The 72,089-nt window shown below is 42.6% G+C and overlaps 2 protein-coding genes across 2 annotated transcripts; both read left to right on the top strand.

Annotated features, from left to right (window-relative positions):
• The first annotated feature begins 36,867 nt into the window (after window positions 1-36,867).
• Window positions 36,868-46,238, top strand: LOC135571408 (protein translocase subunit SecA-like). Its single transcript, XM_065017576.1, has 5 exons — window positions 36,868-36,971; window positions 41,426-41,501; window positions 42,098-42,338; window positions 42,470-42,861; window positions 43,134-46,238. Exons 4-5 carry the CDS (start codon window positions 42,607-42,609, stop codon window positions 46,236-46,238), a joined length of 3,360 nt encoding a protein of 1,119 aa, XP_064873648.1. The 5' UTR covers window positions 36,868-36,971; window positions 41,426-41,501; window positions 42,098-42,338; window positions 42,470-42,606.
• Window positions 46,239-46,594: 356 nt separating this feature from the next.
• On the top strand, window positions 46,595-52,272 carry LOC135571409 (uncharacterized). Its single transcript, XM_065017577.1, has 6 exons — window positions 46,595-48,514; window positions 48,639-48,855; window positions 49,081-49,322; window positions 49,545-49,814; window positions 50,104-50,210; window positions 51,158-52,272. The coding sequence occupies exons 1-6, from the start codon at window positions 46,596-46,598 to the stop codon at window positions 51,373-51,375; spliced, it is 2,973 nt and encodes a 990-aa protein (XP_064873649.1). The 5' UTR covers window position 46,595; the 3' UTR covers window positions 51,376-52,272.
• Window positions 52,273-72,089: the final 19,817 nt, after the last annotated feature.

The raw sequence follows: 72,089 nt of genomic DNA, 5'->3' as shown, positions 1-72,089 counted from the left end.
GACCCCGCCCCCTCGTCAAGACGCAGCTGTCTCCAATTACCCATTCCTTCTGACGCTATATAAAAGCCAGTGTTCTGTTCAGGAGGGAGTGCTTTTTGTAGAGAGATTTTCTGAGAGCTTTTTGTAGAGAGATTTTGCTAGAGATTTTGCTAGAGGTTGATTTTGCTGAGAGTTGGTATATTTTGTGAGTTTGTTGCTCAGATAGAGCTTATTTGATGTCGTTTGTTAGTTTGTTTGAAAATTGTTTAATATTCTGTTTCATTTGTTCCCAGGGGGAGAAGGGGAAGGCACCTTGGGAGTGCTTAGGCAAGAGGCCCGCGAGCATACATATACCCGTAGCATATTCGCTGTCTAGGCACACTAGGTAAGACCTGGGCGGACCACCCCCTGTATTTTGGTTAGGGCACCAGGTGGTGCTAAATTAGGTAAGTAGTGGGTAGGCAGGTAAGATAGGAGAGGGGGGGCTTTGAGATTTACTTTCTTTGCTTTGGTTCCGTCCAGACCCTTTTCCCCATATTACCGTGTAAAGGAATAAAGTCCTTGTAAACGGTACCACATTCTGCATGTTGTCATTCTTACTTGCACCTACAGTCCATACCTTTTTCTCTTCACTGAGAGTTTAGTTGTAGCAGGGTGTTGCGTTCCCTCTTCATAGAGGCGTGCGTAACACCGCACAATAAAATAGAAAACATTCATTACCTTTGACCATCTTCTTTGTTGGCACTCCTAGATGTCCCATAAACACTATTGGGTCTTTATTTCGATTAAATCGGTCCATATATAGCCTAGATATCGTTATATGTAGACTGTGTGATAAACGAAAAAAACATCGTTTCAAAACGTAACGTCATTTTTTAAAATTCTAAAAGTCGACGATAAACTTTCACAAAACACTTCGAAATACTTTTGTAATGCAACTTTAGGTATTAGTAAACGTTAATAAGCGATCAAATTAATCACAAGACGAAGTATATTCTATAGCTGTCCTTCTGGAAAAATGTCCGGCTAGAAACTCAACCAAAATATCCGGTCCTAGACCTGAAGAACTGCGCTGCCTTGCATGCGTTTGACCAAGAAACAAATCGTAGGCAAATGACAAGACTCTAGACACCGTGTGGAAGCTGTAGGTACTGCAACCTCAGCCTCATTAATTGTGGTTCACCTTTATCAATGGGTTCAAGTCGTGCAGCAATATATTTTTCCATTTTCAGTGATCAGTTTTTCCTGCGCTTTCCGATGAAACGCACGTTATGTTATAGCCACAGCCGTGATTTAACCAGTTTTATAAACGTCTGAGTGTTTTCTATCCACACATACTAATCAAATGCAAATACTATATTCCTGGCATGAGTAGCAGGGCGCTGAAATGTTGCGCGATTTTTAACAGAATGTTCAAAAAAGTAGAGGGTAGGAGTAACAGGTTAAGGTATGTAATTATAATCAAGAAGTAGAACAATGACTGTCTGTTCCTTGGTAGAAATGAATGAACTTATCGCCAGACTGGCTAGAATGCTTATCTACACAGGCAGACCTTGGCTCGGGTCATAAATTATCTAAATTAGGAGAGACGATGTGGGAAGGCTTGAGAACTATACAGCCTTTGACCCAGGGTGAAGAAGAGATGGGACAGTTCGAAAACTAATGACGTCATTTTCAGTTTATAACCTGTGGTAAACTGTATCATGTTCAGTACTCTCGGGAATAAACACTGCTGATTGATTTTGTGACTGGTCTCTGTCCATTTTATGCAAATAAGAGTCTTACAAATTCTTAGGAATTGACAGAGTGTTTAATTTTAATTGGGTATTAAAACGTATAGGAATCTAATTCCTGTAACAATTGGTCCTTGGATCTGAAATACCCGTCACTGTCATCTGAAGGTCGTACGCTGAAAATTGAGCACGAGCGGGTCTGGTCCCGTTATTTAAGACCTGGTCTCTGAATTGAGGTTAAAGACCAGGCAGGTGTACACCCCAGACCGACAGGGACGGTGACTTGATCCAACGAACATTGCTTTTCCCAGTCGGCGACAAGGTCAGTAGCCTATATTCTCGATTCTGGGGGGACTGATTTAAGTTATCTTTTAATTGATGTTCTAAAAGAGAGAGATTAAAGTAGACGGCACGCGTCAAAGTAATTGATTTATGACCCTGCGTTATGATGACGTGTGCATGTCCAAATATGGGCCTCCGGCCCGTCCACCCTGTTCCTGTGGTCACGTGTTAGAGGGTGTGTGTTATTTTATAGCTATATTGCATCCTTTGAAGTCGTCATGGTGATTGATGTCTAGGGGCCCGGTTGAACTGGGGGGGTTGAGTGTTTGAACTTTTTAACGTGTATGGCCCCCACCCCCAGTTTTATTGTCCTTATGGTTGTAATCTATGAAGCAGGAATGTGTGTGTGTGTGTGTGTGTGTGTGTGTGGGGGGTGTTAGAAACAAGGAGTGTGTGTGTGTGTGTGTGTGTGTGTGTGTGTGTGTGTGTGTGTGTGTGTGTGTGTGTGTGTGTGTGTGTGTGTGTGTGTGTGTGTGTGTGTGTGTTTGTGTCCATTTCAGGCTTTAAACAACAATTAAACAGCCATCTAAATAATGTTTCTCAGCCTAGTTTCCTATTTAGTTATCTTTATATGTACAGGCACAGAGCTTCCAGATGACTCCAGCCACCCAGGATTTTCAGTGCATGTACACCTGGGGAGATTAGAACCCCAAAGAAAAGATCCTAAAGGTAATTTCAGATTCAGGTTTATCATGACAGCCGCTTTATGAAAGGCCTTTACTTATGGCTAAACAGCTTCTACACAGCTTATTAATTAATGCTGTGGGATGAAATTAGGTGTTTCTAGGAGAGCTTAAACAAATCTACAGTGAAACAAACATGTACACATTACACACATATTTATTGACTTTTAAAAAGACCACAGTAACATGACATAATTTGTGCAAATGCAACGAAATCTGCTAGGGGATATTAAATGTACAACAGTAGTATTCTGTAACAAGCAATACGTGTTAAACATGAGGCACATGCAATCATGACAGCCTCTTTATGAAAGGCCTTTACTTATGGCTAGACAGTTTTCTACACATCTTATGAATGAATGATGTGGGCATACCCAGGATTTACAGGCAGGACGTTTGATCTACACATGGAGGGAAAACTTACGGATTCAGGTTTATCATGACAGCCTCTTTATGAAAGGCCTTTACTTATGGCTAGACAGTTTTCTACACATCTTATTAATTAATGATGTGGGCATACCCAGAATGTACATGCAGGACGGTTGATCTACACAGGGAGGGAAAACTTACGGAGTTATGATGGAGCGGGCAAGCGTCTTTGAGTTGGTGAATTCGAAACGGAAAATGGTCAGGGCTAACCGGACCCTTTATCTGTAAGAAATAGTAAACATTTTGGAATTATCACGTGTTAAAATGTAGGTACTAAATATTTTGAATTAAATCACTGGTTTTAAAAATGTATCTCACGCTTTAACGATAGGGGAAGAGGTCATTTCATATTTCGGTTTAGGGTGGTTATTAACTTCATGGAAAACAATATTCACACTATGTGGATTATAAACATGTACATACATAGAGAGCCAACACATCAAGATCTAACAGGGATGAGTGGGGATTCATAGTAAAACAGGAGTCTTCTGTAACCTGCAATACGTGTTAAATATGTTTTACATACATCCACGACTGAATGGTTTCACAAACTATCTTTAAAGGTTTTGTAAGAAAGTTGTAACAGGCCTCATTCACCAGTCTAGAGATGAACTTAGAGACACCAAAAACATCAACGTTTAGAGCAGCTTGGAGATTATTACCCATGTAAGGGGGGAGCAAAGAGCTGATTTAACTCTACGGTCAAATGCATCTATAGTTTTTAATGAAGTGGTCAATGCATTCATATAGATTATTTCAACATAGTCTAGAACCAGTAAGAACATAGATTGAATGATCTGCTTTGTGCTATTGAGCAAGAGGCCTGACCCATTTCTATGTAAGAAGCCACACTTTTTATATTCAGCTTCTTAATTAACTAACTCATAAATATGTTTTTAAGTCAGCTTAACGTATATACCAGTACAACATACTAGGTACATACACTTCAATCATTAGAATAATTGGCATAATGTAGTTCAGATAGAGCACGATCAGCAGGGCGGGCGATAGAGTACACAACTGTATCAACGGCTTGAATTTCTGACAAAATAGTATTATCAATGTATACAATATATTTGTTTATTAGACCTACCAACATAGAACACAATAGTGTATATCATGGGTAACTCCCGTTTTCATGCTTAATTGATAGGTGTTCCATTCTGTGGACTGAGAATCCAAAATACTTTGCACAACATATACATTTAGATTTTACAACTCTTCACACTGCTATGCTTTATCTTGGCCAGGTCGCAGTTGTAAATGAGAACTTGTTCTCAACTAGCCTACCTGGTTAAATAAAGGTGAAATATATATATATTTTTTAAATCATGTGGCGGATGTATCAGAATTACTTGGGTAACACAGATAGCTAAGATGTCTTATCTGCATAATATGCTAATGTAATACACTTGTTTTTAGAATATATCCATTTGGACTCTGGTGTTGGCAGTTGCACTTCTTCCCTCAGCTGGGGCTCAGTTACTTGGGGCCCAGAGGTGGTAGAGGTCAGGCTTGTCTTTCACATGTTCTTTTCGCAGAATATCAGAAAGGGAAGAGGACAGGATGGAACATTGTTTTCATATGTGAATGTGTGTTTACCTATTCTTAAACCATGTGAAGGGATCGCATGATTCATGGGGAACCAATTACTTGTCTCCACAATGTCGGTGCGCAAGTCACTCCCTCCTTTTCTATTGGGGGGAGGTGTGTATGGCAGTGTCTGGAACCATTGTATGTCCTCTCTGATGTTGCACTTATCCTGGGATAGTGTATGACCTAGAAGTTCACTCCCCTCGGTGAGCTTGTCCATGATTGGGGTCAAGAGGGGTTTACTTGAGATGAGAGTATCTAGAGTTGACAATTGATTTATGCCAATGGATGAGTTGGAGTTTTTCTTCTATGAAGTACCAGGAACGAGATTAGAACCTCGTCTTAGGGACCAAAACTGAACGATAATTTATAGCGAATGCTATCCGGCTATGGGATACTCCTCTCTCAAGTAAAAGTTGTGAACTTTTCCTAATATCTGTGGTTTGTCATGTCGACTAGGGGGATGGATCTTTGCTATAAAAGATCTCAGTAGCCATTGTGTTGACACTCAACGGTTCATTAAAAACGGCGAATCATGTAAAGTCAGTGCTATTGCAAAGCTCTTATTATTAAAGATGTAGTTTAAGTATAACTCTGACTGGTGTGTGAAGTTTGTCTCTCTCCTCATTTGGTAAAACAGAAATTAACCACCACATTTGGCGACGGGGATGGGATGTGAATCTTCACTCGGTGACTGCTCCTGACGACCTGGGTAAATCGTGCACAGGGGAACCCTCAAACTTGGGATCTCAGGGAGACCACACTTCGGGAACAGAGCAGATGGACCAACCGAAGATCTGAGAGGCAGCGAGCCGAGTGGATACCACATCCCGAACGTTGTTAAAAAATAATAATAATAAAAAAGAGGTGTGCAAACAAGGTGAAGATGAGTTTTTTTTAAATAGCCTCTGTTACATGGGCTCTGAGTGTGTATTCCTGTGAGAGGGGGGCACCTTGGAGGCATAAGCATGGCCGAGTCAGAGGAGAGTAATCTGAGAATTTGTGGACTCAAAGATACTCTGCCACTGGTCGGTTGCAGGCGACCTAAAGCCGCCCTGACACTGAATTGATCACAGTGGGGATTGGTGCGGTCTATTTAAATGTGCTATCCAGGTATGCCCTGGGTTACCCTGTGTGACTGTTTTGTTTTGGGACCACTAGGTAATATTTTGATAACACGGTTTCCCTGTACATATAGACAGGGTTTGAAATCCTGTGTAGGTAATCTTTGTAGGAGAGTTCTGTGTGGGCGAGGTAGGTTGATTCTGTGTGGGGAACCTTTCAATTATGTTCTTTTGTTCTGTGTGGACATCTGACCAGTCCTGTGTGGGTGATCATTTTAGTTCTGTGTAAGTACCTAAGGAATTTTTGTTATAACTGTTTTTCTCTCCCTGTGTGTGTGTGAGAGATTTTGTGTTTGTGTGTGTGTGTGTGTGTGTGTGTGTGTGTGTGTGTGTGTGTGTGTGTGTGTGTGTGTGTGTGTGTGTGTGTGTGTGTGTGTGTGTGTGTGTGTGTGTGTTTGTGTGTGTGTGTGACTAAGGAGCCATGGGTGCGCGCGGGTGCAAAGAAACAGGCATTCCGGACTCTCCTACTGGAGCCTTGAAGGTTATCGTAGATAAATGGGGTAGGGATATTCTGAAACAGGTACCTATATGGCATAGAGAGGGTGGTTTTCCTTTGACAGGGACACTAAGTGCAACGCTGTTAGACAAGATAAGACAGAAATTGATAGAGAAGGAAGGTAAACTCGGGAAAAATTATCAAATCGACTGGGTGAAATTCAGGAAATGGGAAAAAGGAAGCTGACAAACGAAAGAAGAGACAGGACCCATTTCGAGGAAAACCCTGTCAGAATATGGTAGTTCAGACTGAGGAAGGAGAAAAGAAGGGGAAAGATGAAACAGTGAGAAGGAATAGGAAGGATGATGATGACAGAGACTGTCCCGCTCCCTACTGTACTCCTCAAACTCTCTACCCAGTGTTCCCGGACCACCCTCCTCCTCAGCCGTCTCCTGCTGGTCCGCTGGATGCAAAACCACTACAACCTGCAGCCCCACCCCCTGTCTCTCCCAACACCACGGTGATTGATCGTCTGACACGGAGCCTGGCTGAAGTGCTGAATGGGTCTGGAGTGACCCCGGCCAGTCCCACTGGAGGCGCGGTGGGGGGAGCACGCCAGAAGGGTAAGAAGATCAACAATCCTTTTCTAAAGGCTCCTCCACTCAGCTCCAGTGAGGAAAGTAAGGACGGAGGGGCACCCCAGCTGACTCCCCCGCTGAAGGACCGTCTACGGGCCAGGACCGAGAGGCGTGTCTTTACCCCCTCCCCATACGACCCAGCATCAGACATGTATCGACAATACCCTCTGATGGCCTGTCCCAGCCCTCAGCCTCGACCTGATATTGCTAATATTCCTGCCGCCGCAGCATGGAGCCTCATTGTGTATGTCCAGAGGACGTGGAGACATGATGAAATCAAAGACATTGTAGAAGACCTTCCAGACCCAAATAAGGATGCTGTGAAATATTCAGCAGAGATGAGGGTATTAGTGGGTCCGTGCAAACCATCTGCTGCTGAGATAGCCCATATCTGTAAAAAGAAACTGGGACTCAGGTGGGCCGGATGTACAGGGACAGTTTGATTGCAACTACCTGTGGGCTGAGAATGGTGCGTATCAGGACCAGATAATGGCGCTGCTGGCCAGGATTGTGGAGATGTATCCAACTAAGACCGACTGGACTACCATCAGAGAATGCACTATAAAGAAAGACGAGGCCCTGGAGGCTTTCAGAAAGAAACTTGAGACCTGTTTCAGGCTACACAGTGGTATCAGACCAAACGAACATGCATATGGGGATCTGCTGAAAGAAACCCTGGTGAGGGGTCTGACACCGGTCCTGGAGAATGCTGTGAGGACTACCTGCATCAGTTGGGAGACTGAGCCATTAGCAACGGTGGTGCAGCACTGCAAGCACGCTGAGAGACAACAAAGTACTCAGAAGGAAGAAAAAGTGAAGACACAGAAACTACAGGCTGCCCAGATGATGTTTTACCAGGGAGCAGCCCCAGCAGGGACAGGACAAGGAGGTGGTGTGCGCAAGTGCTACAGCTGTAGGAAGCCGGGCCATTTTGCTGCTGACTGCTCCGAGCCAACGAATCCACAGAGGAACACAGGCAGGGGTGGACAGAGAATAGTGGCCCAAAGGGAGGGGGCAAGAAGAGGAGGAAAAAGAGCACCTGCATGGACAGCCCCATTCCAACAACAGCCGTGGCAGCCACCCTCCAACCAATGGCAGGTCGGGCCACCTCACGTTGTCGAGCAACATCAACAGTGGGGTCCACAAGGAGTCCCATCAGGCAGAGGATAACCTGGACCCTGGCAACCTGGAGCCTGGCAGACGGGGCCGCCGGCACAGACAACCCTGTACAATCCAGGACAGGGACAGGAGGAGGAGTTTTGACATGATGAGGAGACAGGGACAGTTGTGCTAAAATCCTCAGAGCAACAAGAGCATTTGTTTTTAAAGTGTCACACCCTTCCGAGAGTAGAGACAACCGTGGAGGCTTGCGTCAGTGGTGAGTCACTAATATTTCTTGTTGATACTGGGGTTGCTATGTCTGTCATTAACTGCAATGCTATGACAAAGCCTCCCATGTCTAATGAAACAGTCAAAACTGTAGGGGCTTCAGGCCTCCCATTCAGAGAGCAGGTAACTTTATCTCTGCCTGTCTCCTTTTGTGAGGAGAAGTGTCTATATGAATTTCTCTACTCTGACCACTGTCCTGTCAATCTGATGGGCAGGGACCTCCTGTATAAACTGGGCATCAACATAACATGTGGCCGATCCGGTTTAACCGGTATTCATGAGGAAGAGGAGGAAGGGGGGGGGTAGCAATTGATGTTATTGTCTGAGTTTTGTGACTGGTATTATGCATGGGATGTTGATGATGAGGTGCCCAATATTGCTCGGGTTTTTTCAATGGCCAAAACCCATCGGGGCTACGAGGGCAGTGTCATGTCTGAAGCAGGCTTACATTGCACCTCCCATTTTTCACCATTGACAAGAGATCTGCATTATGAGAAACAATGGCTGTGTGATACATTACAGAATGAGTCAGTGCAGTGTGAGGGTTTATACTGTAGCAGTGATTTCTGTGCTTTAGGGGTTAATCTAACCCCTGCACAGAAAGAGCTCTACCTGTTTGAGTATAGCGCACCACATGTGTCCCTGGCAAAATCAGACAGAGTAGAATGGGTGGATAATGGAATTTGGATTAAATGCTTGGTTGATGCTATAGACTGGGAGATGCGCCCTGATGGGTCAACATATTCACCGGAAAACGCGAACTGAGAGGGGTGTGCATGGTGATGACCAGGTTTCTTTTTCTACCAATATCATGTTGGTGAGTGAATGCCTATGGGCAAGGGACAAATATGATTTTGGGAGAATAAAGGGAGTTGAGCCAATGGTGGTCACTCCTAAAGATACCAGGCGCCCATGTAGATCACAGTATCCACTCGGTAGGGAGGAAATAGCAGGTATTACTCCTGTTTATGCATCCCTGTTAGCTAATGGCACTTTAATTTCCTGTCCAGAATCACCCTGTAACACCCCTATCTTGCCTGTTAGAAAACCTTCATGTGATAGGGAATTGATCCAGGACTTAAGGCCTGTGAACAATGCAGTTTTTGCCTGTGCCCCGGTGGTTCCTAATGTTACTACTCTGTTGGGGGCGATACCACGATTGATTTGACAAATGCATTTTCAGTATTCCTTTGGCACCAGAATCTCAGTTCTGGTTTGCCTTCACGTTTCTAGGTAAGAGATTTACTGCCTTTGGCTTAGTGCTCAGAGTCAATTGAGTACGCAAGGCTCTCCAACGTGGCAAGGTGACAGTCCAGGAGAGGGGCAATTAGGTTTATCATATTAATTGAAGTGTGCTGGAGCTGAAATATAAAGGACCATTTAGTAGTTCAACATTATTAAGGGAATTATGTTTCAATCCTAAACCTTCTTCAGAATTAGTTATGTTATTATATTACACTTACCAGCCTTGGACATGTACTTTCTCACGACAGCAGCTATGGACATAAAACTGTTCACCTGTTCGACTTCCTCTCTGGTTGTGTTTATTTTGTATTTTATTTAACCTTTATTCAAATAGGCAAGCGCATAACGGAAAGGGGAGCGTGCATTTTTAGAAGCTTCTCCAACTCTGGACAAGCCTGCACAACTTTCTGCAATTATGGCTACTATTTGCATGCAACACAGCAGCATAAAAAGCTCACCGTTCCAGCAGAAGACAGCTCTGTCTGCAAGTACATTGCAGATGCATACAGTATATCTCGCCTCTGTCCATGTTGAGGGCCTTGAGGAGCACGTCGTGTCGGCAAACTGCTATCTCAAGGCCCTCCTCTACTTTGGCAGATTAATTTCCTGACGTCTCTTTGGCCGCTGTCCACTCTGACGTGACACACACTCCTTTGCCTGGCGTCTACAACATGAAAATCATGGGGATGTTCAGACATGAACTTAAAAGAAACAAGTTCTAAACTGTGTGACATTAAGCTGTTATAGAAACTGTGAGAATGGATAAATGATTGGTCTTTGCATGGACATGTTTGACGAAGGATGACATCATCGTCTTTCGCTCGGAAGACACCATCACAGAAGCCCTTCTCAACACTAAATAGAGAGTCAGACTGCAAGATTACATCACAAATTGGTACATGATCCAAACCGCCAAGATGTGTTAAGTAGCCTAGGGAGGTGGGATGCTAGCTCAAATCCCAGTCATCTGATCGTGTTGCTCCAACCTCTCTGTGTATGTGTCTGTGTGTGTCTAGGAGGGATTTGGAAAAAGCAAAATGACAAATCACTGTCCCAAAAATGTTCTTCATGGAAAATGAACTTTTAGTTGATAATGAATCTTCTTCTGTAAAGAACACCAACTGGAAAATATCACCACAAACATATACTTCATTAGAAAAAGAAGAACAGCATGCACTTTAACCTCTTGAGACTAGGGGGCAGTATTTTGATGTTTGGATGAAAAACGTACCCAAATGAAACTGCCTATTTCTCAGGCCCAGAAGCGATGCATATAATTGGCATATTAGGATAGAAAACACTCTAACGTTTCCAAAACTGTCAAAATATTGTCTGTGAGTATATAACAGAACTGATATTGCAGGTGAAAACCTGAGGAAAATCCAACCAGGAAGTGCTGTTTTTCTGAAACCTCTCTGTTCCATTGCATGCCTTCCCTCCATTTAAAGGGATATCAACCAGATACCTTTCCCTATGGCTTCCACATGGTGTGAACAGTCTTTAGACATAGTTTCAGCCTTTTATTCTGAAAAATGAGCGAGAATTATCACATTGCGTCAGTGGATAGCTGAGTGTCCTTAGATTTTTGCATGCGCGAGCAGCTTGGAGCAGACCTTTTCTCTCTCAAATGGAGGTTTTTGGATATAAAATCATCTTTATGGAACAAAACACACATTTATTGTGTAACTGGGAGTCTCGTGAGTGCAAACATCCGAAGATCATCAAAGGTAAGCGATTAATTTGATTGCTTTTCTGACTTTCGTTACCAATCTACTTTGCTGCTAGCTATTTGTAATGTTTTGTCTGCTGAGAGAGCTGTCCTAACATAAACGCTTGGTTTACTCTCGCTGTAAAGCTTTTTTGAAATCTGACACACCAGGTGGATTAACAACAAGCTAAGCTGTGTTTTGGTATATTGCACTTGTGATTTCATGAAAATTAAATATTTTTAGTAATTTAATTTGAATTTGGCCCTCTGCAATTCAGCGGATGTTGACGAAAATGATCCCGCTAAAGGGATCGGTGCGCCAAGAAGTTAAGAAAGTGTAATTATACCCTGAACAAAACATCCAACACATAAGAAGGTAGTACACACCTTGAGGCTTTATGGAAGCGTTATTGCTTGCGATTCCCATCCCATCCATGCAGGACAATGGATGAGATCGCTTCCACAAAACGTGTCTATTTCAAGCCTTGCCGTAAGTCCACTCAAGGAATGCTTTCTGGAATGTGTCACCACATATCTTTCTGCTGAACCCTATGCTCCAACACCCGGTTCATCCGGTGCTTCCTCTGCGCACCAGGCCTCCTGTAGGTCTCCCCAGCGTCTCCTCCCTCCAGAGTCGCCCCCCAGTCCGGAGCCTCCAGAGACACCCTCCAGTCCGGAGCCTCCAGCGTCGCCCTCCAGTCAGGAGCTTCCAGCGACGCCCTCCTGACCTCAGACCTTTTTATGTCTCTATTTTGGTTTGGTCAGGGGTGTGATTTGGGTGGGCATTCTATGTTCCTTTTTCTATGTTTTTGTATTTCTTTGTTTTGGCCGAGTATGGTTCTCAATCAGGGAAAGCTGTCTATCGTTGTCTCTGATTGGGAACCATACTTAGATAGCTTTTTCCCACAGGATGTTTGTGGGTAGTTAATTTCTGTTTAGTGTTCTGCACCTTACAGGACTGTTTCGGTTATTCGCTTTGTTATTTTTGTTATTGTGTTCAGTTTAAAATAAAAGTATGAACACTTACCACGCTGCGCTTTGGTCCGATGATTCCTCTTCCTCTTCATCCGACGACGAATACCGTTACACATATTTACTTTTTATTCCAATCAGGATGTCTTGCTTGCCACTTGTCACTATCGGGCGTAATTTCTCAGTTTAATGAAATGTTTTACATTAGATGAATGAATAACATACGTCATGCCTACATTTGATCATAAACATGGTCTGATATGTATGACAAATGCATTTTCTTTCACATATCAGTTTTACTGCTTGATTAATAATGTGTTTGAGGTCATATTGTTGTTGGGGCTTACCTGTCAAACGGTAGAGGTAGTGTTTCCTCTGTTTCACACTGAGGTAAAGACACTGAGGTAAAGACCCTCAATCTTCTTCTGGAGATTCCCCATCTGCCCTGTCTGACTATCCTGAAGTGTGGCTGTCAAACATAGGGCAAGTTACAAACATGACTCCACTGACATCAATGCAATTATGAAGTTGGGAGACAGAGAAACATTCACTTTTCCACCTGTTGGATTCTGGCTTGAAATATACATATTCCTGTCATCATATTAGAACGTATTGATAACTTTACACGTATAAGAAATGTATGTTAAAGGTTAATGAAGGGTGAATAGGAACTTTGGGTATGGAAAAGTACTGAGTTAGACAAGGGGAAGTGCCAAAATTTGATATTCTGGTCAAACATGTTATTGCTCAATATTTATAAGGAAGGCGGCAAAGGGTAGCAGTTTGATTTCAGTTCCTGGTAAGGCAGGCCAGTTGCTGAGAAACTAAGACAATGAGGAATGTGGAACTCAACTCCATATAAGGTCAGCAGTTGAAGACAGAAGACGCTGCTGGGAGGGGGGCCTTAGAGGCCCACCCCGAAAACCACCTGACTACAGTCCTATCCCATACACACACACTTCCACACCCATGAGGGTCGTGACAATACCAGTGAGAGGAACCTATTGGGTTTCTGCCTAACAACAGAGAAGAAGTGTTTATCTTAGACATGCAAGGTGTCATCTCCGCCTAATCAGAAGCTAGAAATATATGCTTGTGGGTGGAATAAACTTGGTTTGAGCTTTTTCTGGTTGTACGTTTCAGTTTTGCTCTATTTGTTTGGACCCTAAAATACCTTCAGGCCACTGCTGGACCTCATCAACTTCCTCTTATTCCAGTCCATTGCCAATATTGTGATAATGTCTGTCTTTAGTCTGCTATTCTAATCATTTACTACTGTGTGCCTAACCAATCAACGTAAAGATTGCAATTACAGGAACATTACGTAACATCATCGTAGCATCATCAGTTAATCCCAAAAAGTAAATGTCCTTCACTGTCAGATTCTCCCTTTAGCAGTAACATGTGTCCAAAATATGTTCCTGCTATGGGGCAATTTATTTTCCATTCATCAATGTTTCTGTTTCTTTCCAGGGTGAGGTAGTTAGCCCAACCCCCAACATGGAGGACCATGGACTGCTTTGTCTGCCTCCTACCCTTCGACCTGGCCGGCTTGGTTGCACCTGCCAGGAGTATAGTGGGTTGCTGGCTCAACTCCCAGTCATCTGATCGTGTTGCTCAAACCTCTCTGTGTATGTGTCTGGGTGTGTCTCGGAGGGATTTAGAAAAAGCAAAATGACAAATCACTGTCCCACAAATTTTCTTCATGGAAAATGAATTTTTAGTTGACATGTGAAGGGATGGCATGATTAATGGGGAACATTTACATTTACATTTAAGTCATTTAGCAGACGCTCTTATCCAGAGCGACTTACAAATTGGTGCATTCACCTTATGACATCCAGTGGAGCAGCCACTTTACAATAGTGCATCTAAATCTTTTAAGGGGGGGGTGAGAGGGATTACTTTATCCTATCCTAGGTATTCCTTAAAGAGGTGGGGTTTCAGGTGTCTCCGGAAGGTGGTGATTGACTCCGCTGTCCTGGCGTCGTGAGGGAGTTTGTTCCACCATTGGGGGGCCAGAGCAGCGAACAGTTTTGACTGGGCTGAGCGGGAACTGTACTTCCTCAGTGGTAGGGAGGCGAGCAGGCCAGAGGTGGATGAACGCAGTGCCCTTGTTTGGGTGTAGGGCCTGATCAGAGCCTGGAGGTACTGAGGTGCCGTTCCCCTCACAGCTCCATAGGCAAGCACCATGGTCTTGTAGCGGATGCGAGCTTCAACTGGAAGCCAGTGGAGAGAGCGGAGGAGCGGGGTGACGTGAGAGATCTTGGGAAGGTTGAACACCAGACGGGCTGCGGCGTTCTGGATGAGTTGTAGGGGTTTAATGGCACAGGCAGGAGCCCAGCCAACAGCGAGTTGCAGTAATCCAGACGGGAGATGACAAGTGCCTGGATTAGGACCTGCGCCGCTTCCTGTGTGAGGCAGGGTCGTACTCTGCGGATGTTGTAGAGCATGAACCTACAGGAACGGGCCACCGCCTTGATGTTAGTTGAGAACGACAGGGTGTTGTCCAGGATCACGCCAAGGTTCTTAGCGCTCTGGGAGGAGGACACAGTGGAGTTGTCAACCGTGATGGCGAGATCATGGAGCGGGCAGTCCTTCCCGGGAGGAAGAGCAGCTCCGTCTTGCCGAGGTTCAGCTTGAGGTGGTGATCCGTCATCCACACTGATATGTCTGCCAGACATGCAGAGATGCGATTCGCCACCTGGTCATCAGAAGGGGAAAGGAGAAGATTAATTGTGTGTCGTCTGCATAGCAATGATAGGAGAGACCATGTGAGGTTATGACAGAGCCAAGTGACTTGGTGTATAGCGAGAATAGGAGAGGGCCTAGAACAGAGCCTGGGGACACCAGTGGTGAGAGCACGTGGTGAGGAGACGGATTCTCGCCACGCCACCTGGTAGGGCGACCTGTCAGGTAGGACGCAATCAAGCGTGGGCCGCGCCGGAGATGCCCAACTCGGAGAGGGTGGAGAGGAGGATCTGATGGTTCACAGTATCGAAGGCAGCCGATAGGTCTAGAAGGATGAGAGCAGAGGAGAGAGAGTTAGCTTTAGCAGTGCGGAGCGCCTCCGTGATACAGAGAAGAGCAGTCTCAGTTGAATGTCTAGTCTTGAAACCTGACTGATTTGGATCAAGGTCATTCTGAGAGAGATAGCGGGAGAGCTGGCCAGGACGGCACGTTCAAGGGTTTTGGAGAGAAAAGAAAGAAGGGATACTGGTCTGTAGTTGTTGACATCGGAGGGATCGAGTGTAGGTTTTTTCAGAAGGGTGCAACTCTCGCTCTCTTGAAGACGGAAGGGACGTAGCCAGCGGTCAGGGATGAGTTGATGAGCGAGGTGAGGTAAGGGAGAAGGTCTCCGGAAATGGTCTGGAGAAGAGAGGAGGGGATAGGGTCAAGCGGGCAGGTTGTTGGGCGGCCGGCCGTCACAAGACGCGAGATTTCATCTGGAGAGAGAGGGGAGAAAGAGGTCAGAGCACAGGGTAGGGCAGTGTGAGCAGAACCAGCAGTGTCGTTTGACTTAGCAAACGAGGATCGGATGTCGTCGACCTTCTTTTCAAAATGGTTGACGAAGTCATCTGCAGAGAGGGAGGAGGGGGGAGGGGAGGAGGATTCAGGAGGGAGGAGAAGGTGGCAAAGAGCTTCCTAGGGTTAGAGGCAGATGCTTGGAATTTAGAGTGGTAGAAAGTGGCTTTAGCAGCAGCGACAGAAGAGGAAAATGTAGAGAGGAGGGAGTGAAAGGATGCCAGGTCCGCAGGGAGGCGGGTTTTCCTCCATTTCCGCTCGGCTGCCCGGAGCCCTGTTCTGTGAGCTCGCAATGAGTCGTCGAGCCACGGGCAGGAGGGGAGGACCGAGCCGGCCTGGAGGATAGGGGACATAGAGAGTCAAAGGATGCAGAAAGGGAGGAGAGGAGGGTTGAGGAGGCAGAATCAGGAGATAGGTTGGAGAAGGTTTGAGCAGAGGGAAGAGATGATAGGATGGAAGAGGAGAGAGTAGCGGGGGAGAGAGAGCGAAGGTTGGGACGGCGCGATACCATCCGAGTAGGGGCAGTGTGGGAAGTGTTGGATGAGAGCGAGAGGGAAAAGGATACAAGGTAGTGGTCGGAGACTTGGAGGGGAGTTGCAATGAGGTTAGTGGAAGAACAGCATCTAGTAAAGATGAGGTCGGCGTATTGCCTGCCTTGTGAGTAGGGGGGGAAGGTGAGAGGGTGAGGTCAAAAAAAGGAGAGGAGTGGAAAGAAGGAGGCAGAGAGGAATGAGTCAAAGGTAGACGTGGGGAGGTTAAAGTCGCCCAGAACTGTGAGAGGTGAGCCGTCCTCAGGAAAGGAGCTTATCAAGGCATCAAGCTCATTGATGAACTCTCCGAGGGAACCTGGAGGGCGATAAATGATAAGGATGTTAAGCTTGAAAGGGCTGGTAACTGTGACAGCATGGAATTCAAAGGAGGCGATAGACAGATGGGTAAGGGGAGAAAGAGAGAATGACCACTTGGGAGAGATGAGGATCCCGGTGCCACCACCCGCTGACCAGAAGCTCTCGGGGTGTGCGAGAACACGTGGGCGGACGAAGAGAGAGCAGTAGGAGTAGCAGTGTTATCTGTGGTGATCCATGTTTCCGTCAGTGCCAAGAAGTCGAGGGACTGGAGGGAGGCATAGGCTGAGTGAACTCTGCCTTGTTGGCTGCAGATCGGCAGTTCCAGAGGCTACCGGAGACCTGGAACTCCACGTGGGTCGTGCGCGCTGGGACCACCAGATTAGGGTGGCGCGGCCACGCGGTGTGGAGCGTTTGTATGGTCTGTGCAGAGAGGAGAGAACAGGGATAGACAGACACATAGTTGACAGGCTACAGAAGAGGCTACGCTAATGCAAAGGAGATTGGAATGACAAGTGGACTACACGTCTCGAATGTTCAGAAAGTTGAGCTTACGTAGCAAGAATCTTATTGACTAAAATGATTAAAAATGATACAGTACTGCTGAAGTAGGCTAGCTGGCAGTGGCTGCGTTGTTGATTCGGGGCTAGCTGGCTAGCTAGCAGTGTTGATTACGTTACGTTGCGTTAAAGAACGACAATAGCTGGCTAGGTAACCTAGAAAATCGCTTTAGACTACACAATTATCTTTGATACAGAGACGGCTATGTAGCTAGCTATGTAGCTAGCTACGATCAAACAAATCAAACCGTTGTACTGTAATGAAATGAAAATGTGATACTACCTGTGGAGCGAGGCGGAATGCGACCGGGTTGTTGAGTTCTAATCGGTAGACGTTGGCTAGCTGTTGGCTAGCTAGCTGTGTCTCCTACGTTAGGACGACAAATAGCTGGCTGCGTTGTTGATTCAGGGGCTAGCTGGCTAGCTAGCTAGCAGTGTTGATTACGTTACGTTGCGTTAAAAGAACGACAATAGCTGGCTAGGTAACCTAGAAAATCGCTCTAGACTACACAATTATCTACACAATTATCTTTGATACAGAGACGGCTATGTAGCTAGCTATGTAGACGGTGGGCGTTAGTTAGCTGGCTAGCTACTGGGCAGATACGTTAGGACGACGAAATACGATAATTACACAATTATCTTTGATACAAAGACGGCTATGTAGCTAGCTAAGAAGAAATTGCTAAGATTAGACAAATCAAACCGTTGTAATATAATGAAATGTAATGAAAAGTTATACTACCTGCAGACCGAAGTGCAGACCGAAGTGCGGATGCGACTGCTCGCTCCAACCCGGAACAACGGAACCAATTACTTGTCTCCACAATGTCTGTGTACAAGTCACTCCCTCCTTTTCTATTGGGGGGAAGTGTGTATGGCAGTGTCTGGAACCATTGTATGACCTCTCTGATGTTGCACTTATCCTGGGATAGTGTATGACCTAGAAGCTCACTCCCCTCAGGAGTGGGGTCAAGAGGGGTTTACTTGAGATGGGAGTATCTAGAGTTGACAATTGATTTATGCCATTGGATGAGTTGGTGGTTTTGTGCCATGAAGTACCAGGAACGAGATTAGAACCTCATTTTAGGGACCAAACTGAATGATCATTTATAGTGAATGCTATCTGGCTATGGGATACTCCTCTCTCAAGTAAAAGTCTTCCTTTGTGAACTGTTCCTAATATCTGTGGTTTGACATTTCGACTAGGGGGGTGGATCGATTTTATAAAAATTCTCAGTAGCCATTGTGTTGACAAGTTCATTAGAAATGGGTAATAGTTGAAAGTCAGTGCTATTGCAAAGCTCTTATTATTAAATATGTAGTTTAAGTATAACTGGTGTGTGAAGTTTGTTTCTCTCCTCATTTGGTAATACAGAAATTAATCACCACAATCACCACAAACATATACTTTATTACAAAAAGAACAGCATGCACTTTAAGAATGTATAATTATTCCCTGAACAAAACATCCAACACATAAGAAGGTAGTACAAACCTTGAGGCTTTCCCATCCAAACCAGGCAGGACAATGGAGGAGATCGCTTACACAAAACGTGTCTATTTCAATCCGTGTCGTAAATCCACTCAAGGAATGCTTTCTGGAATGTGTCACCACATATCTTTCCACTCTAATAACATGTTAAACATACAGAGGTATAAGTAGGGGGCAATTTTTAACAGCTAATTCTTTAAAATGATCAGATTAATTAGAACAGTGTATACACACTTACCCTGCCAAAGTGCTTTGTTCTTCGATGAATCATTCCCGCAAAGGCTTGATGGGAGAATCCTGGGGCCAACACCTTCACGTCTTTAAAGGACTTGAAGAGGTCCACTGTGAAGATGGTCTGGTGAGTCACGGTGGCTGGCCAGTAGCCACTCTTTACAGGTTCGCACAGCCCCATTGTCCAATGTCTCAGACACCCGGAGCAGTTCAGAGCAGGAACGGACAGGTTATGGCAGCCTGAGTCAGGAGTAATTATTAGGAAGTAATTAATTACATTATTTAAAAACATGTGAATAGAAGTAAAGTCCTTAAAAACCACATATTTACTTTTTATTCCAATCAGGATGTCCTGCTTTCCACTTGTCACTGTCGGGCGCAACCACACAGCTGTGGCACAGCCATGGACAAAAGCAACTAGAAACCAAAATGTGACGCCAAAGATTCACAAATAAATTGTTTAATATATTGGAGTGTAAGTACTGATGCATTAAACATTGTGGGGAACTTAAGAATGACTTAGTATAACTGTGTCTATTGGGTGAAGAGATTAGAATCCACTCTGACAGATATGTTATAGAATTATTATATACTGTACAAGGCATGCAGAGTTGTGGCTCACAAGATAATCTGTTGTTTATTGTAATGTAATTTCTCAGTTTAATTAAATATTTTGCATTAGATCAATGAATAACATATGTCATGCCTACATTTGATCATAAACATGGTCTGATATGTATGACAAATGCATTTTCTTTCACATATCAGTTTTACTGCTTGATTAATAATGTGTTTGAGGTCATATTGTTGTTGGTGCTTACCTGTCAAACGGTAGAGGTAGTGTTTCCTCTGTTTCACATTGAGGTAAAGACCCTCAATCTTCTTCTGAAGATTCCCCGTCTGCCCTGTCTGACTATCCTGAAGTGTGGCTGTCAAACATAGGGCAAGTTAAAAACATGACTCTACTGAGATCAATACAATTATGAAGTTGGGAGACAGAGAAACATTCACTTTTCCACCTGTTGGATTCTGGCTTGAAATATGCATATTCCTGTCATCATATTAGAACGTATTGATAACTTTACACGTATAAGAAATGTATATGTTAAAGGTCAATGAAGGGTGAATAGGAACTTTGGGTATGCAAAGTACTGAGTGAGACAAGGGGAAGTGCCAAAAGTTGATATTCTGATCAAACATGTTATTGCTCAATATTTATAAGGAAGGAGGCAAAGGGTAGCGGTTTGGTTTCAGTTCCTGGTAAGGCAGACCAGTTGCTGAGGAACTAGGACAATGAGGATTGTGGAACTCAACTCCATATAAGGTCAGCAGTTGAAGACAGAAGACGCTGCTGGGAGGGGGGCCTTAGAGGCCCACCCCGAACACCACCTGACTACAGTCCTATCCCATACACACACACTTCCACACCCATGAGGGTCGTGACAATACCAGTGAGAGGAACTGTTAGTGGAATTTCTAAATTCCTGTATGTTTTGTAGCCAAAACCAAATTCGCACTCAATTCTAATTCATTAATGATTTGTAAGTTCATTAATTATGCATGAAGTAGATTGAGACCAGTCTTAAAAGCCAAGGTAACAGCGTTTATTGCAAGAGAGTACTAACCACATACACATATTTCCACAGGTTATAAACTGAAAATGACATCATCAGTTTCTCACACTCTCTCCGATTCCCACAATAGCACAGTGTTTACAGGTCCGGAGATGTCTTCTACTCCCCTCATAAACCAGACATTCCAATCTGTCGAAAAGATGTCTTCTCCTCCACTAACGGAACATCAAGGACCATTCTTATCTGTCAGAAAAGATACATCATCCCTCTCCCTTAAACCGCCCGCAAGGTACAGACAATTAATCAGTTTTGCTTACATTTTCAGTAACAGCTTAACCAAGAGCCCATACATTTCATACCATAACATAATAGTATTAGAATAAATGGTTCTAATTGAAATGTATACATTATTAATCATTTCAACTATAATTTCCTTCAACAGGAACCTATTGGGTTTCTGCCTAACAACAGAGAAGAAGTGTTTATCTTAGACATGCAAGGTGTCATCTCCGCCTAGTCAGAAGCTAGAAACATATGCTTGTGGGTAGAATAAACTTGGTTTGAGCTTTTTCTGGTTGTACGTTTCAGTTTTGCTCTATTTGTTTGGACCCTAAAATACCTTCAGGCCACTGCTGGACCTCATCAACTTCCTCTTATTCCAGTCCATTGCCAATATTGTGATAATGTCTGTCTTTAGTCTGCTATTCTAATCATTTACTACTGTGTGCCTAACCAATCAACGTAAAGATTGCAATTACCGGAACATTATGTAACATCATGGTAGCATCATCAGTTAATCCCAAAAAGTAAATGTCCACTGTCAGCTTCTCCCTTTAGCAGTAACATGTGTCCAAAAAATGTTCCTGCTATGGGGCAATTTATTTTCCATTCATCAATGTTACTGTTTCTTTCCAGGGTGGGGTAGTTAGCCCAACCCCCAACATGGAGGACCATGGACTGCTTTGTCTGCCTCCTACCCTTCGACCTGGCCGGCTTGGTTGCACCTGCCAGGAGTATTAACCGCCTCTGGCTTAGCGCTCAGGGTCATTGGAGTACGCAAGCCTCTCCAACATGGCAAGGTGACAGTCCAGGAGAGGGGCAATTAGGTTTATCATATTAATTGAAGTGTGCTGGAGCTGAAATATAAAGGACCATTTAGTAGGTCAACATTTTGAAGGGAATTATGTTTCAATCCTAAACCTTCTTCAGCATTAGTTATGTTATTAAAATACACTTACCAGCCTTGGACATGTACTTTGTCGTGACAGCAGCTATGGACATAAAACTGTTCACCTGGTCGACTTCCTCTCTGGTTGTGTTTATTTTGTATTTTATTTAACCTTTATTAAAATAGGCAAGGGCATAACGGAAAGGAGAAGGTGCATTTTTAGAAGCTCTTCCAACTCTGGACAAGCCTGCACAACTTTCTGCAAATATGGCTAGTATTTGCATGCAACACAGCAGCATAAAAAGCCCACCATTCCAGCAGAAGACAGCTCTGTCTGCAAGTACATTACAGATGCATACAGTATATCTCGCCTCTGTCCATGTTGAGGGCCTTGAGGAGCACGTCGTGTCGGCAAACTGCTATCACAAGGCCCTCCTCTACTTTGGCAGATTCATTTCCTGACGTCTCTTTGGCCGCTGTCCACTCTGACGTGACACACACTCCTTTGCCTGGCGTCTACAACATGAAAATCACGGTGATGTTCAGAGATTAACTTAAAAGAAACAAGTTCTAAACTGGGTGACATTAAGCTATGTTACAGAAACTGTGAGAATGGATAAATGATTGGTCTTTGTATGGACATGTTTGACGAGGGATCACATCATCGACATTTCCTCAGAAGACACCATCATAGAAGCCCTTCTCAACACTAGATAGAGAGTCAGACTGCAAGATTACATCACAAATTAATACATCAAACCGCCAAGATGTGTTAAGTAGCCTAGAGTAGTGGGTTGCTGGCTCAAATCCCAGTCATCTGATCGTGTTGCTTCAACCTCTCTGTGTATGTGTCTGGGTGTGTCTCGGAGGGATTTGGAAAAAGCAAAATGACAAATCACTGTCCCACAAATTTTCTTCATGGAAAATGAATTTTAGTTGACATGTGAAGGGATGGCATGATTAATGGGGAACCAATTACTTGTCTCCACAATGTCTGTGTGCAAGTCACTCTCTCCTTTTCTATTGGGGGGAGGTGTGTATGGCAGTGTCTGGAACCATTGTATGACCTCTCTGATGTTGCACTTATCCTGGGATAGTGTATGACCTAGAAGCTCACTCCCCTCAGGAGTGGGGTCAAGAGGGGTTTACTTGAAATGGGAGTATCTAGAGTTGACAATTGATTTATGCCATTGGATGAGTTGGTGGTTTTGTGCTATGAAGTACCAGGAACGAGATTAGAACCTCATTTTAGGGACCAAACTGAATGATCATTTATAGCGAATGCTATCTGGCTATGGGATACTCCTCTCTCAAGTAAAAGTCTTCCTTTGTGAACTGTTCCTAATATCTGTGGTTTGTCATTTTGACTAGGGGGATGGATCTTTGCTATAAAAGATCTCAGTAGCCATAGTGTTGACTTGAAGTTGAGTTTTTTAACAATTGCCTCTGTTACGTGGGCTCTGAGTGTGTATTCCTGTGAGAGGGGGGCACCTTGGAGGTGTAAGCAGGGCCGAGTAGAGTAATCTGAGAGTTTGTGGACTCAAAGAAACTCTGCCACTGGTCAGTTGCAGACGAGCTAGAGTCGTCCTGACACTGAATTGATCACAGTGGGGATTGGTGCGGTCTGTAGGGGCGAGGTGCCAGGTTGACTGTGCGTTCTGTGTGAAACACGGTACTTGGTGAAGCCCTATTGGAAGAAGGACCTCGTTCTGAAAGTGTCTAAGTGACCCTCAGAAGTGGTGAAATCCAATTATTTTAAATGTGCTAGCCAGGTATGCCCTGGGTTACCCTGTGTGGGTGTTTTGTTTTGGGACCACTAGGTAATATTTTGATAACAGGGTTTCCCTGTACATATAGACAGGGTTTGAAATCCTGTGTTGGTAATCTTTGTAGGAGCATTCTGTGTGAGCGAGGTAGGTTGATTCTGTGTGGGTAACCTTTCAATTATGTTCTGATGTTCTGTGTGGACATCTGACCAGTTCTGTGTGAGCGTCTGACTAATCCTGTGTGGGTGATCATTTTAGTTCTGTGTGAGTACCTAAGGAATTTCTGTTTTTCTCTCCCTGTGTGTGTGTGTGTGTGTGTGCGTGCGTGCGTGTGCCTGTGTCTGTGTCTGTGCCTGTGCGTGTGTGTGTGTGTGTGTGTGTGTGTGTGTGTGTGTGTGTGTGTGTGTGTGTGTGTGTGTGTGTGTGTGTGTGTGTGTGTGTGTGTGTGTGTGTGTGTGTGTGTGTGTGTGTGTGTGTGTGTGTGTGTGTGTGTGTGACTAAGGAGCCAAGGGTGCGCGCTGGTGTGCAATGAACCAGGCACTCCGGAGCCTTGAAGGTTATGGTAGATAAATGGGGTAGGGATATTCTGGAACAGGTATATATATGGCATAGAGAGGGTGGTTTTCCTTTGACAGGGACACTAAGTGTGACGCTGTTAGACGAGATAAGACAGAAATTGGTAGAGAAGGAAGGTAAACTAGGGAAAAATTATCAAATGGAATGGGTGAAATTCAGAAAAAGGGAAAAGCACGCTGATAAACAAAAGAGACAGGACCCATTTCGGGGAAAACCCTGTCAGAATATGGTAGTTCAGACTGAGGAAGGAGAAAAGAATGGGAAAGATGAAACAGTGAGAAAGAATAGGAAGGATGATGATGACAGAGACTGTTCCCCTCCCTACTGCCGGACTTCCCTCCTCCTCAGCTGTCTCCTGCTGGTCCGCTGGATGCAAAACCACTACAACCTGCAGCCCCACCCCCTGTCTCTCCCAACACCACGGTGATTGATCGTCTGACACGGAGCCTGGCTGAAGTGCTGAATGGGTCTGGAGTGACCCCGGCCAGTCGCACTGGAGGCGCGGTGGGGGGGAGCACGCCAGAAGGGTAAGAAGATCAACAATCATTTTCTAAAGGCTCCTCCACTCAGCTCCAGTGAGGAAAGTGAGGACGGAGGGGCACCCCAGCTGACTCCCCCGCTGAAGGACCGTCTACGGGCCAGGACCGAGAGGCGTGTCTTTACCCCCTCCCCATATGACCCAGCAACAGACATATATCGACAATACCCTCTGATGGCCTATGCCAACCCTCAACCTCGACCTGATGATGCTAATGATGCTGCCGCCGCAGCACGGAGCCTCATTGTATATGTCCAGAGGGCGTGGATACATGATGAAATCAAAGACATTATAGAAGACCTACCAGACCCAAGTAAGGACGCTGTGAAATATTCAGCAGAGATGAGGGTATTGGTGGGTCAGTGCAAACCATCTGCTGCTGAGATAGCCCATATCTGTAAAAAGAAACTGGGACTCAGGTGGGCGGATGTACAGGGACAGTTTGATTGCAACTACCTGTGGGCTGAGAATAGTGCGTACCAGGACCAGATAACGGCGCTGCTGACCAGGATTGTGGAGATGTATCCAACTAAGACCGACTGGACTGCCATCAGAGAATGCACTATGAAGAAAGACGAGGGCCTGGAGGCTTTCAGAAAGAGACTTGAGACCTGTTTCAGGCTACACAGTGGTATCAGACCAAACGAACATGCATATGGGGATCTGCTGAAAGACACCCTGGTGAGGGGTCTGACACCGGTCCTGGAGAATGCTGTGAGGACTACCTGCATCAGTTGGGAGACTGAGCCATTAGCAACGGTGGTACAGCACTGCAAGCACGCTGAGAGACAACATAGTAATCAGAAGGAAGAAAAAATTAAGGAAGAAAAAGTGAAGACACAGAAACTACAGGCTGCCCAGATGATGTTATACCAGGGAGCAGCCCCAGCGGGGACAGGACAAGGAGTGGTGTGCGCAAGAGTCACATGGTATGGATCATGTGTCAAAGGTGTAACTGACAGTTAGACTTACAGGTTATGTCGTTGTCTTTTGTTTGAATTGTTTACGTGTCCGCTGTGCGGGGGAAATGATAATACAAGCGGAACTACGTAGCTAATACTGTTGTAACGGGGATCCTTATTGTAGCAACACACTTTTGGAGGGGAGTGTATGTTAGGATGAAGTGTGAATTCATGCCAGGAATAATAAGTGTGAAGTTTGATTTCCTCCCTTCTGTAATAAGCAGCCAATGAGGTATTTTTCCTTTATTCGTGTGTTTAATCTGAACCCGTTATAACGCCGGTTAAACTGTTATGTATGTAAGCACTTCAGAATTATACCAAGCTAATAAGTCACTCGTAAGATAAGGTTGTAAGAGTGTGCTTAACTGTATTTTTCATTTACTTTATAGTTCTCACGGAAGGTGATAATTCTGACTAAAACTACAGAATAAAGCCGCTAGTTAAAATCAAGGAACGGTTTTGCTCGTGGTTACTGAAGGGAGCTACAAAAGGGGGGAGTTGTTGATTTTGTAAATACATTTGGATTTGCACCTGGGTTTTCTGTGTTTGCTGAACAATTTTATGCAAAATGTGACTAACAACATGGGAAGAGGGATTCCCATGCCACTGTTGGCTCCAACCCCTGAAGGAGCATTTGAACACATAATGATGGATTTTATTGAACTCTCTCCTTGTCAGGGTTACAAATATTGTCTGATGATAGTGGATGCCTTCTCCAAGTGGGTAGATGCTTTCCCATGTCGACATTCCACTGCTATGGCAGTAGCCAAGAATCTCCTTAGGGAGATCATCCCAAGGCGGGGTTTACCATCTAAAGTAACCAGCAACAATAGCTCTCACTTTGTGAACCTGGTGATACAGAACTTGTCTGAGAGTCTGCAGATAGACCTAGGACCCATTGTAGCTATATGCCGCAATCAGGCGGTTTAGTTGAACGCGCTAATCAGACCCTAAAATCTCAGATGGAGAAGCTTATGGCAGAGACAGGGCTTTCCTGGGTCACTGCGATGCCCCCTGGCTCTGATGTACATGTGAGGGCGGCCCCACAGAACCGCTGGATTGGCTCCTCATGAGGTTCTGACAGATAGACCAATGAGGATGATCAATTCTCCCTTCCCACAGAACAAGCTGACACTGATGGGCTGTGACGATGACATGGTAAGTTATTGTACTGCTCTAAACAATGTTCTGAAGGCTATTTTCCCCAGGGAGAAAGTGGCTCTATCCCAGCCTCTGGTGGGGATCCTGCACAAACTGCAACCAGGTGACTGGGTAGTGGTTAAAGACCTGAGACGAAAGCATTGGAACCAGCAGAGGTGGACTGGACCATACCAGGTGATGCTGATTATCCCCACTGCTGTTCGCATAGCTGAGATGTCTACTTGGATCCACGCTAGCCACTGCAGGAAGGTGCCATACTGCCCACCAGACCCTGAGGATGGAGGACTAGAGACGCCGGAAGTCACCGACTAGATGGCCTTGGGAGGATCAGGCCCAGACTCTACGCATCATGTTTCTTGCTCTTGTCTTGAGCCTTCTCATTACAGTTGCCATATGGACAGTGACTCAAGGACAACCGGTCCTGGAAGGACAACATGGTACGGACTCGACTGAAGACCGTTCAGTCCCATGGCGGGACTTAAATAACAGCCACTCCAGCTCCAGCCAACGGCAGGCTCAGGACAGGAGACCAGAAAACAATAGCCGCTCCCATATCGAAAGAAGAAGAAGGTCGATGCATCCACTGGATGAGCATCACAGTAGGAATCACGAGGGAAACACTTGGTGGTCACTGCTTAACTATACAGTAAAGACTGAACTGATGTTAGGAAAGACCTCCTGTTATGTATGTAGCTTGTTTCCACATTCAGCGATCTCCCCATTCTTACAGTATTCAGTAGAGGTCAGCATTAATGACACTATGTGCACTAGAAGTGCTCTTGTCCAATGAGAACACAGGGGGTCAACCCTCACTAGGTAGAACACTGTGGGATAAATGCATTAATGGTGATTTATCATCAACAAAAGATTTACGAGGTAGATTTGATTGTTCACATTGGTGCAGTAGAATCATCTTAGAACCTAGATCCTGTGTACCAGAACCTATTCAAGTCCAACCCCGGCGAACCCCATTCAGGACCAGTCATTGTCACAACCCAAGCAATATTTCCTTACCACAATTTAATGAATCCTATCTGGGAATGGCAACCTGTGTCAATTATAGTGTTTTCCCAATAGGATGTAGCTGGAAGAAGGGAACATGCAGCGCTGGAAACCCCATTAGACTGAGGGTGGGGCACACCATTATTGATGCAGAAACTGACGATCGTTCTCCTCATCAATTTGGCTCGGCAACATTTACTGATCATTATTGGATCTGTGGTGATAAACCCTATCTCTACCTACCAACAAATTGGACAGGGTGCTGCATTTTTCGTAAACTAAACATCTTCCTTGTGGTAATGCATAAACGAATTCCTCCATTCCAAGCAGGTTAAGATGAATTAACAGGGGCATCTCGCAATCCAATTATGTCCCCAGTGACTCGCGACAATCCTTGAAATTGGAAACGTTCTGGCGCGGTTGAATCCCCTGGTATGGGGCATCAGAGAATGCACATGAGTTGGATAGGCTAGGATATCATTTGGAATCCCTGGTAAATTTGACCACTTCAGGGTTTTCTATTATAAGACCAGAGTTGCAAGCCACTCGACTCATGGCAACACAAAATAGGGTAGCACTTGACATGTTGCTAGCACACGAAGGAGGGGTGTGTCAAATTATAGGAGATCACTGCTGTACATTCATACCCCAGGGTGATTAATATTTGACTATTGTAGTGGAACATTTGAAAGAGCTTAGTGGTGTTCTCGAAAGAGAACCCCAGCCTGACATCGACTGGAATCCGTTAGGGTGGGTTCAGTCAGTGTTTGGTGCTTGGGGAGTGACTATTTTCCACTGGCTCATCTATGGTCTAATATTACTGATTGCTCTGTTGATAATTATCGTTTGTGTGAAGAAATTGTTTAATAAAGTGGTTGATGTTGTTCTTACTATGTCCTTGCTTGCAAATGAAGTAGCTATAGATGAAGAATCTGAGATTGATGGAAGACAATCAGGTGACCACAGTGAAATATTCTCACTGGACAGTGTAGATAGAGAGGGTTCACAGTATATGAATGATTTCCCAGACCTATTCCCTATTCCTCACTACATCTCTAATGGTGGGAATCCCAATTCTGAGCAAGGGGACTCAAAGGGATGACTGTCTTATCTGTTGTGATGAGGACTGTGTTTAGACACTGTAATTTAGGGAGCATTTATTTGTTCTGTTGTTTTTTTTTATGTCTTCAACAATGTATTATTCTGTATGATTAAACATGTGCAAGTCTGTAGTATAAAGGTTGTAAACTTATATGGAAATAAGGTACTCAATATTGAAGGGATTTGATTCTCTATTTTCTTTAAATTTTGATTGTGTTTTTTTATTTTTATAATTCATATACTCTGCAACTACTGTTAGTAAGGTACCATGTTACTGTTCTGGTTCTCCAGAATGGGCGGAGTCCCTTGAGAGGGGAATGTGGCGGATGAATCATAATTAGTTGGGTAACATAGATAATTAAGGTGTCTTATCTGCATAATATGCTTATGTGATATACTGGTTATTAGAATATATCTGTCTGGACTCTGGTGTTGGCAGTTGCACTTCTTCCCTCAACTGGGGCTCAGGTACTTGGGGCCCAGAGAGGGCAGAGGTCAGGCTTTTCTTTCACATGTCCTTGGTGCTATGCAGAATATCAGAAAGGGAAGAGGACAGGATGGAACATTGTTTTCATATGTGAATGTGTCTTTACCTATTCTTAAACCACGTGAAGGGATGGAGTGATTCATGGGGAAACAATTATTTGTCTCCACAATGTCTGTGTGCAAGTCACTCCCTCCTTTTCTATTGGGGGGAGGTGTATGGCAGTGTCTGGAACCCTTGTATGTCCTCTCTGATGTTGCACTTATCCTGGGATAGGGTATGACCTAGAAGTTCACTCCCCTCAGTGAGCTTGTCCAGGAGTGGGGTAGAGAGGGGTTTACTTGAGATGGGAGTATCTAGAGTTGACAATTGATTTATGCCAATGGATGAGTTGGTGTTTTTCTTCTATGAAGTACCGGGAACGAGATTAGAACCTCGTTTTAGGGACCAAACTGAATGACCATCAAATCAAATCAAATCAAATGATAATTTATAGCGAATGCTATCTGGCTATGGGATACTCCTCTCTCAAGTAAAAGTCTTCCTTTGTGAACTGTTCCTAATATCTGTGGTTTGTCATGTCGACGAGGGGGGTGGATCGATTTTTATTAAAAAATCTCAGTAGCCATTGTGTTGACAAGTTCATTAGAAATGGGTAATAGTTGAAAGTCAGTGCTATTGCAAAGCTCTTATTATTAAATATGTAGTTTAAGTATAACTGGTGTGTGAAATTTGTCTCTCTCCTCATTTGGTAATACAGAAATTAACCACCACAATCACCACAAACATATACTTTCTAACAAAAAGAACAGCATGCACTTTAAGAATGTATAATTATTCCCTGAACAAAACATCCAACACATAAGAAGGTAGTACAAACCTTGAGGCTTTCTCATCCAAACCAGGCAGGACAATGGAGGAGATCGCTTACACAAAACGTGTCTATTTCAATCCGTGTCGTAAATCCACTCAAGGAATGCTTTCTGGAATGTGTCACCACATATCTTTCCACTCTAATAACATGTTAAACATACATAGATATAAGTAGGGGGCAATTTTTAACAGCTAATTCTTTAAAATGATCAGATTAATTAGAACAGTGTATACACACTTACCCTGCCAAAGTGCTTTGTTCTTCGATGAATCATTCCCACAAAGGCTTGACGGGAGAATCCTGGGGCCAACACCTTCACGTCTTTAAAGGACTTGAAGAGGTCCACTGTGAAGATGGTCTGGTGAGTCACGGTGGCTGGCCAGTAGCCACTCTTTACAGGTTCGCACAGCCCCATTGTCCAATGTCTCAGACACCCGGAGCAGTTCAGAGCAGGAACGGACAGGTTGTGGCAGCCTGAGTCAGGAGTAATTATTAGGAAGTAATTAATTACATGATTTAAAAACATGTAAATAGAAGTAAAGTCCTTAAAAACCACATATTTACTTTTTATTCCAATCAGGATGTCCTGCTTGCCACTTGTCACTGTCGGGCGCAACCACACAGCTGTGGCACAGCCATGGACAAAAGCAACTAGAAACCAAAATGTGACGCCAAAGAATCACAACTAAATTGTTTAATATATTGGAGTATAAATACTGATGCATTAAAAATTGTGGGGAACTTAAGAATGACTTAGTTTAACTGTGTCTATTGGGTGAAGAGATTAGAATCCACTCTGACAGATATGTTATAGAATTATTATATACTGTACAAGGCATGCAGAGTTGTGGCTCACAAGATAATCTGTTGTTTATTGTCATGTCATTTCTCTGTTTAATTAAATATTTTGCATTAGATCAATGAATAACATATGTCATGCCTACATTTGATCATAAACATGGTCTGATATGTATGACAAATGCATTTTCTTTCACATATCAGTTTTACTGCTTGATTAATAATGTGTTTGAGGTCATATTGTTGTTGGTGCTTACCTGTCAAACGGTAGAGGTAGTGTTTCCTCTGTTTCACATTGAGGTAAAGACCCTCAATCTTCTTCTGAAGATTCCCCGTCTGCCCTGTCTGACTATCCTGAAGTGTGGCTGTCAAACATAGGGCAAGTTAAAAACATGACTCTACTGAGATCAATGCAATTATGAAGTTGGGAGACAGAGAAACATTCACTTTTCCACCTGTTGGATTCTGGCTTGAAATATACATATTCCTGTCATCATATTAGAACGTATTGATAACTTTACACGTATAAGAAATGTACATGTTAAAGGTCAATGAAGGGTGAATAGGAACTTTGGGTATGCAAAGTACTGAGTGAGACAAGGGGAAGTGCCAAAAGTTGATATTCTGATCAAACATGTTATTGCTCAATATTTATAAGGAAGGAGGCAAAGGGTAGCGGTTTGGTTTCAGTTCCTGGTAAGGCAGACCAAAATCAAATCAAATCAAATGTATTTATATAGCGTACATCAGCTGATATCTCAAAGTGCTGTACAGAAACCCAGCCTAAAACCCCAAGCAGCAAGCAATGCAGGTGTAGAAGCACGGTGGCTAGGAAAAACTCCCTAGAAAGGCCAAAACCTAGGAAGAAACCTAGAGAGGAACCAGGCTATGTGGGGTGGCCAGTCCTCTTCTGGCTGTGCCGGGTGGAGATTATAACAGAACATGGCCAAGATGTTCAAATGTTCATAAATCGCCAGCATGGTCGTATAATAATAAGGCAGAACAGTTGAAACTGGAGTAGCAGCACGGTCAGGTGGACTGGGGACAGCAAGGAGTCATCATGTCAGGTAGTCCTGGGGCATGGTCCTAGGGCTCAGGTCCTCCGAGAGAGAGAAAGAAAGAGAGAATTAGAGAGAGCATATGTGGGGTGGCCAGTCCTCTTCTGGCTGTGCTGGGCGGAGATTATAACAGAACATGGCCAAGATGATAAAATGTTCATAAATGACCAGCATGGTCGAATAATAATAAGGCAGAATAGTTTAAACTGGAGCAGCAGCACGGCCAGGTGGGCTGGGGACAGCAAGGAGTCATCATGTCAGGTAGTCCTGGGGCATGGTCCTAGGGCTCAGGTCCTCCGAGAGAGAGAAAGAAAGAGAGAAGGAGAGAATAGTTGCTGAGAAGGAGAGACCAGTTGCTGAGGAACTAGGACAATGAGGATTGTGGAACTCAACTCCATATAAGGTCAGCAGTTGAAGAGAGAAGACACTGCTGGGAGGGGGGACATAGAGGCCCAACCCGAAAACCACCTGACTGCAGTCCTATCCCATACACACACACACACACTTCCACACCCATGAGGGTCGTGACAATACCAGTGAGAGGAACCTATTGTGGAGCGCTGGACGGGCGATCTATAGGCTGGGTCACCCACAACACCACTCCCATCAACCGACCTGTGTCAGGGAATCACAGCGAGGCTATCCAGTTCTCCTCAGATTCCCGTGGTTGGGATTCTCCTGGCTCCAGCGGCACAATCCTCTCATTAACTGGTCTACTGATGCCATCATGGGCTGGAGCCCGTTCTGCCACGCCCATTGCCTCAGCACAACCTGCCCTGGGACACCTTCCTGGGGGCTCGGAAGTCGCCCCGGGCCACTCTGACATCCCTACGGAGTACCAGGACCTCTGGGAGGTGTTCAACAAGGCCCGGGCCACTTCGCTTTCGCCGCACCGACCTTATGACTGCGGGATTGACCTTCTCCCAAGCACAACTCTCCCGAGGACGACTGTACTCTCTGTCGGGACCAGAGACCAAGACGATGGAGACCTACATTGGGGACTACCTAGCTGCAGGATTCATCCGTCCTTCTTCTTCAGCCGCTAGCACATCGACTACATTCCTCCCCCCAAACTACCCTCTGCCAAAGAGACGGCCCAGCTCATGGTGCAGTACGTCTTCTGGATCCATGGACTACCAGTAGACATGGTCTCTGACCGGGGTCCTCATTTCGCGTCCCAGTTCTGGAAGTCATTCTGCACCTTCATTAGGTCGTCGGTCAGACTGTCCTTTGGGTTCCAATCCCACCACCTGGAGCCAGCAGCTTGTGTGGGTCGAATGCGCCCGCAACACCCTTCCTTGCTCTGACACGGGCCTATCTCCTATTCAGTGTTCCCTGGGGTGTTCCCTGAGCAGGAAGAATAAGTCAGCATACCTTCTGCCCAGATTTTTGTCCGTCGCTGTTGTCGTATCTGAAAGAGAGCCCGGTCGGCCCTCCTCGAGACCACCTCCAGGTATCGATGACAAGCGGATCACCACCGGACCCCTATCTCCCCGGTATGTCTCGGGTAGAAGGTATAGCTGTCCACCCGGGATCTGCCCATCCGGGTGGAATTCCGCACACTCTCAACCCGGGGAGAGGAAGATTATTTAAATGTCTTAATTTTTTTCTTTATGGAAAATAAAGCACATATACAGTGCATTCGGAAAGTATTCAGACCCCATTCCCTTTTTCAACATTTGTTTTTTGTTCAAGCATTATTCTAATGACAAAGTATTCAGACCCTTTGATATGAGACTAGAAATTCAGCTCAGGTACATCCTGTTTCCAGTGATCATCCTTGAGATGTTTCTAAAACTTGATTGAAGAAAGGTACCTAGTCAGTTGTATGACAAGACATTGAATTAAAAGTGTCTTCCACATTTAACCCAACCCCTCTGAAGCAGAAAGGTGAGGAGGGCTGCCTTAAATTAACATCCATGGCGTCTGGAGAACAGTGGCTTGCCTTGCTGAGGGACATATTTCTTTTACCTTGTCAGCTCAGGGATTTGATCCAGCAACCTTGCGTTTGCTAGCCCAACACTCTAACCACTAGGCTACCTGCCTCCATGAATTGGATTCCATCTGTGGTAAATTCAATTGATTGGACATAATTTGGAAAGGCACACACACCTGTCTATATAAGGTCCACAGTTGACAGTGCATGTCAGATCATCAAAGGAATTGTCTGTAGAGCTCCAAGACAGGATTGTGTTGAGGCACAGATCTGGGGAAGTGTACCAAAAAAATACTGCAGCATTGAAGGTTCCCGAGAAAACAGTAGCCGCCTTCAATCTTAATTGGAATAAGTTAGGAACCAACAAGACTCTTCCTAGAGCTGACCCGCAGGCCAAACTGAGCAATCGGGGGAGAGGGACTTGGTCAGTAAGGTGACCCAAGAACCCCATGGTCACTCTGACAGATCTCCAGAGTTCCTCTGTGGAGATGGGTGAACCTTCCAGAAGGACAACCATCAATGCAGCACTCTACCAATCAAGCCTTTATGGTAGAGTGGCTAGACGGAAGCCACTCCTCAGTAAAAGGCTCATGACTGCCCACTTGGAATTTGCCAAAAGGCACCTAAATGACTCTGAGAACATGAGAAACAAGATTCTCAGGTCTGATGACACCAAGATGGAACTCTTTGGCCAGAATGTCAAGCGTCATGTCTGGAGGAAACATGGCACCATCCCTACGGTGAAGCATGGTGGCAGCATCATGCTGTGGGGGTGTTTTTCAGCGGCAGGGACCGGGAGACTAGTCAGGATTGAGGGAAACGGCGCAAAGTACAGAGAGATCATTGATGAAAACCTGCTCCAAAGCGCTCAGGACCTCAGACTGGGGCGAAGGTTCACCTTCCAACAGGACAACAACCCTAAGTACTCAGCCAAGACAATGCAGGTGTGGCTAAAGGACAAGTCTCCAAATGTTCTTGAGTGGCCCAGCCAGAGTCCGGACTTGAACCTGATCGAACATCTCTGGAGAGACCTGAAAATAACTATGCAGCAACGCTCCGATTCAACAAAGTAGAGTAAAGGGTCTGAATTCTTATGTAAATGTGATATTTCAGTGTTTTATTTTTATACATTTGCAACAATTTCTAAAAAACAGTTTTTGCTTTATCATTATGGGGTATTGTGTGTCGGTTGATGAGAGGGGAATTAAAAAAAAAAAATCTATTTTAGAATAAGGCTGTAACGTAACAAAATGTGGAAAAAGTCAAGGGGTCTGAATACTTTCCGAATGCACTGCATACGTATATTAAAAAAAAGCTAAACATTTTGGTACACAAACAAATCAATGCAAGTGTGTGGTTTGTATCACGTATGAGCATTTTTCATGCATTGAATTTCAGAAACTCACCTCATCCATTCGGAGGTGTAGATTTAAAATTTGTATTTAAAAAAAATTCAGCACAAATCTCCAATAACGGCACCAGATGGTGCCAAAAGTGTTTATTGGGATCTATTCTTGAAGATATTGGTTTCCTCTTATAAATTGATCATGTAAAGACACTTTACTAGGTTTTTAAACACAATATTACATACAGTATGTTAGCCTTTGTCAACTAACATTTTACAGATTGCTATTTGCTAGGTAAGTTAGTCTAGCCGGTTATCTAAACCTTGTAGTAATCATGGACAAATTACTGACCGAGCACACAAGGCACGAGCCCTGACCTCTATGGGGCCCTCATTGATCATGGCAAAATGAGAAGAATCGCATGAAATTAGTTTTAAAACTGCGACATGTCCACTTTGCCCCGTGGCAAAATATGTAGTATAGCAGAAAATGTGCTTTAAAACAGAAACATTTTCTCAACGCCCCATGGCAAAATGTGAAGAATTGCAGGACATAAACTTTAATGCTGCACATTTCTCTCTGCCGCCAAGATGGGGCCACTAAAATGTTTTGCCCACGAAGTGTGGGCAACCAAATCTTGCTTAGGGCCCCCAAAAAGCTAGATATGGCATTCAAAGTTTTGTGTCCATGAATTTGAGTGGTTACATTTGTCAAGCCCTGTCCCTCAAATGATCTGAAACAGTGGCAGCGAGAGAGCTTTCTTATTGTTTCAACTGCTGACAACTTATATCTGCCACGCGGGAGGCCGGGGTTTGTTTCCCGGCCAATGCAAAAGATTTATGGGGGCAGCAGGTGGTCTAGTGGTTAGAGTGTTGGGCCAGTAACCAAAAGGTTTCAGGGTTGAATCCCTGAGCTGACAAGGTAAAAATATTTTGTTCTGAACAAGGCAGTTAACCCACTGCTCCCCAGTAGGCCTTCATTGCAAATAAGAATTTCTTCCTAACTGAATCGCCAGGTTAAATACAAACCATTTTTATATATTAACAGAGTGGGTTATTTAACAAACAGCTTTTCATTTGAAGCCACATCCCATGTTCACGTCGCCTGTGTTTTACACCACAAAGTTACATCACGGTGCTAAAGTGTCTTTCTGGCCCGTTTACTTTAAGCACGTCATGTGGTTAAGCGGCCCTTTCACAGAAGTGTAGTGCAGTCTTGTATTTAGTATCTTTAGGAATAAAAAAACGGGTTCTCTAATTGTTTAAACGTTATATTGATTGCAACAAACTTATCACAATTTCTCATTCTTTCTTTCGTCACCAACACATGCCATGTTGGAATGTCTCAATTGACCAAAATGTATGTTTACATTATCTTTTACAACCTCTAATAAAACGTTCTCCTTAAAACGCATATACTGTAGGGTGAGAGCAAGAGGGCATAAACAGCTGTAAAAAAATACAGTAATCTCTCAACTTCAAGTATATGGGTAAAGTAAAACAAGGAGGCTGGTCTTTGAAATGTGAAAGTGAAACCACTGTGGCTATTGGCTGTGTCAGGTCAAGATCAGCTTCAGAGAAAAGTACATAAGAAGCTGTGCAGTGTCTCAAAGTTCACTGTGTTAGAGGTGTTTTTAGTCCTTATTTTCACCTTCTCAGAGCGCTGACTGAACACAGAGAAGAGGGAAAGCAGAGGAAAAGGTTAGTTCAAATCTTGTTCACTGTGTAGACTATTCTACATAGTACAACTCATTTTTTAGGCTTTGATTTATGTTGAAAACTAACTGGATGAAACGGGATTGTTTTCAATGGGCTATTTATGTGTAGGGTGATATATGCATGAGTGGGACACTTTCTGGTAGATGATTATGTACACAATCAAAATCAGTCTACCCCTACTCAAGTGATGTTTATTTCATTAATTAAGGTCTTATCTCAAATCAAATGTTATTAGTCACATGCACAGAATACAACAGGTAGATATTACAGGGAAATGCTTACTTACGAGACCCTAACCAACAATGCAGTTTCAAAAAAGGGGCATTTGGGCATTTTTATGATGAAACAAGTTGATCATGTATTATGTACAACCACTAAAACAACATCAGACCCATTCTTTTGCTAAAGCGTGGCTTTAAGTTGTAGTGGGACACTTAATTAAGTTGAAGAAGTGGGACACTATTTTCTCATAAGAAATAAATTAGTGTCCCACTTCACCTGGCACTTGTAACTTTGTCGACGGTTATATAAAACACACTCTATTTTTACCATTTTGTGTCAATGACCTTCTACTAGACCATCTCCATACTATTGGGAAATGTATTTGGGAACATTCCAAGGTCTGGGTGAAAATCTATCGAAAGGAGTCTGCAAAGCTTTTACTTGACCCTGAAACACCTCTATTATTTCCCAAATGCCCCTTTCATAAATTCTTTCCTCAGTTTCTTACACTGAACAAATATATGAACACAACATGTAAAGTGTTGGTCCCATGTTTCATTAGCTGAAATACAATATTCCAGAAATTTTCCACATGCACAAAAAAAATATTTCTCTCAAATTTTGTCAACAAATTTGCTTACATCCCTGTTAGTGAGCATTTCTACTTTGCCGAGATAATCCATCCACCAGATAGGTGTGGCATATCAAGAACCTGATTAAACAGCATGTTCATTACACAGGTGCACCTTTTGCTGGAGACAATAAAAGGCCACTCAAAAATGTGCAGTTTTGTCACACAACACAATGCCACAGATGTGTCAAGTTTTGAGGGAGTGTGCAACTGGCATGCTGACTGCAGGAATGTCCACCAGAGCTGTTGCCAGAGAATTTAATGTTAATTTCTGTACCATAAACCGCCTCCAACATTGCAGTACATCCAACCGGTCTCACAACCGCAGACCACATGTATGGAGTCATGTGGGCGAGCTGTTTGCTGATGTCAACATTGTGAACAGAGTGCCCAATGGTGGTGGTGGGGTTAGGGTATTGGCAGGCATAAGCTACGGACAACAAGCGCACTCAATGGTAATTTGAATGCAGAGAGATACCTTGACAAGATCCTGAGGCCCATTGTTGCGCCATTCATCCGCTGCCATCACCTCATGTTTCAGTATGATAATACATGGCCCCATGTCACAAGAATCTGTACACAATTCCTGGAAGCTGAAAATGTCCCAGTTCTTCCATGGCCTGCATACTCTATTATTCCTAGTCATGTGAAATCCATAGATTAGGGCCTCGTGAATTGATTTCAATTGACTGATATCCTGAACTGTACTTTTTGAAATTGTGGCATGTTGCATTTATATTTTTGTTCAGTGTACATGTCAGTGAGTAGGCTACAGTTACATGCACACAATAATGCAATTATTGTGGATAGTCAGATTATTAATATAGTAGTTCGGTTAAAACGTTTACATGCATTGCAAGAAGAAAGATTTACATGGACACATTTGAAATCAGGCATGTGAAAACTACTTCAGTTCTGCCAAACTCTTAAAGAGGGAGGCATGTTCTGCTGGTGCTAGCGCATGCTCAGATTAATCACACCAACGTGCTCAGATTAAACACACCACCGGAACAGCGCATAACGTATTTACATTGGTGGTGCGCAGGTGAGCAAACTGTACACATCCGCAACCGCCTGACTATATGTGATAAAGTGACAACCTGAGGCCCGACCCTAACCCACTAATACGGAAAATGCCTGTAGGCTAAAGTCAGAGATGGCAGAACGATTCTTTGCCTGATTGAGATGTTTCTCTCTATAATTTCCGACATTTTGGTAGACTATTTGTTAGTTAACTTGTCTAAAATTAGATACATGCAGCTTCTCTTTTGTCAATATGTGTTGCCCTAGAAGACCAAATAAACCCTTGCTCACCAGAATAATGTCACAAATCGATGGAATGAATGCTTCAATTTAGTCTATCGGTAAAGTTATCTATTATTGCTGATACTTTCGCGGATCAAAGACGTTTAGGGACCGGGATAAAATGCAATCTATAAAAGGTATCAGTTTGACCGGTTTTATGGAAATAGAAACGATTCAACATGGTTCTGATAATATTTCAGTTCGACTTGGAGGCTAATTTAATGTGGTTGAAATACTATCAGTTTGTATGATGCTGATAAAGATAGCACCTCTTCATTAATCTACACACACACACAATGACAAAGTGAAAACAAATGTCTAAAAACCTGTTTTTGCTTTGTTATTATGGGGTATTGTGTGTAACCCGCTCGCCTATAAATAAATTGTACAAGAATTATACATTTATTGATTTTTTTTAGGTAGCCTATTGTTTATTCCTTATCCAACCCGCCTGCCACGCACCCACCCTTCATCCACACAATATTTAATGACCTTAAACTCATCTACGGGTTATGAGGCAACCCGCGCATCACTTGTTTACATGTCCTAAAAATTCGAAAGATCACTCAGAAAACCAGGTGTTTAATTAAAGCTTACTTGATTTTGACCTTACCCTGATTAAGATAAACAGAGTAAGGTGTTTAGGCCTACATGACTATTGCATAATCTGCCTACTGCAATAATCAATTTAGCCTAATATCGAATTATTGCGGTGCAAATACATTTCCCCATTGTGATGCCCGGGGTAAATGGAGGAGGAGTCAGACGCAGTAGACAGAGAGTTCAGAGTAGCGCTACTTCTTTATTCACCAACCAGGTGAAAACAGACGCCACTCAAAACAAATGCCCCAAAACACAGGGGAACTAAACAGTCCCAAAAAACAACAACCGTGATTTACAAACAACCGTGATTTACATGCGTGTACAATGAGTACACATAAAACAATCCCGCACACACAGCAGGCAGGCCGGATGGCTAATAAAGTCCAACTAATAAACCTAATTAACAACAGGTGTACCTAATAAACAGACAAGGAGGGGGAGGAAAAGATCAGTGGCAGCTAATAGGCCGGTGACCGCCGAGCACCACCCGAACGGGAAGGGGAGCCACCTTCGGTAGGAGTCGTGACACCCAGTCCTTCCTTTATTTCCCTCCCCTTTTTATTTCCCTTTAATTCCTTCCACTCATCCTATGCGGTTTATGTGCTTGGCCTATTTAGCAGTTAGACTAGATTTGGAGATATTATGAACAACTACAACAACATATTCCAATGTACTTTAGCATATCTAATGAAGGAATTTACATTTTAAATGATTAAAGGTTTATTTTGTGCATAGTTTAAAAAAAAGGTACCTGTTCCACTACTCAAACTCCATTCACGGGAAGTGGGACAGAAATATAAACCTCATTTTCATAAAATATAAAAGCTGTTTACATGACTGGTTATTATGTTTCAAATCACTATTCATTTTAACACCAAAAGATAGATTGATCAATGATAATAATTGACAGAATGACAAACTTATCATTCTAGCGCAAGGTATCATAGTATGGCAGTTTTTTTTGTTTTCAACGGGTCACCTGATCTAAGAAACCTGACCACACACGCTAAAGTGATGTAACGCTGACACCAAAAATGTTTTATGCACAGGACACAAGCAGAACCAACCCAATAACATGTGTTGTGATTGGTTTGCAAAGTTACTATAGTACAGCACCCTCAAACACAAATGTCCCACTACACCTGATGTCCCACTAATGCTGACTTCACCACAAGTTATCAAGTAGGCCAATACGCATACTTCTCATTTTTGTTCAAACGTTAACAACTATTAACAATATTAAATGTCATGCTATTAGATGTACTGTATATCATTATTACACATCATAGTAATCTAAAAACAGCATTTCCAAGAAAACATTTATTGCTACTTTTTGTTTGACATGTTTATGCCCCAAAAGTGATGCTTGCGGAGACTGCGGGGAGCTACACAAATTTGATAGTTCTTGTTTCCTATAAGAGAATTGTTGTACTTTTCAAAATAATCCCGTCGATAACCACTGTAAATTATGAATAACTAAATACAACTTGTATTAATAGGAATTAATAAACAATGAATAAGTAGGAATAGCAATAGGTCTGCATGGTGTATTTTAAAGTGTTACCTCATTCTCTGCTAGTATGATAACTTGAGAAAAGGTCCAGCAGATAAATGAACACATTACATTTTAAATTATTCAGTGTAAGACTGGTGTAAGGCTGTTTTTTCCCAACAGATACTGAATAATGGGGGCCTCTGTGTCTATAAGGAACCAAACCCCATACACTTGGCACTACGAACTTGTCGGAGACGTAAGTATCTGAGTCACTGTAAAATCATGATAGTTAAAAACGTAATGTAATGTTGTGACACTTCTGTTGCGAATGGGAAACTTTCTTACAGACAACAAAATCCATCGAATTTAAATATGGCAAGGTAATTGATAACGGCAGTAATGTAATTTTGCTGAGTGTAAGGTGCTCTGTGAAATACCTGATCATGACATTTATAAACCTAGATTATTGTCTCTTCCCAATGCTGGCATGCCACAAGGTAAACATTATGAAGAGCTGAACTAATAATGGCAGTGTTGTTAGAGTTGAACTCTGTTGATGTTGTTAAAATGAATAAAGTCCGCCCAGTGTGTATGATAATGCCATTTTGCTGAGTATAGACTACCTTTAAGTATTGTGGACTACCTGAAAGTGGCTGTTGGCAGTAAAAGCCAGAGCGCTTATCAATATTGTCCCTGTGTCAAAATGAAAACCAGTGTAATATCAGACCTGGACATTTTATTTTGAGATCAAATCTCAAAAATGGTTGAGCATTAAATTGGATCGCTGAAGATGAATCTTTACACATTTATGAATTTAAAATGTATATCTGGTAATGATTTTCTGTTTTCCAGGGAGGTGGCAGTGGCACGTTGCATGGCATGGGTAGTGTACAAAGAAAACTCAACTCTAGGAGGATCCATTGCTACCTAAAGTTAAGATATGACAATCACAGTAGCAACTCCTTCTCATATGAGTTCAACAGTCACAAGCAGGACGGAAGTCAAACATTCACTATTATAGAAACCAGTGGCCGTTCACTCATTCAGCTGTTGTGCAACACAGAGTCTAATAGTCCAACATGTCCAAACTATGGTAAGTAAATTCTTACAAATCTGCTGAGCTACATTATCATGTTCGAAATGTTCCTTTTTAAATAAACCATATATCCTCAATACATCGTATATCAGCAACTAGTATTTGCAACATTTGTATTCATCCATCAGGGAAGCAAGAGGAAGACCGTATCCGTCAGCAGCAGGAGGAGATGGAGCGGCGAAGACAGGAGGAGCAACGAAGACGACAGCAGGAGGAGATGGAGCGGCGAAGACAGGAGGAGCAATGAAGGCGACAGCAGGAGGAGATGGAGCGGCGAAGACAGGAGGAGCAACGAAGACAACAGCAGGAGGAGAGGAGGCGCCAGGAGCAACTGGAGAGGGAGAGGACGATCCAGCATGAAATCGAAAGGGAGAGCGAACTTTCGGGTAAGAAGGTGTCAAAGGGACGAGAAAAGCTGAGACAGAAGCTGAGACTAAAAGGACAACAGCGCCATCACCAGCGTACACAGGTACTACACCAGATGATAGAAGATGACGCTGCAGCAATCAGAAGGGATGAGGTAAGAGATATTAAATAAAGGGTTGTAGAATGGGTTTTATTTCGCATGAATGATTTTGTGTTTCACATAAATGTTGTGTTAACTTAATGATAAACATATTATATATTTCTGAAAATACCGTTTTTTCATATTTACATACAGTTGCCAATTTACATGGAAACACCACTAATAGAAAAAGTGTTTATAGTATGACACATACATCTTTTAGTGCATCTGTACTAAAATATTCATTTTCTTTGCAATTTTTTTGCGTTGGGACCATTTCATTCTAGCCAGGGGACTTGAAAAATAAGTTTGAAGATCTTCTGAAGAAATACGAGATCACTGAAGACAAAGGCATGCAAGAGGACAAGCTTGAAAACCGAATGAAAAATCTTCAGAATGAACTAACCTTTAAATACTTTGGAGAGCCTCAACTGTCGATCTGGTGTCAGTTGACCATAGATCGTGCTATCAGCCAAGGAGAGCAATCGCTCACTGAGCAGTTTAGCATCCTCACGGCTGTGACAGAGCTAACATTGACCAATGACTCGGACACAGACAGTAAAGAGGACCAACTAGCTGACTGTGACCAGAAGTATGACTTTCTCATCCGTCTTCTTGAACAGCTGTACAGCACAAATCCCACAGTGGCTCAACAACTTGTTCTGAGCATTCTTGACGTGTTCACAGAGGTGTCAGAGAAAAACAAGGGGCTCCTTAGTCAAATTCTCTTCAACATGATCTGGACACCTTCAGAAATTCTGCTCTTTTTGCGAGGTGTTTCAGGCATAAACCAAGAGTTAGCAACCTCGATCCTTCATACTGTGCAGACAAACAAGCTGGATCTTCTCTCTACTCTCTCTGCCCTGAAAGATAAAGACCCTGTCAAGTCTCTACAATGGTATGCTGAGGCAGAAGGGGACAAGGATGCCGACACCATTGTGAATGAAATGCAAAATGAAAAGTACCCAGAAAAAATATTGTCCATAATGAAGGAAATTCTAGGATATATGACAGAGGAACTTCCAAAACATGCAAAGGAGGACTTGGATCAGGTAAAGATAGAGGAAGCAAAGCAGATGATCAAGTCACTGGATTTTACTAACCCTGACCTTGCTGTTCTCAAGGAGGTCCTAATAAGGATGTCTATTGCTGTGCAAGACTGCTCAACCATTTACACTCAAAACGGTAAGAACATAGAAGGCTACTTTCCTAGCATCACTCCGCTGGAATCACTGCTCACTGCTGAGAAAATAGAAGGCTACTTTCCCCGACTCACTCAGTTGGCATCACTGCTCATGCTCCTTCTACCAAAGTTAACAGGGAAAAAAGGTATCCTTCTGGAAATCGGCACAGGTGAAGGAAAATCTTGCATCTTGGCTATGTTTGCCACCATCCAGGCCATCCGTGGCACTAAGGTTGACGTTGTGACCAGTTCTCCAGTCCTTGCTCGCCGAGACCAAGAGGAGTGGAAGAAACTGTATGACATGTTTGGTGTCACATCCTCTGTTGTGCCACCACCACAGATACAGGGAAGCTCCCCTGAAAGCAGGGATAGTATGCTACAGGAGGCTTACAGGAAACAATTAGTTTACGGAACCGTTGGCAGCTTTGCAGCAGACGCTTTGAGGCAGGAATTCGAGAAGGACACCACACGTGGGGAGAGGAGGTTCGACATGGTGATTGTGGATGAAGTGGACTACATGACCTTGGACAATGGAGTTCAGGTGACGTTTCTATCCCACGAGGCAAGTGGCCTGAGGCACCTCGGACAAGTCCTTGCTAGCATATGGGCCATGGTATCTATGTGTCAGCCAATTGAGATGGAAGATACTGGAGAGATTGAGTGGGCAACTGGAATCCAGCATTTTCACAAGGCTGCAAAGTTAGCTGTTATCGGTCCAGCGACATCTAAAGAATTCTCTGAATTTCACATTTTGGAAGCTGGAGTGGAGTTGGGTATCTATTCAGATGAAGATTTTGATATGTTCATGCATGCTCTAGAGAACACAGAGAATGACGATACAACGGAGAACAGGATAACTGTTGATACATTCTTGGCCAAAGTTGGAATTACTCAACAGTGTGATCTGCTCACCATAATGGAGAAAGCACTGGAGAATGATGTGGCCATTGACTGTTACTCTGTGACAAACAATAAAGCCGTGCTGGTTGAGGAGAAAAAGTTGCACAACAACCCTGATATCCTGGAAATCAAAATGCTTCTCCTCGAGAATGGACGAGCCAGCGAGATCATACCTGAAGACAAACTCATTAAGGCAACAGTCTCTGAGCTGAAGTCTAAAATCAAATATTCTGGCAGCTCTCAGTCAAACTCAGAGTTTCTTGTGATCCCCTCTTTCCTTGAGAAGTACCTTGAGAATCAGTTACCAGTCTTTGTGGAAAACGCCCTGAAAGCCATCATGATGACACAAGGCAGAGAGTACATGATTGATCAGACGTTGGAAGCTGTCGGAGACAAGCATCTCTACCATGCTATCATCCCAGTGGACTTCCAGGCCAGTGGAGTGTTGGAGAAGAACAAACGCTGGGGGGACGGCCTGCAGCAGTTTCTGGAGATGAAACACCAGCTGGCAACCACTCCTTTGTCCAATGTGACTAATTACCTTTCAAACTTCCATTACTTTCAAAAGTACCTGAAAGGGAATGGGATATTTGGTGTGTCTGGGACATTAGGGGGTGATGCCGACAAAGATTTCCTTGCAAGGCATTACGAAACAGACAGCTACATAATACCAGCTCATCGCCATAAGAAGGTTGTTGAGCTTCCAGCAATTCAGGTCAGTGGGCACGCCCAGTGGATGGACATCCTCTGTAAGATAGCAATGAGGGTGGCAGAAAGTGGTCAGGTTGTCTTGGTCGTATGTGAAGATGTCAAGACCGCAAACGAGCTTCTGAAGAAAATAGAGGGCGAGAATCCACATCCCCCCATCACATTATACACAATCAGTGAGAAACACAACATTGAGAGAACCAAATTCAGAGGGGGACATGTAATCATAGCCACAAATCTAGGAGGTCGTGGAACTGATATCAAGGTTGATCAGGATGTCAACATACGTGGTGGCCTCTTCGTCCTCCTGACACATTACCCTGGGAGTCGCAGAGTGGAGAAGCAGGTGTTTGGAAGAACTGGTCGGAAGGGAAACCCGGGCATGGTCCAGATGATCCTCTGTGGGGATAACCTTGCCCCAGCATACCAGGGCCAGCCTGTGGAGATCATGAGACAATTGAGAGAGGAGTACGAAGTCCAACGCATCAAAGATATGGAGACAGATGAGCTTCTCGAAATAAAAATTAAAGAGGACCTGTTTGGCACGTTTGTGAATTTCTTGACAAGTTTCATGGCAACTTCACAAAACAGGGAGAGATGACCTGTCAGGAATGGGGCCAAATGATGTCCCTGAGTGTTTTAAAGAAAAAGGCCCTAAGTTTGATTACCAGCCTGCACTCAATGCTTTGAAAGAAACATGGTCATTGTGGCTTACCCTTCACGAGGAGCACATCCGTCAGCACGAAGATATCAGTGTTCTTAAAGCAGACCTTCTTCAGCATATCACAAATAGGGGCAACATGCTGCTGAATGGAAAAAGTCAAAACTTCTATGACCACATTAAGCAGGCTACCGGCAGAACAGACTTGCACCTCCGCAACAAAAGTAAGTGTGACTATGAAGCAAAGTCCTACTGGAAAGATGTTGAAGAATGTGACCCTTTTACAGTGCCGTGGCAATGTACAACCAAGCTTTCATCACCATCAACATGGGAAAAGATGGCTACAAAACCGAGGCATGGAAATTACTGGAAAGGGCAAAGACATCTGTGGATGTTTACTTGTCAGAAACCACAAATACCATGGTTTCTTTTCAGATTGCCACAAGAGGCAACTTTGAACCACATCATGAAGGAGAATGCAACTTTCTAAAGCAAATAGATTCCAGGATGAGCATTCACAAAGCTTGGATACTTAACATTGACCTTGCAGTAAATAAACTTAAAGAGCTTGAGGGTGAAGGCACAGCCATAACAGAGGAATCCTCAGTGTACAGCCTCTCAGAAAATCAAGACTACATCACAGGAAATGAACTTACGGCCTTGTATGACAATGGCCTGAGCATTGTCTTTGAGGTGAAAAAGAAGCCAGAGTTCAGCTTTGACGCTTTGATCTGTTTCTTCATCGGTATGTGTCAGGTCATCCTTGGAGGTCTGGTTTGTGCCCTGTCGTTTGGCTCTGCAACCCAGATTGGCTTAAGTCTCATCTCTGAAGGAGTCTCTGACATGATTGAAGGGATATCTGGCATGATATCGGGCACATTCGATTGGGCACAATGGGCCATCTCCAAAAGCATCAGCATTGGGATGTCTCTGCTCTCCGCAGGGTTCAGCGCCATTAAAAAAGTTGCCATCACAGCATATAAAGTCCTCAATGGTACTATGAAACTCTCATCTGTTGCAAAGGATATCATTGGCACAGGAAAGTATGTTTTCAAGTCCGCACAAGGAGCAGCAAAGTCTATCTCCAAAGCAACAATTAAGACTGCAATGAAGAAACTGGCATCCCCTACAAACATGAAGATGGCTCTAAAACACGCAACCAAGTACGCATTTCAGGAGGTAGGGGAGCAGGGTGTAATCACAGGAATAAACTATGCCATTGATGCTGGAATTGGGGCCATCTTTAAAACAATTTTAGAAAAAGCTTTCAAAGACATGGTCAATTCAACAGTCAAAAAGAATGCCAAACTAGGTCTTAGTCTCACTGAATACATTAGCTCTGCAGTACCTAAAGGAGCTTTGCAGAACCGCAGCAACTATAAGATTGACTCAAAGCTTGAACAACAAACAAAAGATTTAGTTCAAGTTATGACAAAAGAACTTATTCCTGGCCTCATGACTGATGCCACCACATCCCAAGTCAGTGATGTTATCAGCAGACTCTCTGAGGTGTGCAATAATGCAACTGACCTTGTGGAAAAAAGTATTGCAAAAGTCAAAATAAGTGTAGAAATAGCTAAACACACCTCAACCTTGGTCCAAATGATTCGGTCTATTCCTACAGAACATGTTATCAATGACATATTTGTCCTTGAATTAAAAAAAGAAATTGAAGAGCAGCAAAGATATGTGGAGCAGTATGACCAAGATGGCAGACATGATTTACCAGATGTGATTCGCCTAAAGGATGAGTTCCTAAGCTCCATTTCGGAAAGTGTCTCCGAAGCGTTCATAGATGCTTGTGCTGGGCATATGTCCTCTTTTGTGACGGGAACATTCAAGAAGAAGCTCAATAGAGTTACTGGAAAAGTTGTTGACAATGTACTTGGCAGACACAAAACTGAGGCCTTTTTCCAGGACCGGCAGCATAAACATGATATGAAGTCAGCCAGTCAGAAGACTGGGAAAGCTCTGTCAGAGACTGAAACAAAAGAACTTCTGGACTATGCAGAGAAGATTGGTGATGTTAATCGACCAGCCTCGGCCCTGGACATTTATGTCCTCACAAACAGTGACCTGCTCCATGGTAAAGGCATCCAGTTCAAAGTGGTGGATCAAGATGGGAAAACGCTCTCAGAGGAGTCCTACCCGGGAACGAACAGCTCAGCCGGCCAAATCACTCTACGGCTGACCAAAGAGCCTGAGAAAACACACAGGTATTTGTCCTAAACTGTTTGGTAGACCTTCATCAACAATACTGCAAATCTCCCAAAATTAGGATCTCTCCATTAGAACTACAGTAATGAGAACCAATGGTGCTCTTTATTTCTGCTCTTTCAGTGAGGACGGAATCCTCTCTAAAGCAAAAGACAGAATCCAAGGAGTTGAAAGTCCATACAGTGGTCACTTTGACATCATCCAAGATGGCAAAGTAATCCCTGTGCGCTCAGAAAACAAGAACTGCCTGTACCATGCCCTAGCACAGGCAACATCTAACAGGTCAGAGGATGAGATCACAAGTCAAGCTGTGAATCTACGAAACAATGTTAAAGACCAGGTACTGTACGCCTACTCATGTCTACGTATAGTTTAAATAATTCTTAAACTAAGTAACTTTCTGAAATATGCCATTTTCATCAAATCCGATGAAAGAACACTAGGAAATTAAGATGATTGGTAGATACCAACTGTATGAATAAAATAAATGAATATAACATATTGCATCTTTAACCTTGGTTGTGGAGTAATTGGAGTTATTGATACCTGTTATGTCTTCCCATAGATTAAAGGGAGCCTTCAGGCTTATAGTGAAATGGTTAAAACCCAGAAGGCCTATGATGCACTTGAGAAAAATCATGGAAAATATGCTATAGTTGGAGGGGCCAGGAATAGAAAACGGACGAATGATGGGGAATATGAACATGATATCAGGCCCATGAAGAATTGTCCTTATAGTTCCTCGGGGATAAATGAGTATGACATAGCCTTTACGTACAACCTTGGATTAGTTGGTCCTTACAAAAGGTATTTTAGCATAATAATTGTTTACATTTTTATATGGGCATTGTTCAAATCTACCAATGTTATTATAATGACCCTGCATTATTTTTACACTTGAATATATTATTAAGACCAGAAATGCATATAATAATTCATAAAGCATTGGCATACAAATTGTGTAAATAGATGTGTTTACTTGAATTGTACTTCCATAGTACAACCCTTTCTCTTCTATTCCCTCATCAGCGTCAAAAACACCAAACTTTTCTCTGACAACATGGGGGAAAGAGGCATTGTGGAGGCAGACCATATTCCACCAAAGAATTCCCTGAAGCTGGCCAGAGACCAAAAATCTCAGATGAAAAATCTGCAACAGAAGAATCCGAAGCTTTATGATATGATAAACAGCATTGAATCAGATCAAAATGGAGGGAACCTGCTCACAATGCGGGTTCTCAAACAGCATCACAGGAATGCTCTAACCACTGGAAGGAGTAAGACATCTGTCATCTGCAGGTGAATTATCTATTAATATAGGTGCAATCCATCCCTTCCCTTTCTCCCTGTGATACACAACCGGGGCTGAAATAAAAACACAGAAACAAACTTAATTTGATATCATTTCAGCAAGGTTTCTGCCTGGTCCTCTTCTTCTTAGACCTTTCAGCCCTTTAATTTAGCTAGAATGTAAAAAGTTCCATTCTTGTGGTGTTTAAGGAATTGAATACTTACTATCTATGCTGCTTCCCTATTCGTAATGTTCTCAATCTCCTAACAACACTGTGCATGGCCTTCCAACTCATAGGAAGCTGCTGGCGGATACACTTGCAAGCGGAGATGTGGAGAAATCACTGAAGTTATCTTTCATCATGGCTCATCCTATTGCTTCCGACCAGCTCAGAGACAAAGCAGGTGATTATTGTCCTTTATACAATGGGTGGGTCTAATCCTGAATGCTAATTGATTAAAACCACATTCCAGCCGATGTCTATTCCACAAGTTACCACCGGCTAAATCTATGATATTAAAATGCCTATTTACTCTGACTGCGCAATCCACTGTCTCATCAGCCCAGCCAGGCAATTTCTAAACTTGATTTCCACTATAAAAGCATCTAGACATTATCTCACATTTCTTTTCGACTAACATTTAGTTTTCAACAGCGAAGATTTGTATTAACCTTGCTGTCTGTCTCTCCCACATTTGCAACGTTGTTTCAATATTCAAATCTCCAGCTGTCCCATGGTAATGAACGTGTCGGGAGTTGGGACGAGACACACAGGCAGTGTTTCTCAGCCAGTCGAAATAATGAATCAGCATCTTTTTTTATGGATGTATACAATGAAATGTCAATTTAAAAAAGTCAAACGAAATGAAGTGCAGCTAGTTTGCAGTCATTCCAGCTTCAGTTTGAAGTGATTGTTTTAGCTGTGTTGTTGGCTAGGTCCTCTGAACAACAGTGTCCTGACGAGTGAGCACATATTCTATGCCAGGCGAAATCGTGCCTCATTATCATTGTTATGGACGTATCCAAATTAATGTCACTAGAAAACAGCTTAAACAAATGCAAATGCGGCTACTTTTCTGTTTTTCTGGCTGCACTTTTTGAAGTGACTGTAACTTAGCATTAGTTGGTTAGCTAGCAAGCAAGGGATAAGAATGTTGCCAGCCAGTATTGCAATGGAACATTTAGAACGGTTTGCTGTTCTAAACAACACCCGTGCCAATGTATCCTCCAAACACCGGCTTCCCGGGCATTATCCCTTAAGTCTGTCCTTCTTATATAGGAAATTCTTCACTACATTTTTCTAATTTTCACAGAAAGTTTTAATATTCATTTGTTTATGTTTTTATTCTAGGAAAGCCCAATAAACTTACCCTGGGATCCATTGATTTATCTCCTGAAGGAACAGTGTTCTACTATAAAGCTGGTTTCAATCAGATGCTGAATCACCATAGTAAAGAGGGGATCATCGACCAGAATCAGCAGGCCAGGCTGAAGTCCTGGGTGTCTGATAAGAAGTACATGGACCCGGACACCCCAGAGTACAACGACATCCTTGCAGCCATCCAGTAACACAACCTCCACTGGAGACATGTTAGTAAAGGGATAAAATCATACTTTTATATTCAGCATATGAATATCATGCATTTAGTATAATCACAAGGTGAATCATTTCTTGTTGAACCTTAGGTGAATGACAATTTGACCTTTCTACTGCTGCAGAATTACTATACTTTTTTTGTTTGTGCTTCCACAAGGTAGCCTATGGCTTTTCAAAATAGATACAGTAACTTATGTGCAAGTTGCATGAGATATAAGCTTGCTAAAAGAACAGTAGGTTCTTTACAGTAAGCTGTAAATTGACTTTTCATTTTGTTTCATTCAGTACTGTATACTATACTGGGTGGCAAAGTTCATTTCTCAATGTCATAATATTTACTGATGTCATAATATTTCACGTTTTTAGTTTCTTAGTATTGAATTATATAGCCTACTTTCCATTTTAGTGTAATGATCATGGTAACCTTTTAAAATCAAATCAGATTGTATTTGTGTTAGAGGAAATTATAGTTGAAATGATTAATTATGTATACATTATTGATTAGAACCATTTATTCTAATACTATTATGTTATGGTATGAAAGGTATGGGTTCTTGGTTAAGCTGTTACTGAAAATGTAAGCAGAACAAATTAATTGTCTGTGCCTCTCGGGGAGTTTAAGGGACGAGAGATGATATAGCTTTTCAGACAGATAAGAATGTTTGGATTATGTTCCATTAGTGGAGAAAAGTATATCTTTTAGACAGATTGGAATGTCTGGTTTATGAGAGGAGTAGAAAGCATCTCTGGACCTAAAAACACGGGGCTATTGTGGGAAACTGATGATGTCATTTTCAGTTTATAACCTGTGGAAATATGTGTATGTGGTCAGTACTCTCTGGAATTAAACGCTCTTACCTGGCTTTTAAGACTGGTCTCGATCTACTTCATGCATAATTAATGAACTTACACCTCATTAATGACTTAGAGAGAGTGTGAAATTGATTTTGGCTATAAAACACATAGGAATTTAGAATTCCTCTATCAATTTGGTCCTTCGAGCCGGATCTAAATACCTCTCCCTGTTGTCTGGAGGTAGTACGCTGGAAATCGTGCACGGACAAGTTTTTGACTCGTTTTACTAAAGACCTGACCTCTGAATTGAGGTTAAAATTGAAACAGGCCTGCGTATTATCACGGAGGACAGGGAGGGTGACTAGATACAACGAACAGTGCTTATCCCATTCGGCAGCAGGTAAAGTAGTCTTTATTCTCGAATTTGGGAGGGATTATTTAGGATATTTTTTGATTAAAATGTTATGAAGGAGTTGAATTTGATCAATAATAGGTGCTTGAATATTCTGAACAAATAAAATGGGTTTCTACCGGGGGTATTAACCACGATATCGATAAAAAGGAAGCAGGTCCGAAATTGACCTGGGGTAAGGGGCGCTACCATCAAATAAACTAGAGCTTAATAAAGCCTGGTCTTGCAAGCCAGAAGGTTATTAAGGAGTGATATAGTACGCATTGGAGAATTAGGACGCTTGTTCCGTACAAATAGGATGGCCAATAATTCAATAAACATACCTAAACAAAGTTTTTACCTAATAGTCTATCTGTATATGGGAAGTAGTCTGACTGTGAAAAGTAGCAGATAGATATATTAAAACAGGTGAGGATAAATTAGGCGTCGTGAGAAGGCAGGGTAATTCTAGGCGAACAGAATAATTGAACCTGTACAATGCTGAAAGAAATTAATATCAAATGATAAGTGATTAGTCTAGAGTAGTGAGATTTGAGACATTAACGTTGAAAGTTCCAAAAGGAATATCCTATGGGTGAAAGGTGATGTCCGATCAAAAGTCTTCTATAGACGTGGTTCACAGGAGAGGTCAACTTAGTCTAGAGTAGTGAGATTCGAGACATTAACGTTGAAAGTCCCAAAAGGAATATCCTATGGGTGAAATGTGATGTCCGATCAAAAGTCTTCTATGGACGCGGTTCACAGGATGGAAAATACATACTGATTATTTTTAAAGGAACACACACATAGGCAGACAGAAAAGTTCTAAGTAACTAAGTAACGGTAAATTACAAATTAATGGAACTGCACGCACATAGAATTTAAAATTATATAGAAAGACATAGATAAGTGATTAGATAAGTGACTAGTCTAGAGTAGTGAGATTTCAGACATTAACGTTGAAAGTCCCAAAAGGAATATCCTATGGGTGAAATGTGAGGTCCGATCAAAAGTCTTCTATAGACGTGGTTCACAGGAGAGGTCAACTTAGTCTAGAGTAGTGAGATTTGAGACATTAACGTTGAAAGTCCCAAAAGGAATATCCTATGGGTGAAATGTGATGTCCGATCAAAAGTCTTCTATGGACGCGGTTCACAGGATGGAAAATACATACTGATTATTTTTAAAAGAGACACACAAACAGTCAGACAGAAAAGGAAGGATTGTTTAGAAATTCCTCAAAAGAAGGGTCGAAAAACTAGCGGGAGATTACCGTAATAATGCTGAGAAAAATGGATAAGGTGAGTCAAAAGAAAAATACAAGATGGTTTAATTGTAATCCCGGCCGAGGCGGTTAACTAAAATGGATTTTAGATTGTAATTGACCTATTTGCATGTTTTGCCTGAAAAATATGGTCGCCAGTGTTTGTAAAAGATATGAAATGAACGTTTATAATGTGTTCTAGATAGAATTGAAAAAAGAAGTCATTAAAAATAATGGCGAGACAATTTCGATGTAAAACGCTATTTCGCACAAAATGATCGGGTGGAATAATGTATTGAGATGGGAGTCGTATTTAAATAGATGTATCATAGAAGAGAGAGTTACCTAAAGTTAAATGGAGGGGATAACGGAGAGATACGATACAATTTCGGGCTATCCGGACGTTATAGCCATTTATGAATCGATTGACATATGAGAAGTTTAACACAAAAACATGGTACGTTTAAATGTTAGGGTATAGTAAGTTGAGAAGTTTGGTTGGGTTTACTCTGATGATTAGAATTTAAAACTGAACTCAATCTGAATAGGGAATATATATTTTACAAAGGCAGGCAGATTTGTGGCTATAGCCAGCAACGGAATTGCTAGACACTCAATGGGGCTATATAGTGCAACGCTTTGGACTATAAATTAGGTAAGAATAGTTTAATCGTAAAAAGTTGTGATTGTTTTTCCGAGTATTGATTTTTGGTTAAGGTAACGCCAGTGAATTTGAACAAAAAGTAACGTATTCTAAAAATGATCTGTTTTCCGTTCTCATTGCGGGGAACAAATAAAATGTCTTATCTTAAAGGGACAGTGCACGGTAATCACAGTGGTTTGAGTGTATGACAGTGGAAAAAATATTGTGGGACGACAATTAGAAGATAGAAAAATAAGTTACATGATACATCAAGAGATTTAAAACGAACGATGTGAAGGGATCATCAGAATTATTGGGTGTCGTTGTAGGAGTAAAAGTTTGGGTTAAGGGGATTTCCCTGTTCCCAGAGACAAGGCATTTTAAAGGCGTACACTCACTAATGCTAGTCTGAGTTTGTAATTAGACAAGTGAATAACGTATTGGGAATAGAGTTGTAATTAAAATACTAAGTCAAAGACGAGACAGGTACTTAGAGCAAAATGGATTCTAAATGATAACAAAGAGACAATTATGATTTATGCCCATCGAAAAGCTTTTATAAAATTAGCGAATTTAGAGATGTTGGTTGGGGTGGTAAATTATAATTCAGGATTTGAACAGATGTGATAAATTAGGTTTGGTTAATCGAACAAGAATGATTTACAATTCGTTTGAAGTCGCTACGAATTGGCAGGTTGAGCGCTTGATGATGACGTCACTAGCGAGGCACTTTTGTCACCAGGGACTGGGGATAACGGAGCAAATCGTATGGCTGTTAGTGTGTGTATCGAGGTTTCGAGTAACTTTTCAGAAGTTGATATAAATTGCAAAATACATTTTTAACAGTAATTTGAGAGTTGCCAGGATGTCAGGAAAGATGCTAAAAACGATCAGCTGATACCTAGGTAGGCATCAAGGTTTGTGGCGTTGGTTTGGGATGAACCATGTTAGAGAGGAAGACTGGATGTATGATTCGTAAAACATAGTGGTAATGGATTCCATGGTTGAAATTCCAGGGTTGATTGTTTACGTAACACCAGTGAATTTGAGCACTTTCAATTGTGTGGAACCATGTCAGGTATTTAAAGTTGAAAAGCAACCTCTATAGAAAAACATAACGGCATATGTTTCGGGAAATTAGCTAGGTTGAATTTGGTTATTCGAGCTTTTCCCCTGATACGTAGACATCCGTAACAGGGGCAAGTGTTTGTTTTTTTCCTTGACGAACTAACAGATGTAAACGTGAGTCTCTGAGTAAGTTTGCCATCTGAAGCATTATAGTAGTGAGTTTCCGTATAGTTTGTTTTTTGCTGGTAAAAGTGTTTTGTTTATTTGTTTACTGGTTATGGTCAATTTTAGGGGTTGATTTAACTTAGTCGAACATTGTGTTCTGGCGGGTTTAGGTAGAACTCTTTGTTCCGGGACGGATGGGAGTTACCCAAAATAAGTAAATTAAAGGAGCCATGAGAGAATGCGAATGCATATTTATTAAATATCGGGGATTAAATGACGGATTCCTTACATTGTGAAATGTATGACATTTGCGGCAGAGAGAAAAAGTAATGCATTGGATAATAATGTTATCGGGTTAATTGTATCTAAAGGTAGCATGTTCATTTAAGTGAACATATCCGTAGACGATGTTTAAAACTTATGATTAATGATTTGAGTCAAAGGGGAATTATCATTAGGTTTTAGTTATAGTTCACTTATTGAGTTTCTGATTCGAGGTAGCATTAGTGAATGATAGTTAGGTGTGTGGTGTCTCACTTTTAGAAGCCTCCTGGGATTATATAATTTTGGGGAGAGTGGGGGAGAGAGCAGCCATAAACGACCAAATTGAAAAAGGTCTGCAAATATATACACATAAAACAATTGTTAGAACTATTTGTTTTAGTGCAAGGGTATTTTAAAGAGGCACGCTCACATATGGAACCTTATGAGATGTTATTTTATGGGTTTTAATTACACAGGTGACTATTTCTATTGTAAGGATAAAGGGTTCTTTATGTCTAATATGGTATGACCTTTTGACCTTATCGTGACTGTCTTCTGAGGTCTGATCAGCCTCAGGGGAGAGTCATTTGTATAATGAATGTGGTCATATTGAGTTACTAGTTTTAAGGTAAATTCATTAGAAATGAAGCAGTTTTGGTTGTGGGGTTAGAATTACTGTTTGGACCGCAAATGAGAAAGTGGTTCAGGATTCTGTCTTATAACATTAGCTGTGAAGTTTTTTGAATGGGCTATTAGGGATTTGGTATTGTAACAGAGAGAAAGTCATATTTATCATTGAGAATAAATAGGGGAAGATAGCATATTTTGAGCCAACAGGGCAGGGAAGAAATTGAGATATTTTTGTTTGGTTTTAACACCTGTGTACAGGAGTGCCAAAAGACGGGAGACATTACCTGTGTAATGGGGGAGGGTGTCCGTATGGGGATTACATGATAACCAACTTGGGACAGTTCTGGGATTGGAGAAGAGGATATCCTTATAGCATAGGGGATCCCACAAAGGTGGATAGGTTTTCCATGATATGGGGGAAACCTGGGAGCACTGTTGAACTTTGTAAAGGTGATGAAATCCTACTAACCATCGAAACTATTAAGCTCTCTGATGCAGGCACTTACACCCTCGGACTACAAAGGACCGGGACAGACACGATGGTGTGTTTTCTATTAAGGTACTGCCAAAACCAGAGGTCCCAGACGAACCAGGGCCAGACACACTCCTCTACCACCCCTGGACCGAACCTGCCACCACTGTGTTAAAAATCCCATTCAGGTAATTAATGTTAGACTATTCAGCTATTGATCAATTAGGCACTGAGACTGGTTTTGATGGTAGGGACAATTTGTGGCTGTCTTATACAGAATAGACTTGCTTTGGATATGCTTCTTGCCAGTCAGGGGTGCGTCTGCAAGATGTTCGGTGAACAATGTTGCACGTATATCCCTAATAACACCAGTCCAGATGGTAGTATATCTAAGGTCCTTAATGGGCTTGATGCACTATCTATTGAGATGAGGACCATGGCGGGGGTGGAGGAGTCTGTTCTCTTGGTTGGGAGCCTGGTTTGGTAAGTACACTGGTATGGTGGTTACTGGATTTCTGACCCTAATTCTTGTATTTTTGTTATTGATGTGTTGTGCTGCTTGCATCATACCGTGTTTTAAAAAGTCTGTTACAGATGTGGTGAAGGCTTCAGGCATGATGCCTTTGCTTGATGCTCCAGTTGGAGATGCTGATACTGAAGCATGCTTTCAGGGGAGGATGAGACTGACTGAGGATGACCCATGTATGTTTGTTCTCCCTGTCGTGAAGGGTGGCATAGTGCCCACCTGGTGCAGGATAGGAGTAGCTGAGAGGACCAGATGGGTTATAATAATGCTTTGTTCTGCTTTACTCTGTTTTCCATGACCAAAGTTTTATTCCACACTTTGCAACACATATTAAATCCATGTTATTGTCAGATGGAATACTGAGGGTCCCCAAGGAGAGGGCTTGTTAGTATAGGAAGGATTTTTAATATGGTTAGCATTTATTAGACCTTGATTGATTATTATAAGTTTTTAAATAGTATTACATTTAACAGGAATATAGGACATCTATGATGATTTAGGATTATTGTTAGGATTAAGATAGATTGATTAACCTCTTAAGTCGACCCTCTACTTTTTTGAACATTCTGTTAAAAATCGCGCAACATTTCAGCGCCCTGCTACTCATGCCAGGAATATAGTATATGCATTTGCTTAGTCTGTGTGGATAGAAAACACTCAGACGTTTAAAAAACTGGTTAAATCACTGCTGTGGCTTTACCAGAACGGCATTTACATCGAAAAGCACAGGAAAAACTGATCACTGAAAATGGGAAAATATATCCATGCGCTACTTGAACCCATTGATAAACGTGAACCACAATTAATTGACTGAGGTTGCAGTACCTACAGCTTCCACACGGTGTCTAGAGTCTTGTCATTTCCCTTCGAGTTTTTTCTTGGTCAAACACATACAGGACACCGTATCTCCTCCGGTCTAGGACCGGATATTTTCGTTGAGTTTCTAGCCGGACATTTTTCCAGGACAGCTAATGATCTTTACATCGCCTCCTGATGAATTTTATCGCTTATTAGCGTTTACTAATACCTAAAGTTGCATTACAAACGTATTTCGAAGTGTTTTGTGAAAGTTTATCGTCGACTTTTTGAATTTTAAAAAATGACGTTACGTTTTGAAACAATGTTTTTTTCGTTTATCACACAGTCTACATATAACGATATCTAGGCTTTATATGGACCGATTTAATCGAAATAAAGACCCAAATAGTGTTTATGGGACATCTAGGAGTGCCAACAAAGAAGATGGTGAAAGGTAATGAATGTTTTCTATTTTATTGTGCGGTTTGTGTAACGCCGAAATGCTAATTATTTTGTTTACGTCCCCTGTGGGTCTTTTGGGGTGTTGCATGCTATCAGATAATAGCTTCTCATGCTTTCGCCGAAAAGCATTTTAAAAATCTGACTTGTTGCCTGGATTCACAACGAGTGTAGCTTTAATTCGATACCCTGCATGTGTATTTTAATGAACTTTTGAGTTTTAACTAATACTATTAGCATTTAGCGTAGCGCATTTGCATTTCCAGAGCTCTAGTTGGGACGCAAGCGTCCCGAGTAGAAGCAACAGGTTAACCTCTTGAGGCACTAGGCCTGCAACGACCAGGGTTAGCATACTGCCGGAATCCAGCAGTGCTTCAACCTCTTTCCCTTCAACCTTCACCCTGCACATATGTTTGTTTCTTGATCTTTCAAGTACAGTGGTTACAACAGGACATGCATACCGTATATCATCTTCATTTTCACCAAGGTTACATTGCATTGGCTCTTCTTTAATAGGGCAGTAGGCTGCAATATGTCCTGGTTGATTACAATTGTAACAGATAATAGGGGTTCGGGGGGGAGACCCCCTCGACCCCCAGTCCCGGTTAACGTTTTTTCCCTTAGTGTCTTGGCCTGATTCTGATTCTTTCCTCATGGCCCCACGCTGCTCTCTTCCCCCTCTAAATGTTGGGACAGCCTTACCCTGTCCACTGGTTCGCCCATGCCTGGGGAACAGGAATCTTTCCTCCTGTGCCTGCTCAGCTGTTCTTGCCGTACAATACCGTTCAACCAGGCCCACGAGATGGTCGGCGGAAAGTACCTCGTTCTGGCCAACCCATCGTCTCACTTCTTGGGGTAGACCTCGCTGAAACTGGTTGAGTACGATGGTCTCGACAATCTCGGCGGATGACCGGGTCTCTGGTCGCAACCATTTCCGTGCCAGGTGAATCAAGTCGAACATCTGTGTTCGTGGGGGTTGTCCCGGTCGGTAGGACCACTGGTGGAAGCGGTGTGCCCTCACGGTATCAGTCACTCCCAGTCTAGTCAGGATCTCTCCCTTTAGTTTATCGTAATCCTGTGCATCTTTCAACTCCAGGTCGAAATACGCTTTTTGAGCGTCCCCTGCCAGGTATGGTGCCAGAAGCCCTGCCCATTCTTCTTTCGGCCACTTCTCCCTCTCTGCCGTCCTTTCGAAGGTGGTAAGATATGCTTCCACATCATCCTGCGCTGTCATTTTTGAAGAAAATGATTGGCCCTCCTTTGGGTATTTGCAGCTGGTAATTGAGCCCCAATTTGGTCCGCTAGCCCCTTTAGGCCTTCTCTTAACTCCCGGGTGTTTCTCTCTTGCTCTTCTGTGAGCAGCTGGTTGGTGCGGTGCTGGATCTGTAACGTGTCCTGATACATTCGCATTGCATCCTGATGAACTATTTGTTGAGCTCTAGTTGCCTCTTGTTGGGCGGCCGCCGCTTGTAACAGGGCCTGTATGGCTCCCTCCATACTCATTTTCCTGAAAAACTGTCCTAACCAAACAAAGCCAAAACAAAAAAAAACCTGACTCCCCTTTGGAGTGCTAACTGAACATTTATTTTTTATTTTTTTCTTCTTTCCTAACCAGTGGTATGTTAGTCCATGCCTGCATCCTCCACCACGTGTGGCAAACCTCTTCAAGGTTAGGAGCGTTTGTCACAAACTAAGTGGTAAACTGTCACCAAATCACCCAAGAATGAGAGTTATTGTTTCCAGGACTCTGGGAGATCAATGACACTACAGATGGTGCGTTATGGGCCGATTCCAGGTTCTGACCCGTGGAGGACTGAAGGCATGTCTACAGAGGAAGTGGACGAATCTGGATCTGTCATTTGTGGGGAATTTATGTTTGATGAGACTAGTGTTGAGATGAAGGGGAATTAGATTGTAATTTGTTTCCATGATTAAACTGTTTTTTTAATGAAGGTCGTAACGAAAATCCGGAAAGAAGAGTTATGATTCTGATGTAGGTTTAAAAACAGTTGGAGTTAAGGTTAGATTTGATTAATGATGTGTGAAGTGTCGGATAAACATTTATAATAATGTTGATTATGTGTTGTGGCAAAGAAGGGGGTCGAGTGATAAGTGGCAGATATGTGAGAGCAGAACTAATAAACGGGCTCTGCCCGATCACTAAAATGGCCACCCCTGTCAGAACTACAGATCACAAAATGGCCGACCGCCAAAACTACAAGTCCCAGAAGCAAGGGGAACCCTCAGAAGGTGGAGCCGACTCACAGATAAAGGGTCAAGAAAAACCAGGAAGAGGAAGAGAGAGTGCTGGAAGGAGCTATGAACAATAGAGAAAGAGACTATAGAGATTGGCTGGATTTACCGTGTATGAGCTGGATTGTTTTGGACTTACCTGTTGGCGTTTGGACCTGGACCTACCGAGAACCCGATTCGTGTACCGAACCCTGCTATCCTTGACCTCGCCTACGGCCTGGGTGGACCAGGACAAACACACAGGTACTGTCCTGTTCGAAAGAACTCTCATTCTTGGGTGATTTGGTGACAGTTTACCACTTAGTTTGTGACAAACGCTCCTAACCTTGAAGAGGTTTGCCACAGTGTCTATTCATATGATAATCTGATAAACCTTTATAATAAGGTTGATATTTTCATTTTTTATGATATAATGTAAACTAGATGTAGATTTGAATGTATAATATTTGATCAAAGGGAGGATTGTTAGAGGAAATTATAGTTGAAATGATTAATTATGTATACATTATTGTTTAGAACCATTTATTCTAATACTATTATGTTATGGTATGAAAGGTATGGGTTCTTGGTTAAGCTGTTACTGAAAATGTAAGCAGAACGAATTAATTGTCTGTGCCTCTCGGGGAGTTTAAGGGACGAGAGATGATATAGCTTTTCAGACAGATAAGAATGTTTGGATTATGTTCCATTAGTGGAGAAAAGTATATCTTTTAGACAGATTGGAATGTCTGGTTTATGAGGGGAGTAGAAAGCATCTCCGGACCTAAAAACACGGGGCTATTGTGGGAAACTGATGATGTCATTTTCAGTTTATAACCTGTGGAAATATGTGTATGTGGTCAGTACTCTCTGGAATTAAACGCTCTTACCTGGCTTTTAAGACTGGTCTCGATCTACTTCATGCATAATTAATGAACTTACACCTCATTAATGACTTAGAGAGAGTGTGAAATTGATTTTGGCTATAAAACACATCGGAATTTAGAATTCCTCTATCAATTTGTCACATGCGCAGAATACAATAGGTGTAGACCTTACAGTGAAATGCTTACTCACAAGCCCTTAACCAACAATGCAGTTAAGAAAAAAATATATATAACAAATAATTAAGGAGCAACAATAAAATAACAGTAGCGAGCCTATGTATTTTATGCTCATCATCAGTGGTTTCACAATCAAATCATGGTCTCATTGGCAGTGTTTATCATGTATTTGATTTCTTTACTATTGGATTATGGATGATTTTATATTTACTCAATCCAAGGTGGTGTTTTAATCCATTTGAATAAATGTTTGCATTCTCAAAAATACGATCTGTATTTGAAACTATTGATAATAAATTGATTTAATTTGCAAGACTACTAGCAATGTGCACCTTCGAGTGGATCAATTTTGTCTTTCAAATCAAATCTTATTTGTCACATACACATGTTTAGCAGATGTTTTTGTGGGTGTAGCTAAATGCTTAAGAGCTAGAAGCAGAGCTGCCCTATCTGACGGTGCCATCTCTCTCTAACTAATTAATTGTGCACATGTTATGTTTTCAGTCTGTGAGTGTATGATTACATTTTTGTAATTTTTTTACATTTTTATCTAACCTTTTTTTTAACTAGGCAAGTCAGTTAAGAACAAATTCTTATTTACAATGACGGTCTACCAAAAGGTGTCCTGCGGGGGCTGGGATTAAAATTAAAATAAATGAAATAAAAATATAGGACAAAACACACATCACGACAAGAGAGACAACACTACATAAAGAGAGACCTAAGACAATAACATAGCATGGCACCAACACATGACAACACATGTTGGCCCTACACCCAAACAAGGGCACTGCGTTCATCCACCTCTGGCCTGCTCGCCTCCCTACCACTGAGGAAGTACAGTTCCTGCTCAGCCCAGTCAAAACTGTTCGCTGCTCTGGCCCCCCAATGGTGGAACAAACTCCCTCACGACGCCAGGACAGCGGAGTCAATCACCACCTTCCGGAGACACCTGAAACCCCACCTCTTTAAGGAATACCTAGGATAGGATAAAGTAATCCCTCTCACCCCCCCCCCCCTTAAAAGATTTAGATGCACTACTGTTCCACTGGATGTCATAAGGTGAATGCACCAATTTGTAAGTCGCTCTGGATAAGAGCGTCTGCTAAATGACTTAAATGTAAATGTAAATGTAATGACAACATGGTAGCAACACAACATGGCAGCAACACAACATGACAACAACATGGTAGCAACACAACATGGCAGCAACACAACATGGTAGCAGCACCAAACAGGGTACAAACATTGGGCACAGACAACAGCACAAAGGGCAAGAAGGTAGAGACAACAATACATCACATGAAGCAGTAAGAGTGTCCATGATTGACTCTTTGAATGAAGAGATTGAGATAAAACTGTCCAGTTTGAGTGTTTGTTGCAGCTCGTTCCAGTCACTAGCTGCAGCGAACTGAAAAGACGAGCAACCCAAGGATGTGTGTGCTTTGGGGTCCTATAACAGAATGTGACTGGCAGAATGGGTGTTGTATGTGAAGGATGGCAGCTGCAGTAGATATCTCAGATAGGTGGGTGGGAGTGAGGCCTAAGAGGGTTTTATAAATAAGCATCAACCAGTGGGTCTTGCGACGGATATACAGAGATGACCAGCTTAAATCAAATTGTATTAGTCACATGCGCCGAATACAACCTTACAGTGAAATGCTTACTTACGAGCCCCTAACCAACAATGCAGTTTAAAAAAATACAGATAAGAATAATAAATAAAAGTAACAAGAAATTAAAGACCCTGCCTATCGCCTGGTACTGTTTGGACTCTGACATGGTTTATGAACTCTCGCCTGTATACCGACCTGTCTTTTGCCTACCCCCTTTTGGTACAATAAATATCAGAGCTCAACCATCTGCCTCCTGTATCTGCATTTGGGTCTCACCTTGTGTCCTTATACAGGGATTATGGTGGTCTGCTTAAAACATGTTGGTATTACAGACTCGGACAGGGAGAGGTTGAAAATGTCAGTGAAGACTCTTGCCAGTTGGTCAGCGCATGCTCGCAGTACATGTCCTCGTAATCCGCCTGGCCCTGCGGCCTTGTGAATGTTGACCTGTTTAACCTCTCTAGGCTAGGGGGCAGTATTTTGGCGTCCGGATGAAAAACGTGCCCAAAGTAAACTGCCTGCTATTCAGGTCCAGAAGCTAGGATATGCATATAATTTGGTATATTTGGATAGAAAACACTAACGTTTCTAAAACTGTTAAAATTATGTCTGTGCGTATAACAGAACTTATTTGGCAGGCGAAACCCAGAGGACAAACCATCCAGGAATTATTTATTTTGAGGTGACAGTGTTTTCAATGGGTTTCTATGTGTATCTAGATTTATAAGGCACTTGCTTGCAGTTCCTATTGCTTCCACTGGATGTCAACAGCCTTTAGAAATTGGTTGATGTTTTTCTTTAGAGAAATGAAGAAGTACGGCAGTTCAGAACGAGGGTCCAGCCTAGTGCACTCTGTTTTGATCACGCACTTCTTGTTGTTTTTATCAGGTATTGAACACCGTTTATCCCGTCTTAAATTTGATTGATTATTTACATTAACTTGTTAAGGACGTGGTACCGAAGTGGGGACCACAATCAGCGGAAATGCTCAAGAGCGCCACCATAGAGGTTGATAAACCTCAAACTTTCATTAAAATTGACATACAATATACTGAATTAAAGCTACACTCGTTGTGAATCTATCCACCAAGTCAGATTTGTAAAATGCTTTTCGGGGAAAGCATGAGAAGCTATTATCTGATACCATGCACCCTCAAAATACTGCAACGTCACCTAAAATGACAGATTTTGCGTTAGCCGTCGCAAACGAAAACGCTGAAATAAAATATAAAACATTCATTACCTTTGACGAGCTTCTTTCTTGGCACTCCTAGATGTCCCATAAACATAATTTAGGGTCTTTTTTCGATTAAATCAGTCCATATATAGCCTAGATATCGAGCTAAGAATACTGTGCGAGTAAAGAAATAAATTAGCATTTCATAACGTAACGTCATTTTTTTTAATTCAAAAAGTCGACGATAAACTTTCACAAAACACTTCGAAATACTTTTGTAACGCAACTTTAGGTATTAGTACACGTTAATAAGCGATAAAATTCCTCAGGAGGCGATGTGAAATGTTTAGCTTGTCCGTGGAGAAAAAGATGTCTTGAAATGGTCGACCAAAAATCTGGGCGGGGACAGTAGGGAAGGAGTTCCCTTGTTTGGGTTAGACCAAGAATCAATTGCGAAACAAATGACATGACTCTAGACAACCTGTGGAAGCTGTAGCCAATGTAAACTCGGCTCTATTTAATTCGGTTCGCTTTGAACAATTGCCTGTAGTCGCAGAAGGATATATTTTTCCATTTTCAGTGAACAGATTTTCATGCACTTTTCGATGAAACGCCCGTTCTGTAAATGCCACAGGCGTGATTTAAACAGTTTTGGAAACGTCTGAGTGTTTTCTATCCACACATACTAATCATATGCATATACTATATTCCTGGCATGAATAGCAGGGCGCTGAAATGTTGCGCGATTTTTAACAAAAAGCTGCGAAAATTCGCAACATCCTTAAATTAAAAAATACCTAAAGTTGTATTAGGAAAGTTGTTTCAAATGTTTGGACAGTGTTTACAGGTAACTTATTAGATATTTTGTAGTCATGCTGGTCGAGTTGGAACTGGTGTTTTAATTAATCAAACGTGCCAAATAAATGGACATTTTGGAGATGTAATGACGGAATTAATCGAACAAAAGGACCATTTGTGATGTTTATGGGACATATTGGAGTGCCAACAGAAGAAGTTCTTCAAAGGTAAGGCATGAATTAAATCGTTATTTCTGACTTTTGTGTTGCGCCTGGCGGGTTGAAATTGGATTTTCATGTGTTGGTATGCTGGGCGCTGTCCTAAGATAATCACATGGTTTGCTTTCACCGTAAAGTATTTTTGAAATCTGACACGGTGGCTAGATTAACGAGAAGTTAAGCTTTAATTTGGTGTGTTGCACTTGTGAATGTATGAAAGTTTTATATTTTTTATATTTTTTTATTTATTTGGCGCTCTGCCATTTCACCGGATGTTGTCAAATCGATTCCGTTAACGGTAATTGAGCCCAAAGAAGTTAAAGGTCTTACTCACATCGCTGCAGAGAGCGTGATTACACAGTCTTCCCGAACAGCTTGTGCTCTCATGCATGTTTCAGTGTTATTTGCCTCGAAGCGAGCATAGAAGAAGTTTAGCTCATCTGGGAGGCTCGTGTCACTGGGCAGCTCTCGGCTGTGCTTCCCTTTGTAGTCTGTAATAGTGTACAAGCCCTGCCACATCCTATGAGCGTCAGAGCCGGTGTAGTACGATTCGATCTTAGTTCTGTATTGATGGTTTGTCTGAGTGCATAGCGGGATTTCTTATAAGCTTCCGCATTAGAGTCCCGCTCCTTAAAAGCGGCAGCTCTAGCTGTTAGCGCAGTCAGGATGTTGCCTGTAATCCACGGCTTCTGGTTTGGGTATGTACGTACGGTAACTGTAGGGATGACATCCTCGATGCACTTATTGATGAAGCCAATGACTGATGTGTCTCTGCTAGCAAACAGTCCTGTAACTTAGCATCTGCTTCATCTGACCACTTTTTTTATTGATCGAGTCACTGGTGCTTCCTGCTTTAACCGTTCTGCGAGCGACCCACCTCGACAACATCCGGTGAAATTGCAGAGCTCCAAATTCAAAATACAGAAATAGTCATAATAAACATTCATAAAAAATACAAGTGTTATACATCGGCGTAAAGATGAACTTCTTGTTCATCCAGCCGCTTCGTCAGATTTCAAAAAGGCTTTACGGCGAAAGCATACCATGCGATTATCGGAGGATAGCGCCCAGCAAACCAACACATGAAATGTGTGTATGCTTACAAAAGCATACAAACATTTTACAACCAAGTAAAGGAATTATAAAAGTCAGAAATAGCGCAAAAATTAATCACTTACCTATGAAGATCTTCATATGGTTGCAGTCACAAGAGTCCCAGCTACACAATAAATGTTTGTTTGTTAGATAACATCCCTCTTTATATCCCAAAAACTCTGTTTTGTTGGCACGCTTTGTTCAGTAATCCACTGGCTCAAAGGCGGTCAAAACATGCAGAAGAATACATCCTAATAGTACCGGTAAAGTTGTCAAACGATGTTTATAATTAATCCTCAGGTTGTCAATTGTTTAAATAATCGATAATATTTAAACCGGACAATAGCATATTCAATAGAAAAGAAAAACAACGAAGGGCGCGCAATTGGTCAGCACTGCAACGAAGGGCGCGCAAAAACCAGCACTGCATGATTCTACAGTCCACCGACAGAAAGGTTTCATTCTTCTTCATTTTTCAGAAAACAAGCCTGAAACAATGTCTAAAGACTGTTGACATCTAGTGGAAGCCATAGGAACTGCAATCTGGGTCCTAACCCATTAGATACTCTATAAGCATTCAATTGAAAATACCCACATCAAAAAAATCCCACCTCCTGGATGGATTTTCCTCAGGTTTTTGTCTGCCATATCAGTTCTGTTATACTCACAGACATTATTTTTTTATTTTATTTTTTGTTGTTGAATTTTTGCCCCTTTTTCTCCCCAATTTCGTAGTATCAAATTGTTTAGTAGCTACTATCTTGTCTCATCGCTACTTCTCCCGTACGGGCTCGGGAGAGACGAAGGTTGAAAGTCATGCGTCCTCCGATACACAACCCAACCAAGCCGCACTGCTTCTTATCACAGCGCCATCCAACCCGGAAGCCAGCCGCACCAATGTGTCGGAGGAAACACCGTGCACCTGGCAACCTTGGTTAGCGCGCACTGCGCCCAGCCCGCTACAGGAGTCGCTGGTGCGCGATGAGACAAGGATTTCCCTACCGGCCAAACCCTCCCTAACCCGGGCGACGCTAGGCCAATTGTGCGTCGCCCCACGGACCTCCCGGTCGCGGCCGGTTACGACAGAGCCTAGGCGCAAACCCAGAGTCTCTGGTGGCACAGCTGGCGCTGCATTACAGCGCCCTTAACCACTGCGCCACCCGGGAGGCACAGACATTATTTTAACGGTTTTGGAAATTTATTGTGTTTTCTATCCAAATCTACCAATTATATGCATATCCTAGCTACTGGGCCTGAGTAACAGGCAGTTTACTTTGGGCATGCTTCTCATCCAGATGTCGAAATACTGCCCCCAAGCCACAATAAGATAATTTTTGCTTGTAAGCAGGAATCAGGAGGCTATAATTATGGTCAGATTTGCAAAATGGATGGCGAGGGAGAGCTTTCTATGCGTCTCTGTGTGTGGAGTAAAGAGTTTTTTCCCCCTCTGGTTGCACATTTAACATGCTGATAGAAATTTGGTAAAAACGGATTTAAGTTTCCATGCATTAAAGCATTAAAGCAAGTATAGAGGAGTATAGAGTGCAGTGATATGTCCTGTAAGGAGCATTGGTGGCAAATCTGATGGCCGAATGGTAAACAACATCTAGCCGCTTGAGAGCACCCTTACCTGCCAATCTATAAATTACGTCTCTGTAATCTGGTATGGGTAGGCTGGTCATTTGAATCAGGGTTAGTTTGGCGGCTGGGGTGAAAGAGGAACGATTACGATAGAGGAAACCAAGTCTAGATTTATCTTTAGCCTGCAGCTTTGATATGTGCTGAGAGAAGGACAATGTACCATCTAGCCATACTCCCAAGTACTTGTATGAGGTGACTACCTCAAGCTCTAAACCCTCAGAGGTAGTAATCACACCTGTGGGGAGAGGGGCATTCTTCTTACCAAACCACATGACCTTTGTTTTGGAGGTGTTCAGGCCAAGGTTAAGGGCAGAGAAAGCTTGTTGGACACTAAGAAAGCTTTGTTGTAGAGCATTTTTACCACAAAATCCGGGGAGGGGCCAGTTGAGTATAAGACTGTATCATCTACATATAAATGGATGCGAGTGCTTCCTACTGCCTGAGCTATGTTGATGTAATTGAGAAGAGCGTGGGGCTTAGGATCGAGCCTTGGGGTACACCCTTGGTGACAGGCAGTGGCTGAGACAGCAGATGCTCTGACATTATACACTGCACTCTTTGAGAGAGGTAGTTGGCAAACAAAGCCAAAGACCCCTCAGAGACACCAATACTCCTTTGGCCAAGTCAATAAAAAAAGCAGCACAACATTGCTTAGAATCAAGGGCAATGGTGATATCATTGAGGACCTTTTAAGGTTGCAGTGACACTTCCATAATTGTACATTTGTACAGTGCCTTGCGAAAGTATTCGGCCCCCTTGAACTTTGCGACCTTTTGCCACATTTCAGGCTTCAAACATAAAGATATAAAACTGTATTTTTTGTGAAGAATCAACAACAAGTCGGACACAATCATGAAGTGGAATGACATTTATTGGATATTTCAAACTTTTTTAACAAATCAAAAACTGAAAAATTGGGCGTGCAAAATTATTCAGCCCCCTTAAGTTAATACTTTGTAGCGCCACCTTTTGCTGCGATTACAGCTGTAAGTCGCTTGGGGTATGTCTCTATCAGTTTTGCACATCGAGAGACTGAAATTTTTTCCCATTCCTCCTTGCAAAACAGGTCGAGCTCAGTGAGGTTGGATGGAGAGCATTTGTGAACAGCAGTTTTCAGTTCTTTCCACAGATTCTCGATTGGATTCAGGTCTGGACTTTGACTTGGCCATTCTAACACCTGGATATGTTTATTTTTGAACCATTCCATTGTAGATTTTGCTTTATGTTTTGGATCATTGTCTTGTTGGAAGACAAATCTCCGTCCCAGTCTCAGGTCTTTTGCAGACTCCATCAGGTTTTCTTCCAGAATGGTCCTGTATTTGGCTCCATCCATCTTCCCATCAATTTTAACCATCTTCCCTGTCCCTGCTGAAGAAAAGCAGGCCCAAACCATGATGCTGCCACCACCATGTTTGACAGTGGGGATGGTGTGTTCAGGGTGATGAGCTGTGTTGCTTTTACGCCAAACATAACGTTTTGCATTGTTGCCAAAAAGTTCAATTTTGGTTTCATCTGACCAGAGCACCTTCTTCCACATGTTTGGTGTGTCTCCCAGGTGGCTTGTGGCAAACTTTAAACAAAACTTTTTATGGATATCTTTAAGAAATGGCTTTCTTCTTGCCACTCTTCCATAAAGGCCAGATTTGTGCAATATACGACTGATTGTTGTCCTATGGACAGAGTCTCCCACCTCAGCTGTAGATCTCTGCAGTTCATCCAGAGTGATCATGGGCCTCTTGGCTGCATCTCTGATCAGTCTTCTCCTTGTATGAGCTGAAAGTTTAGAGGGACGGCCAGGTCATGGTAGATTTGCAGTGGTCTGATACTCCATCCATTACAATAATATCGCTTGCACAGTGCTCCTTGGGATGTTTAAAGCTTGGGAAATCTTTTTGTATCAAAATCCGGCTTTAAACTTCTTCACAACAATATCTCGGACCTGCCTGGTGTGTTCCTTGTTCTTCATGATGCTCTCTGCGCTTTTAACGGACCTCTGAGACTATCACAGTGCAGGTGCATTTATACGGAGACTTGATTACACACAGGTGGATTGTATTTATCATCATTAGTCATTTAGGTCAACATTGGATCATTCAGAGATCCTCACTGAACTTCTGGAGAGAGTTTGCTGCACTGAAAGTAAAGGGGCTGAATAATTTTGCACGCCCAATTTTTCAGTTTTTGATTTGTTAAAAAAGTTTGAAATATCCAATAAATGTCGTTCCACTTCATGATTGTGTCCCACTTGTTGTTGATTCTTCACAAAAAAATACAGTTTTATATCTTAATGTTTGAAGCCTGAAATGTGGCAAAAGGTCGCAAAGTTCAAGGGGGCCGAATACTTTCGCAAGGCACTGTATCTTTATTTAACTAGGCAAGTCAGTTAATTAAGAACAAATTCTTATTTTTAATGACTGCCAAGGAACCGTGGGTTAACTGCCTTGTTCAGGGGCAGAACGACAGATTTTTACCTTGTTACTCGATCTTGGAACCTTTCGTTTACAATGTCCAACGCTCTAACCACTAGGCTAATCTGAGCGTAAACCAGAATATGGGGGTACAGAAGTTTATTTTTACATTATAAAGACAAACATTTTTAAACAATAGCAGAGATGTTGACATTACCATGTTGATCTGAGCCATGCTGTTGGAAAACCACTACAGTGTTCGACTTTAGTCTGTCACAGATGCAGTATTCCTGACTTCACTCGCCGACTTTCGTCTACAGTCGGCTTCATTAGCCTAAAGGTGTCCGCATGCTTCCCACGTGTTTAAATCATGTGTCTTTTTACCACCATTTTGAATTAGTAGTGGGTGGAGCGTTGTTAAACACAACAGTGTGTCTCAGTGATAAGTAGGCCTGGCTACCTTAAAAATTGATATTCGATATTGGTTTAAAAAGAATGCATCATCTGCTGCAACAAGTGCTGCTGAAACGCCACTGCTACAGTTGCTGGCGATCATGGCAATGCGGCTAGCACACAGAGTTTGGCTAGCCAAGTCTCTGTCAAAGGTGAAGCTAGCAGAGTCAGAACCACCCACATCCAGAGGAGCACCCCCAGATTACCTTGGGGTTGAGAAGCCCATTCAGGTGACATTAGACACGTTTACAGTAAGATTGTATTCAGGGAAGAAGCAGTCTTTTGCTAATACATGGTACCACAATGGAGATTGGCAAGAGTATTCAGTACTCAAGGGGACATGGCATTTTTGTTCCTCTGCCAAAAACTCCGGTTCAGCGCGTCTGCGTAATTAGATTCAACCTTTACCATTAAAGGGTTAGAGAAGCTCTCCAACTGGAGATTGCATTCTCCACTCAGAGAGGCAATCAGACAACTCAAACCATCAGAACAGCGCAGTGGGTTCTATT

The sequence above is a fragment of the Oncorhynchus nerka genome, linkage group LG4, assembly GCF_034236695.1.
Source record: "Oncorhynchus nerka isolate Pitt River linkage group LG4, Oner_Uvic_2.0, whole genome shotgun sequence".
Classification (NCBI taxonomy): Eukaryota; Metazoa; Chordata; class Actinopteri; order Salmoniformes; family Salmonidae; genus Oncorhynchus; species Oncorhynchus nerka.
The sequence above is the reverse complement of the archived record's forward strand: the minus strand, read 5'-3'. Positions and strand labels throughout refer to the sequence as shown.

Coding starts and splice junctions, on each gene's coding strand:
- LOC135571408 (XM_065017576.1), top strand. CDS start 42,607: ATGGAGCGGCGAAGACAGGAGGAGCAACGAAGACAACAGCAGGAGGAG. Junction 42,862..43,133: donor CAGCAATCAGAAGGGATGAG/GTAAGAGATATT, acceptor ATTTCATTCTAG/CCAGGGGACTTGAAAAATAA.
- LOC135571409 (XM_065017577.1), top strand. CDS start 46,596: ATGTACAACCAAGCTTTCATCACCATCAACATGGGAAAAGATGGCTAC. Junction 48,515..48,638: donor GAGCCTGAGAAAACACACAG/GTATTTGTCCTA, acceptor CTGCTCTTTCAG/TGAGGACGGAATCCTCTCTA. Junction 48,856..49,080: donor GAAACAATGTTAAAGACCAG/GTACTGTACGCC, acceptor GTCTTCCCATAG/ATTAAAGGGAGCCTTCAGGC.